Here is a 60,948-nt window from a genome sequence, read left to right on the forward strand (position 1 = left end):
TCTGGAGTTTAGTCAGGAGCCCAAACTCCAGAAGAAGGCACTGTCAAATACAATGCGGACAATAAAAGTGTGCATGCTGGGCTAACCAGCCAGGAGAATCTTGGTCCTTCTGTTTACTAGCTGTTAATCATTTTTTTTTGTGTGTCACTGATGGGGTTTGAATTCAGGGCCTGGACACTGTCCTTTAGCTTTTTGGCTCAAGGCTGGTGCTTTACCAGTTGAGCCACAGCTTCACTTCTGGCTTTTTGGTGATTAATTGGAGAGAAGAGTCTCTTGAATTTTTCTCCTGGGCTAGCTTCAAACCATCATTCTCAAGTCTCCATCTCCTGAGTAGCTAGGATGACAGGTACAAGCCATCCCTGCCCTCACCTCCCAGCTTCTTGGCTGTCAATCTTGATAACTGCCTTGCCTTCCTTTGTCTTGGTTTTCTCATCTACAGAGTGAGTTAATACAGGAAGGCATTTAGTACATACCTAGCATGGTGGGTCTCAGGGAAGCATAATTGGCTGGTATTTGTGATGGGGACAACATCAGAGTCCTAAGATGGTGACAAGTCTTTGGTGAGACTCTCAGCTGGGACTACTGGGTGCCAGGCAGCAACACCTTAAACAAGCAGATTCTAAAGCCCTGTGTGGATGGTTGTCATCGGCCAGGTCACTCTTGGTTCAAACTAGTATCCTTTCAACAAGCTGCTTTTCTGCTTTGATTCATTAAATCTGTTTATGTTGCCTTTTTCCAAGGAGCCTGACACCTACAAGCTGCAATTAATCCATAGAATAGCTTTAGAGGAAGCTTCAAATCAATCTGTGTGGTCAAGGCTGCCAGGGATTAAGAGTACAATATCCGTTATTTGTCTGATCCTCAACTCTCACTTGGGAAGACACAGCACACCCTTTGTCTCCATCTTGCTCAAGCAGTATTTGTAGATTCACAAATTATATATTTGGTAAGCTATGAAAAATTTCCCCACCAGTGGTCACTATAGCTTTACAAAATTCTTAGGGAACCTGGGTTCATATCTCTCTCACTTTCTTTGGACAAATTATCTCTTATGCACCATCTTTGGTTTTCTGATCAGTAGAGTTGGAAGAATAATACCCAGAGACTTCCTTAAGAAATATTGTAAGCTAGTCACTGGTGGCTCATGTGTGTAATCCTAGCTACTCAGGAGTCTGAGATCTGAGAATCATGGTTCAGAGTCAGCCCAGGCAGGGAAGTCCATGAGACCCTTATCTCCAATAAACTACCAGAAAACCAGAAGTGTCTCTATAGCTCAAGTGGTAGAGCACTAGTCTTGAGCTGAAGAGCTCAGGGCCAGTGCCCAGGCCCAGAGTTCAAGCTCCATGACCAACCAAAGAAAGAAAAAGAAAGAAAGAAAGAAGGAAGGAAGGAAGGAAAGAAGGAAAGAAAGAAAGAAAGAAAAAGAAAGAAAGAAAGAAAGAAAGAAAGAAAGAAAGAAAGAAAGAAAGAAAGAAAGAAAGAAAGAAAGAAAGAAAGAAAGAAAAAGAGAAAGAAGGAAAGAGAGAAAGGAAAGAAGGAAGGAAGGAAGGAAGGAAGGAAGGAAGGAAGGAAGGAAGGAAGGAAGGAAGGAAGGAAGGAAGGAAGAAAGAAAGATTGTAATGCACGACACCGCTACTGTTGGTTGGCGGGATAACTGACCTCACCAAACAATTTCTGTTCTTTGAGAGGTCAGAACAGAAAAAGGACGCTGGGACTAGGGGGCTGGGTATAAGATGTGAGATCAGAAGACACCTGTAAGCAACAGACAGCCCACCTAACTCCCTCCAGAATGGAAGTATGGCCTCTATGTGGCTCTTGACGTTCTGTATGCCAGACCGTCCAGTGGTCAGTTCTAGGACTGAAATTTCCATGGGTGTTGGCACCTCTCAGGCTGTCCTGACCATCTGGCTCCCTGGGCTTCTTGTGCAAGGAGGGTTGATGCGTTCCTATCAGCTAAACAAATTGTAGAAGACACAGCTTTGGAGAGTCAGACTGTCCCTGTTAGAATGCCAACATCACTAACTGTGTGAACTGAGCAAGTAAATTCAATTCCCCGAGCCATAATTTCCCATCCTGTGCCTCAAAGGGTTTTGTGAATATTACACATTTAACACCAAGCTTTAATAAATGGGAGTAATTAGTGTTATGTTGTCACTTAGTTTATCTTATGAAGCCCCTGATTACGTGTTCCCTTTATCTCCTCCTCACACCCACTGAGACCATGGGGAAGGACTTCAGCTAACAACAGGCCTTGGCCTGCTCTGGCTCAGTGCAGAGGCTTCGAATTACCAGTGCAGAGGAAAACCCAGCCTGGCTCTGGGGCCCAAGATGGCACCAGTGAGGGCTCCCAAGTGGGAGCCACAGTTATTATTTTGGGCTCAGAGCTTCATTCAGACAGTAGATGAGTTTAATTACAGGAAAATTGTGAATAACGTGGGCCTTTTATTCCTGTAGCTGTGACTTCCAGACACCTGCTCCATTCACAAAAAAAATAAATAAATAAAAATGCTTCTTCTGCAGTCCGTAATCACTACCTCATTGAAGTTTAGGGCACAGAATGTTCCTGTAAGGAAGTGCCTCAGAATGCTAGGCACAGGCTGGGGGAAGGGCTTCTTTTAGTTTGCTGGCCTGGGGATCATCCAGACTGAGGGGCAAGTCAATGAAACTTGTCCATAGCCTCCACAGTGGCCATGTTCTTCAAAGTGATATCTATGGAAAGTTACAAGCCACATGAAAAAGTTTATGTTAAAATGTTGGGTGAGAAAAACAGGATATAAAATTATATGACCAAATGATTCTAATTACCTCGAAAGGGAAAAAAAAATTCCTCAGAAAGAAAAAAAACAAATTAGAACTATACTTCCATCCAAGATAGAATAGGAAGAGATCAAACCTCCTACCCCAAATAAGTAGAACATCATACAAAATATGCAAAGCAATGCACTTAAGGCATTAAACATCAGGCAGCTCAGGACAGTGATGACCACAGGCGATGGGAATGAGTCTGTGATTGCCTGAGGCCAGCTGAGGAGAACATCCAGGCTCCCGTTGGCTAGGGAAGCCAAAGGGGGAGCCTGGTCTTCCTGAGGACAAGGTGCAAGTCCAGGGAGCTAAAGCACTGAAATTCAGAGGGCAGAGTATCTAAGGAGAGGGAGTTGCTCAGCCAGAGTGCTCGTGATCTGCCGGGGACTACCTTTGAGCCTTTAGCTGAGAACTGAGGAGGCCTGAGGCTGAAGGGCCATCCAAAACGATAAGGTGGAGTAATAGCTGGAGTTGGTGTAAATGGGAACTGATAGCATTCTCACTGGTTCTACCTGTGAAATTCCTATCCAGTGGATTGTAACAACATTTATAAATGATAATACGTCCTTTTGAACATGAATGCTGGCAAAATTCCAGGAATATAAGGATGATTCAACATTTAAAAGACAATCAACAGAATTCACCTTTTTAAAAAGTTAAAAAATAAAAATATTTCTAATAAGAGCTAGTCTCCATTCATGTTTAAATTGTTCCCAGCAGACTAAATGTAGAAAAGAGTTTTCTCCATCTGATAAAAGACATCTACAAAAATCCTTTAGCAGATATAACATTTAATAGTGAAAGACTGAAAAATTGTCTTCTAAGATCAGAAACAAGACAAGAAGTTATCTTTATCACTTTAATTCAAAGGCTTTGGCCGATGCTATAAGAAAAAGAAATTAAGTGACAATAAATTGGAAAAGAAGAAAAAATTTCTTTATCCCCTGATGATATGATTATCTGTGTAGAAATATCTTACAGATCCCTGGGTACTTGTGGTTCATGTCTGCAATCCTAGCTACTCAGGAGGCAGAGATTAAGAGAATCAAGGTTTGAGGATAACTCAGGCAAAAAGTTCACAAGACTTCATCTCAAGCAATAACTATGAATAGTGATGTGCACCTATCATCTACATAATGTGAGAGGCTGTGATTGAGAGATTAGGGTTCTAGGCTATCCTAGGCAAAAATTTCACAAGATTCCCATCTAAATAGAAAAGGCTAGGCATGGTGGTGCTTGCCTGTCATTCCATCTATGGGAGGAAGCGTAAATAGAAGGATTCCTGGCCCAGGAATAAAACAAGACCTTGTGTCAAAAGTAAATGGAGCAAAAAGGTCTGGAAGTATGGCCTACGTGACAGAATGCTTGCCTAGCAAGCATGAGACACTGAGTTCAAAACCTATTACCACAAAAAGAAACACCCCAAACAAAATATGATATCACCAGGGAAAAAGAGAAATATCTTACAAGTCTTACAAAAATAACTATTAATACTAAGGGAATTTGAACAAGGAACTGAGGTCAACATTCAAGTAACAATTGTATGTCTGCATACTAGAAATATAGAAATTATATGCCAACATACTAGAAACATTCATATTTTAAAAGCAACAGTATATGATAGTATCACAGACAGGATAAATTTGTCAAAAAATATTCAAGACTCAAGCATTTAAAATTACACAATAATGTGAAGAGAAATTAAGACCTTAAAGTGGAGAGATAGACCATGCTCATGGAACAGAAGATTCTATATTGTGTCAATTATCCTCGAAAACTGAACTATAGATTCAATATAATCCTAATCGAACTCACTAGGTTTTTTTCAATATGTGTGGAAGTTGACAATTCAATTCTAAAACTTCTATGTAAATGTGTAAGAATATAAAATATCCAAAACAGCTTTGAAAAAAGAACAAACTTGGAAGACATATCTACCTGTTTTTTTAAGACATTGTAAAGCTGTGCACAAGACAATATAGTATGGATATAAAAAATAGACAAAGAAATGAAGCAGAATAGAATACAGTAAAAAAAAAAAAAACAACACATATATCACAGCAATTGGTTGATAGATGCTAGAACAACCAAAAAAAATGAACCTCAATATTACTCCATAAACAAAAATTAACTTGAATCTCTAAATATGCGTTTGAACTCTCTGGGTGAGAGTGGCTCATGCCTATAATCCTAGCTATTCAGAAGGCTGAAATCTGAGGATCACAGTTCAAAGCCAGCCCCAGCAGGAAAGTCCATGAGACTCTTATCTCCAATAAACTACTCAGAAAAAGCTGGAAGCAGCAATGTGGTAGGCCCTGAGTTCAAGCCCCAGGACCAGCAAACCACTAGAAAACCAGGAGTGGCGCCGTGGCTCAAGTGGTAGAGCACTTGCCTTGAGCTGAAGAGCTTAGGGACAACGCCCAGGCCCAGAGTTCAAGCCCCATGACTGACAAAACAACAACAACGAAAGAGCTTAAACTAAAACTTTAGAAAAAAATCAAAATGATCATGGGCTTGGAAAAGATTTAAGTAAAACTCTAAATGTACAAATTACAAAAGATTAATACATTTAACTTTATCAAAATTATGAATGTTCTTCAAAAGAATCTGTTAAGGCAATGGAAAAGCAAGCCACAGACTGGGAGACAATATTTGCAAAACATGGTGATGATGATGACGACTCTGTAAATTTCTAAAAGCCACTGAATTATACATCTAAACTAGGAGAAATTTAAGGAATGTGAATTCTATCTCTCAGTAAAGCTTTAAAACACCAAATATCTCACAAAGGAATGACATCTAGATTAAAAGAAAAAAAAACACCTCTTGAAGCTCCATAATTCATTGTTTAAATTGAGCAAAAGATTCAAACCAATCCTGTACCAAAATAGATCCATGAATGGCAAATGAGCACCTGGGAAGATGGTCAAGGCCACTCCTCATTAGGGACATGCGAATTAAAACCAGAGGAGACACCATCACACCCACTGAGATGGCTCCAGTTTGTGTTCCATTATGCCTGCCCCCAGGCAGTGCAGCAAGGGTGGTTCACCCACTCCCAGCATTTGAAGGAGGCCATCTGCCTCTCTTCACCTACAGCTTCCATCCTGGCACCCCAGACACCCACCTGCCGTGCTCAGGAGTTCATTTAGCCCCATCCATTGTGCAGAGCAGTGTCTGCAGTCCAGGCAGGGCTGGAGGAGGAGCAGGAAGAACAAAGGCCATGTTGGCCAATGGCGGCAGCAGCAGGGCCTGTGGTGGTAGTTGGTGGGGAGGGTTCACACTTGCCTTTGTGGTGTCCCTGGGAGCTTGCTGGACTGTCAGAGACTGCTTAGGCTGCTATAAAAAGCAGACGGGAGACAGAGTAGTTTATAAATGACACAAAGTTATTGCTCATAGCTCTGGGGGCTGGGAAGTCCAAGATCAAGGTACTGGCAGCTTTGGTGTCTGCTGAGGGCCTGTTTTCATGGAGTCCTGTCATTGCTTCTCCAAGCCTATCCCTCCCTTCTGTCCTTTCTTCCCTCCCTCCCTACCTCCCCCCTTTCCTTCCCTCCTTCTTTCCTTCCTTTTCTTTCTACGAGATCTTGATATGTAGCCCATGCTGGTCTTGGGCCAGCTTTAGGCCTTCTTTTGTTTTGTTTTTTGGTCAGTCATGGGGCTGAACTCTGAGCCTGGGTGCTGTCCCTGAACTCTCAGCTCAAGGCTAGAGCTCTACCACTTAAGCTACAATGCCACTTCTAGTTTTCTGGTAGTTTATTGGAGATAAGAATCTCATGGACTTTCCTGCCCAGGCTGGCTTTTCTATCCTCAGATCTCAGCCTCCTGGGTAGCTAGGATTACAGGCGTGAGCCACTGGTGCCCGGCTTCCAGCAAGGCCTCTCTTTGTGAGAGTACTAACCCCATTCATGGAGTACTTATGATCTTATTATTTTCCAAAGGCCACAGCTCTTAATATTATTTTCCTGGGAATTCAGTTCCAACATAGGAATTCAAGGGAGACACTGGCGTTCAGACCACCCCAGGGAGCAAAGAAGGATGGTGAGGAAAGAGCAGGAGACAGTTAACACAAGGGCCTGGACTCAGGCAGGAACTGGGGGAGGATATGTGTGAAGCAGGTAGATGGTAAGGACTCAGCAGGCAGCACTGAAGGAATGATTAGATTTGAGAGAATGGAGGGGGGGGGACCATCTGGAGTCAGGATAACAGTCTTCACCCAAGTACCAGGGGCCAAATGCCTGCAGAACCTCCCTTGTACTTTGTAAATTATGGTTGGTTGGTGGTCGGGCTATGCTAGCCTTTGTCCAGGGCAGGCCACACATCAGGGTTAGAGAACCTCAGGCCGGTGCACACAGCACAGGGGTTAGAGAAGGGGAGAGTGTGGCAGCCCTGGGAGTTGGTGACGCTGCCTGGGATAGGGAGAGAGGACAGAGGGGCCGGGGCCGGGCGCTGAGGGGCACCTCCACTAAGGGAGGACTGAGCTCTTGAAAGGAAAATGAAATCGAGCGACCTGTTTCCCTGCCAGCTCCTTCCTGGCTGTGACTTGAGACGGCATAAGGAAGGGAAAGTGGGGGTGTGGGGGAGGACTCTGGCCCTGAAAGCTGAGGAGACAGGCCTCACAGAGGTGCCAGACAAAGGGGCTCCCTCTGAGCAACCCACCAACCTGGGCTCCTAATGCCTTACTCTGATGGATTGTTTTTTTTAAAGACCTTGGACCAAATTCCTATTAGAGTCAGCCTGAGGCATCAAAGACCCTAAGTAAAGAGTCCCTACTTTGAAAGGGAAACGTCACAAACCTTCACCTGTATCCGGTGACAAGTTCACTCACCCTTCTGTGTTCTCCTTTCTCATTCACTGAGCATCCAGCTCCCCTGCCCAGGTATCAGCTGGTACTGGGACACACTGAGGAGTGAGTCAGAGGCTGTCCCCACCCCCAGAATTGCCAGCCTGCTGGCAGCAGGGTTAAGAGTAGGAATTGTCCTGATTCTTTTCTTCTGTTTGCAGGGTTTTTTCTTCCTTTAACATAGATGGGTTCAGAAACCACACACAGTTGCAAAGTAGAAGCTGCTGTTTCTCTCTCTCTCTCTCTCTCTCTCTCTCTCTCTCTCTCTCTCACACACACACACACACACACACACACACACACATATTCCTACCTCCTCACAACCACTGCCCCTGTGAATGACCCTTCTGGTCCATCCTTACTCCTCTTTCTCCTTCTCCCAACCAATCCAGACACTTAGTAAGGGCCACTGATGATACCTGTTAAATTCTTTTCAGATCTGTCCACCACCTCCCCCCTGTAATACCTATTCAAGTCCAGGCTCTCCTATCTGATAGGCAGGATCCCCACCAATACCTCATCTCTCTTTGGCTTTATACTTCCCTAATGTACAGCAGGCAGGAGATTTTTAATTGCAAGCAACACAGACCGAACTCATGTAGGCTTAAGAAAAGACTGAATTTATTGATTCACATAATCAAAGGCTCCCAAGGACCACATCAATCCTGGATCCAGGAGAGCAAGCAATGGTCAAGATGACCTGATCTTTCTGCTTTGTTGTTTCCTTCCTGTCAGGGTAACATAGACACACTGCCTCCAGGGGCCAGCCTCAGTTTCCCCACACTGAGGCCAGCAGGAAGAGAGCTGTCTCTCTCCTACAGATCTATCCAGAATCCAGGAGTTGCGCTTCCTAGACTGGCATTGGCTTGCATGGCTAGTCACTGCGTAAGCATGTGTGTGCAGTGTTCCCATGGGGCTTGTAAAGGTCACATGCTCACCTCGAGCTTGGACTCCAGCTAAAGCACACACACACAGGAGATCCATGCTTCTGCTCTAATGGATAGGCTGACCACTAACCCAGGATCAGAAGAAAGAGCCCCCATGAATGTCTGTGATAGGAAAGCACTAGCAGAGCACAAGAAGCTGTTTAAAGGTTTGCCAAGCAAAAGTGGTATTAATTACAGTGATTATTCAATGTGAGTTCTACTTCTCCCCAATTATCACCATCACAAATATCACAATCACCATTGCATGTCTTTAAGTTGCTGTGGGATTAACTTTGTTGTGTGTGCTAATTACAGCACTGAATTCTGCTCCTATGACATGTACCGCACAGTGGGCCCTCATGAGCAGGGCTTCCTAAAATAACTATGGCCGACCTCCCTCTAGGCCCTCAGCATACACTCTCTACCCCAGGACAGTTCCAGGCAATCTTGGAACTGACGAGCCTGATCTGTACCCTTGACTTTGGATCAGAGCCAAATATCCCCTGACTTTGGGAGGGAGGGAGGAGGCCTTCAGTAAGGGTATCCCAATAATAGGGGTTTCCTGGAGCTCTGATACCTTTTCTGCTATGCAGATCTCCTGAGAGTGAGTGACCTAATAGGTTGAGTAGAGACCACCTTGTGAATGCTCACAAGGGATCCTGGGAAAGCCTTTGAAACATCATCTCTCCAGCCCTCACTCCAAGGTTTACTGAAACCTTCCTTGATAAATGGACTGGCCAATTATCCTGAATACAGTTTCTCCTACTGAGGGCTTTTCCAGAACCTCTCTCTCCAAAGCACAGGGATTGGTCAAGGATATCAGATGTAGAGTTGTTTGTACAAACACAATCTATAAAAGACATCTGACTGTCTGGGCTTTGAAAAGAGGAGGAAAAGCAGGGCCAATTAACTGAATGTAAGGACACAATTCCTGGGTGATGATTGTGGTTGAATCCAAGGATGTTGACTGTCCTGGCGCTCCCCCTGGTGGCCATATCTACAAATGGCAGCCTCAGAGTTCAGCTTCCCCTGTGTGAGAAGAGAGATTTAGGGGGCTGTGGGCCAGCTCTGCTCTGAAGGCCTAAGGACTTCATTCACCGAAATGTGAGTAGGTCCGTAAAGGATCCTTCATGTGACTATCAAGGCAGAGGTAGAAAGGACTATTGAAGTTATCCAAAAGTTGTGGAGAAACTGGCACCTTAGAGACCAGGCTCTGCACTGCATAGTGTGTGGTCACTCATGTATTCTGTGGGTAGAAAAACTAGACCCACTCCATACTTTGTGTTTGGCCAAGTCCTGAGCCAAAACTGCCCCTTCTTTCTTTTTTTTTGAACATCATTAAAATGGCCACACATGTGGGAGTATCCCTAGGCCTGCATCCTTCTAGAATACTCTTACTGAAAACTTGAATGAATACTCTGAATAAAAGAGTCTTGTTTTTTAAGTGTCAGTACAAGGGTTTGAACTTAGAGCCTTTCACTCTTGCTTGGCTTTTTCCACTCAAGGCTAATGGTCTACAAGTTGAGCCACAACTCCACTAAGTTCCTTCTATTGATTCTTCATACCTTTATCTCTGCTCTCTCCCCCCCCCCACCCCCCCCCCCACCCCCCCGGCCCACAGTCCTATATGTGTGAGTCTGAGCTCCCCAAGCCTCAGTTTCTCATCTGTAAAAGAAGACACTAACAGCAGTGGCCCAAGTGTGCTTGAGGATTGGATGAGATACGTGTGAAACTTCTCAGGTTTTCAAGCAGTGCCTAGAGAGGATGGATGCTCGCCAGAAGCTTCTTTCCATGATGCTGGTGATGGTGACAATGATGATGAAGGGTTTGTCCTTCTGTGATCTCAGCAGATGCAGACAGAACCTGCCTTATCACGCAACTACCTATATTTGGGCTATTCATGAGATGCAGCCCTCCCACCACCAATCATGCAATCAAAGCTGCAATGGAACCCATGCCAAGAGCCCCAGCCTGGCAGCCTAACACAGCCTTGAGGCCCCTCTTTATTCCTCAGTCTGTGCCCACCTCCTGGCAGGTCTCTGTGATGGAACCAGCCCTCTAGATCAAAGAAACTCTATAGTTTGTTCTAAAAGGTTCAAAACAAGTCACACACACACACACACACACACACACACACACACACACACACCCTGAATGTTTAGTTCCCACATAGGCAGGTTCCCCTTTGTCCTGGGTCAGCACTGTGACTTCCTTTGATCTCAAATGCAGATCTGAATTTTCCTTTCAAGTGTATTATTTTATGCTGTGTTTATTGTTACTTCCAGCTTTTGAAGCACAGATTCAAGGTGCCTTTCAAATGGTTAAAATGTGTTTGTTTTTGAGTAAAGACCTTCCTCCCCCAGGGAACACAAAGCAATTGTCTGGAAAGCCAGTGAGTAGGGGCTCCTCAATAGAAGAGCCCTGTTAAGTGTTGAGGGTTGGGGTGGCTTTCCTGATCCTTCTTTCTTCTCACCATCTCAGTGTCAGGACAACGAGGCCGGCTGGGCACTCCCTGGCAAGCGGGCCTAGTGAGTGTTCCTTCATCCTTGCTCCATTGCAGTGAGCACCTACTGGATACTTTGTTTTCCTCTCACCTTCCAAACACCCTGCACCTAGGGAGGGAGAGGGGCGGTTACATCCTCACCTCCCAAAAGCCAGGTGCAAAGCTGGAGCACCAGCGGCCTTGCTCATGGGCTCCAGAATTCTCAGTCACTGGGCGAACCTGTGCGGAAGGTTACTGTAGACCACCATCACCAGATGACTTTCCATTGTATGCCTTCCACCAAGCCTTAGACCCCTAGTACCAACATACTCTTAATGTGGAACCTTCTCCGATCTGTTTTATGTGCAGTTTGCTGTGTTGACCAGACCCACTGTCACCAGCAAGAGAGTGAGTTTATCTGTCATCCTTCAAAGCCTTTTCTGTGCTTGTGCAGCACCCACAGCCCCTCTGGCAGTCCTCAGTGCAGGCAGCCACAGCTCTGTCACTCCCAATCAGCAGCACACAGCCCTGACTGTGTCATTGTCCTGCCGGCTATTTTTGCTGCGGTGATCAGTGGTCCATTTCTCACCATCTTCCTTGAGTCCCATGCTAAGTCCACTTGGTCATGGCCTATTACTCCTTTAATAAACTGCCAGATTTGATTAGCTAATTATTTAGACTTATGAATCTATATTCTTTTTGCTTTTGCTGTTGTTGTCGTTGTCGTCGGTTGTGGGGCTTGAACTCAGGTCTTGGCACTATCCCTGAGCTTTTTTGCTTAAGACTAGAACTCTACCACTTCCAAGCCACAGCGCCACTTCGGCTTTCTGATGGTTACTTAGAGATAAGAGTTTTATGGACTTTCCTGTCCAGGCTGACTTTGAACCTAAATCCTCAGATCTCAGCCTGCTGGGTAGCTAGGATTACAGGTGTGAGCCACCAGTGTCCGGCTTGAATCTATATTCTTATTTAAAATTTAATTTATTTATTTTTTTGTTTTTGTGATACCAAGGAATTGAATCCAGAGCCTCATGCATGCTAGGCAAGTATTCTACCACAAAGCCACATTCCTGGCCTGAATCTATGTTCTTTAATGAAGGTGATTCACCGAAAATAAGGCCCAGAAGAGAGAAATCAGGATGGAAAGCAGCTGGTGGGGGAGGGGCTCCTGTTAGCAGAAGGACAGTATCCATGCCCTCACTTGGTTTGGAGAGGATGGACTCAGGCTGACTTAATCTGCCTGTGTCAATTTGCACTTTCCAGGGAAGATGGAAACATCCATAGTTCTTTAATTAACTCCCAAGAGTCAGATTCACAAGAACAAAAAGCCAAATGTCATTATGAAGTGTTTGAAGATGGGGATGTTAGCACACACCTGTAATCCTAGCACTTGGGAAGCTGAGACAGAAAGACTGTAAGTTTGAGGCCATCCTGGGCTACATAATGAGACTAACGTAGATTATGCTCTGGACCGGACCTAGCAAGGAAGGGTCAGGGGCCAATGAGGAGAATGGGAAAGTGGTGTAGGGAGGGAAGACAGGCAGAGAGACACAGACTGAGGAAGGCAGAGAGGAGGAAGGTAGGGGGAAAGGGAAGAGCAAGGAGAAGGAGAGGGGACAACGAGCAAGTACCAAGCAGATGAAGCAGTTAATGTGCTCTCTGGGTAGTATAGTGATACTTGAGCAGCTCTGCAGGGCATGAGGTAGGAGGGGCTGAATTGTGTCACCCTAAAATGTTATGTTGAGGTCCTAACCTCCAGTTCCTATGCAGGCAAAGTTATTTGGAAATAGGCCCTTCATATATGTATTCAAGTTAAATATAGTGGCATTAGTGAGGGGCAGACCTTAAAAGAGAGAAAGTACACTCACACACACACACACACACACACACACACACACACACACACACAAGCCCAGGAATGCCATTGGACAACAGGAGCCAGAGAAGTGAGGAGAGATCCTTAACGTGAGGCAGGTTGGTCAAATGGGGATAGGAGGTGTCCATAGTGGCCAGGCCACCTGTAAGACCAACCCACAGATCCACCCTTGCCTAAGAAATGTCCCAAGATCCCCCCAGAGGATTACCCCAGTTCTGATAAAAATTGTATCTGCCCCATCCTAAAATAGCCTAATGGGACAGGTGCAACTATGGCCTGATAGCTAGGAGGTCTGTCCAACGAAGCTGAGCACCTCACAGCGGCGCATGCACCAGAAGCGGGGGCCACATCCTTTCAGGAACACGTCCTTATTAAGCATTCATGTTTAGATGCCGCCTGGCATTAATGTCCTGTGCAGTTGAAAAACTCCTGTAGGACTACCACATGCCACTCAGAACTGTCCGTCATGAAGGGCTCTTCCTGGGGAGACCTCCAACCCTTCCCTCAACTCTATCAGCCTTGAACTGTCCTGTACCCCATTCCTCTGGCCTTGGAGCTCAAGCTCAGGCACACTCCCCACTTTGCTCTTTCACCCTTGTAGACGCTGCTTTTCTTACTACTCATGTGCTTTCCCCTCAATTCTTTGTTTGAGCTCCCAGGTACTCAGCCCAACCCTGAACAGAGACCCCTGACACTTGACAAAGGGCCTGCCACATCTGTTTCCAGCCTCCCAGACTGTGAGGAACCCACTTCTGCCCTTTTGAGCCCCCAGCTTGGGGTCACTTGTTAGGACAGAACTAGGAACTGAACACGGGATCTATGTCACGATGATACCCCTATTGCGAGCTGGGCTGAGTCTTTCAAGATTCAAATGTTGGGTTTAACCAGAAAGCCACTGCATGTGAAAATAGGGCCTTTAAGAAGGTAATTGGATCAGAATGAGGACCAGGGGTGGGCCTGGAATTTTGTAAGCAGAGACTTGGGGCATGGCGGGAAGAGCATGAGGGAGACGGTGGCCAGCTATAAGCCCAGGAGAGAGGCCTAAAGAAACAATGCCTAACCATACCTTGATCCTGGCTGACCAACCTCTGCTGTGAGGAAGTCAGCCAGCCTGCAGCACTTTGTTATAGCACTCACAAACCAATATATTCTCAACTCTCAGTGTGCCCCAGGGCCTGTGGAGTGAGCGCCCTTCCTGGGCCACCAGAGTCCTCATCTGGTGTCCCAGTGATGCCAGGGTGGGCTGCTTTCCCTGGCATGCCTGTGCCAGGCTGTCTTATGAGCGCCTTGGCTGGTCCTCCCGCAGCCTGCAGGTCCTGTGCATGGCTTTGGAGATGCTGCTGCCAGCATGGTGTGAGGGCGGAAGCTGGTGCTTTCGGAAGGGTCCTGATGGTGGTGACTCGGGCCTTCTACAGCCACATCACTGGCCTTTAGATATCAATTCTGTCTGGAACCCGTCTCAGGTTGCCAGGTCTGGGAGTTCATCTGTCTGAGCAGCTTGCTGTTGAGTAGAGCTGCATTCCTGACAGCATGTTCAAACAGACATTCAGGTTTTCTTTACGTTTTCTGCTTTTGTCTTGCTTTATTTAGAATGGGTGGAAAAACTAAAGCCCAGAGAAGGCAGGGAACCTTCCCCAATTAACTATCAAAAAGCTGGAAATGGAGTTATGGCTCAAGTGGTAGAATTCTGTCCTTGAGGGAGAAAAAGTGCTTCAGTATTATTACAGCAAAATCTAGTTCACATCATTGTTAATAAAACTGTGATTTGACAAAGAGCTTTTATTACAAAAATAAATTTCACTAATAACTGCTCAACCAGACACTGTGCAATTAAAAATAACACTGTTCAGTGAAGAAAATGCAATTCACAATCAACTAAGTTGCTCTTTCTCTCTCTGCCCTTCACCTGCCTGCTTTCTATATTATTGCTACTGGATTTCAATTTCCCTGGCATTCAATTTTCACTGCTTAGCACAATTGGACAACTTTTTATATTTTTAGCTCAGGACTGATTCTCCAACAGAGAGTCACATGTTCTTTCGGTCCTTAACAATCAACTCTACCAAGACTCAGTCACTCGAATGTGTGTCTCTGCTTAATGTAACCCCAGCTTTGATCTTGTCAGTATCAAAGCTGGAAGAAGCTCATGGGGGAAGAACCCATTGTGTCAGGCAGGCCAGCTGTCATAACAAAATGCCAGAGACCAAGTGATTTGACCAACAGATATCTATTTTCTTACATGACTGAAGTTCAAGGTCACGGTGCCAGCAAGATCTGGTGATGGAGAGGGCTCTCTTTCAGATCACAGACAAATGCCTTGTCCAGTGTCCTCACTGGCAGGTGGGGGGAGGAAGGGACAGAGTAGGGGGGGGAAGACTGGTTTTTGGTGCTGTTATCGTTCAGCTGGCTTTTGAGACAGGGTCTTGCAGTGTGGCTCAGGCTGGCCTCAAAGTTTTGATCCTCCTGCCTCCACCTTCCAAATGCTTGAATTATAGATGTGTACTACAACATCTGATTAAGGTAATCTCTTCTAAGGGCACTAATCCCAGCAGGAGAACCCTATCCCCATCACCTCCTCTTAATCTTAATTACCTCCCAAAGGTCCCATTTCCAAATACTTTCAGACAAGGACTTAGGACTCCAAAGTAGGAACTGGAGGCACAAATCAGTCCCCAGAACCCCCCTGCCTGAAATGCCTGATTGCCTATTTGCAGTTCTCAAGTACAAACTAGCACTTGGGATAGTCTTTTATATCTACCCTGAAATATCTTTTTTCTCTCCCACCAAGCAAGGGAAAAAAGGAATGAACTGTGATCCCATTATGAACAATAAATAAGAAGGGCTTGTTGCTTTCCCAGCTCTGAGCCTGCTCCTATCAGTGGCAGGGGATCTGAACAACTAGGAGACCCCTGGGACCTCTGATGCTTTCCTCCTCCCTCCCCCCCCCCCCCCCGATTACTGCTGTATTAGTTCCTTACTCCTGTGGCCTTTCTGAGTAAAAGAGCTCTGAAAGAAGCAAAGAAATTAGGGAAGTGCCCTGCTGCTGAGTGTGGATAATACACATCCCACATACTCTTTTTATTGTGGGCTTTTTCTATACATATTGACACAGCTAATCTTTGCTGCTGGAGCATGCACATAAATATTATCCAAGATGACTGGCATATGGCACAGTTATGTGTCTTTTAAGAAAAATCTCCAGCTGAATCCATTATTTCCCACGTGGCACCTGAAACACTGTGGGTGTGGGCTATTTATAGAGCAGTAATAATATTTGAAAACTCTGTAAATGTCTAAAGGTTCCATTTTCCTGCACATTTTATCAGACAGGCTGCATTGTGCAGACATAAGCTCTTACCAGCCACAAGGAGGTTGCTGGGATGTTGAGCCCTGCTGGGCTTCTGAAAATGGCTGTGCTGGGTAAGCACTGCTTGCTGCCTCTGAGCCCCTTGGGTTGGGGGTGGGGAGTCAGCTTTTCATGTCAATGGGCATCTTGGCAGGCATAGGTTTATACCTAAGTTGGCCTTTTATAATCCTTCGTAAATTCTGGAAATCAGAACACACAATTGTTTAACCCTGGATCTGTGTTGTACTCAGGGAACCCAGAACCTCAGAGGACGCTTATAAGTTCCATCCACAGGGCCACAGGGGTTTAAATGAATTTGTCAGGTATGTGATCCAGCCCTGCTACCCAAGGGCTAGGTGCTCTGGGCACCAGGAATCTAGCTACTCCTGAAGAATTTACAATGTGAGAAGCAACATTGAGGGGGGGGTGGTCGTCAGAGAGATGTTGGGAGGGGATGGAGACCCTTAGGAGGGGTGAGCTCCCCTAAACAAGTAGCCTACAGCTTGCCCTTCAGCTGCTGATCAAAGAAAATGCCCCTCCTATGTAGAAATACACCAAAGAAAATTCCTGGTGTCCTGGCAGCATCTCTGCTGCCTGACCAGGGCACATCTGCCACTGCTCTGCTCCTGATAGCAGGAAAGACAGACCCATGCTGGTGGGAGTGGCCTGTGGCAGGGTCTAGGAGGACAGGGGGTCTGCACAGTTGGACAGCCACCTCTCCTCCCTCCCACCTGCCAGGCACTGTCATCTGTGTGGGTACCACCTCTTTCTAACATAGCTTGGCAGTTGCTTTTGCTGAGGGCACTATGAGGGTCTAAACAAAATGCCATTCATCTTTGTGGCAGGAGACGGATGAGATGTTTTTAGAGTGACTGGATGTATCCCGCTGGTTGCCTTTAGGAGAGGGCAGAGGTGGTAGAAACCAGTTCAGTCACTCCTATTTAGGAAAAGGTGACTTGAGACCTTTCTGTTCCTTTTTGCATCCAATTCCAAAGACATGTACTTTCAAAAAGTCGTCCCATCTGTATTGTGAAATTTCACTCAGAGTTGAGTTTGGGGAATTTGTCAAGTACCTCTAGCCACAGTAGATGTGCAAAGGGAACTGCTGTTTTATGTTTAGAAGGATGGGTTTAATGTTCAGACTATATCGTCAGCCATGCCCACTGCAATTATGGCTAATTATCCTTTCTTGCTGAGAAATCTCAGTGGGGTTCTTCAGGCTATGCAGAAGAAGACACCCACAATTCCTGCCTGGTAGATTCAGAATCTGAAGAGTCATACACAGATCTCAGTGGTGGATGGGATCTGAAGAATTCTCTCACTGTGTGTATATGCATATGTGTGTATGTGTGTGTGTGTTCACTAAAATAAATTCTAAACATAAAAGTCTGTTCCCAATAGTATAAGTGGAGGTAATCAGTAGTGTGAAAAGAGATAAGAAAAGAAGTAAATAATGGAAAGACTAGAAAAAAAAATCCTGAAATTGAGGCTATGTTTATAAGGGGTTCATGAGAAGAATGTGGATCTTCAATAAAGCCTTTATTGGCCAGGCCTCTTTTCTTCTTTAATGCTATAAATATCGATCAGATGCACACCATGTTAGATTCTGAGCATGCCTATCTCTTAAATAATAAAACCTCCTTAAGGCCAAATCCTCTAGCTGCACAGGTTACAATCGCTCGTTGGTAAGACATTTTTTTATTAGGAGCATTCAATTGTAAAGGCCAGTGTGCCTTTTCACTTATTGATTTGGACTCTGACAAGGATGGTGTTTAGCATGCAGCGGAAGAATGTATGCATACATTGGCAGCGAGTGCATTTCCACGTGAACTCTTGAGAGTTGCAGGTAAGAGGACCGAGCAGAGATGTAAGCAGATAAGAGCCCAGATGGGCTCAGTGAGCAAGAGAATCAGTATCCTGAAAATCAAACTGAAATAGATGTGTAAGAAGGGCCAGACATCAGAGGTGAGAGCATGGAGGAGCTAGTTAGAAATAAGAGAGTTTGGAAGATTTAAGGTTTACATGTTCTGCCCAGAGTGGCCTCTTCTAATCCCCAGGGTGAAGGACTCACACCTAACTGTGTGACCCTGGGAGTGCTAGTTTCTCTGTCTCAGTTTCTAATGTGCAGGCTTATTGTGGGGACTCGAGGAATGATTCACTGCATGCTAAGCACTGCATTCCATGTTATCATGGGAAGTATGGTGGGCGTGTCCATCTCCTCCTTACCCAATCCACTGGTCCTGGAGGCTTAGCCAGTACAAGGGCAGCAGAGGGCTGGCGTGGGCTGGCCCAGGATCAAAGGGCTTTGCTTAATCCTAGAGATGACCACAAGCTTGGATGCTGCTGTTCCTTCTCAGCTGCATTCAGAGGCTGCCTGTGGGATGTGACCATCAGCTCCACACAGAGACAGGTTTGAAGTTCTTGTCCAACTCTACACATCAAGAGACCAGCTGGCACTGGGTGCCAGTGGCTCACGCCTGTAATCCTAGCTACTCAGGAGGCTGAGATCTGAGGATCATGGTTCAAAGCCAGCCCAGGTAGGAAAGCCCATGAGACTCTTATCTCCAATAAACCACTAGAAAACTGGAAGTGGCACTGTGGCTCAAGTGGTAGAGTGCTTGCCTTGAGATGAAGAGCTGAGGGATGGTGTCCAGGCCCACAGTTCAAGCCCTCGACCGACAAAAAAAAAAAAAAAGAGCCCAGCATGAGAGGATGCTGCCCTCTGCTACCCCCCTCACACTAGCGGGGAGGGAAGCTGGAGAGATGTCCAAAATCCACCAAAGAATTGAGAATGATTTCAGAGCCACTTAGTAAGACCCCAAGTCAGAGACCCCACAGGGGGAGATCTCAGCAGACAGGCCCTCCAGAGAGGGAGACCCCAAGAAAAACCACACACTGTGCTTCAGAACGTGGAGATGGCAGGACCCAGGAAGCCAGGGCTGGGGAGATGAGCAAATATTTACCCAGGAATCTAAACCACAGTCTTTTCTGGGCTTAATCCTCTCACACTGTTTTCTGCCAACCGCTTTCCTGGTGGGAGCAGATTTTTTTTCCCCCTCAAGTGGGGTGAGGGTGTGTTTATCCGCTTGTTGTAAATTACATGGTAAATGCAGGTCCCCCTGGTTGAGGCTGTTACTGAGTCTCTTTGTTAGATTAATAAGATTACAGCAGTCTGGGCAGACTTTCAAGTGTTTATTTGCAAAACTTAACTTCAGAGGATGGAATTAACACTACCAGGCCTCACTAGATTCCTAGATTTGGGATACAGCTCAGTTGTCTTCCAAGATTGCATTAAAGAAATATATACATATATGTATATATATATAAAATCTTTAAGTAGTTGTGCAAAGGAGTTGCTATTCAACAAAGCAGTTTATGAATACAATCTTGATTGTATTGTATCTGGATCAAGTCACCCCTTTCATCACAAGACTGCATTTCTTCACATGCACAATAAAAAGGGGTCATTAATCCTCAACATTGGACCTTTTATTTATCTATTGAGTTATTTATTTATTTGTATGGGGATTGAAGTCAAAGCCTCACACGTGTGAGGCAAACATTCTACTGCTTGCAATGCTCCCAATTCATCTCTGAACCTTTGTGGTTTTCTAATCAACAAATCACAGTTTATTTTCCACTCACACCCTTGTCAGACTCGCCTCCTCTACGAATGGCTGTGAAAGGGTTATCTGGGCAGTGAATCATTTTCTGCATGCTTTGGCCAGACAGAATGTCCATGGGCTGGCAGCTAGATGCCTTTTGGCAAGGTTTATTGAGTGAAATTTTGAAACACAAACGCACTTTTCTCCTTGATTTATATTATTACATTATGAATGGAGCAACTCCCTGGCACAAACAAGGCCCCACCATGGGGAGGGGGTGAGAAGGAGGGGCTATGAGAAATAGTGAGGTACAGCCTGGGACACCACTGGGGGAAGCTGCTTGAAAATCTTAGGGATGTTCCATCCTGTCTCTGCCTCTGGGTTTTTTTTTCTGGGTTGCTCTGTGGTGTGAGTGCTGTGGGAAGTTTGAGAGAATAAAAAGATGACCAACACATCTCCCAGGGATTGCAGCCTAGCCGGGACCATGTGCTCAGAGTTGCACAGAACCTTTACAGCATGACAAGTCTGCCTTTCTGACCTCTTTGCCTGCCTCAGTCACCCCAGGTGCACCCCACCATACCCACTCTCCTCTGTAGGCCCAGCCCAGGCTCCCTGGCCTGACATTGCAGCTGCTCATACCCCAAGTAGCCTCATGCGTCCTGGCCCTCACTGACTAACCCAGTTTCCTCTGCCTGCCATGCCCTTCTGTGTCATATCATCCCATTCCAGGTGCAAGAACAGGGCTGTATTTCTCCAACTTACCCTTGTGTCGCTCATACTCCCACACTGAAGAGCATGATGGAAGCATTCCATGACTGGCGTTGACCTAGTTGTCTTCCTGTTCGCTCTTCCCATGAGCCTATGAGCTCTTAAGAGGCCTTTCAAGTTCATGTTTTCAAGTTCATCTTTTTGTGGGTGTGTCAGGACTGGAATTTGAACTCAAGGTCTTACGCTCTCACTTGGCTTTTTTTGCACAGGGCTGGTGCTCAACCACTTGAGCCTTACCTATGCTTTCAGCTTTTTTTCCTGGTTAATTGAAGATAAAAGTCTAATGGATGTTTCTGCCCAGGCTGGCTTCAATCTGTGATACTCAGGTCTCAGCCTCCTCTGTAGCACAGGAGCCACCAACTTCTGGCCTTTTTTTTGTTTGTTTGTTTTCTTTTTTAAAATGTGGTACCAGGGCTTGAACTCAGGGATTCCCAGCTCCCACTAAGCTTTTTTTCCTCTGTCTGATGGTCTATACTGGAACCACTCAAATTCATCTAAACATTTTCTGTCCTGAGCTTAGATTGAGCCAATATTGAGAGACTATAGTAAATCTTAAATGTGTAAATGGATGATTAAACAAACAAGAATGGGTCAGTTAACAGAAATACAAATAATAATTCTCTTTCACTAAAGGCCTTTTCATTGTCTCAGAGTTAATTTTATACCCATTGACTGAAATAATTGCTTGAATTTCACAGAGGTTAAATACTCGGAGCACCAGTGTCTGAGGACTGAGTGTCAGGCACATAAAAGTATTTTTTTAATCCAAGAAAGGTTGTGCAAGATAGGCAGATAGGGAAACTGAGCCTTGGAAACTTTTCCAATGATCCAAGTTTGGAACACACATCTTGAGATTCCAAATCGTTTAGTCCTTGCTGCCAGGTTGGTAGACAGAAGAAGAAGCCTATCCAGTCTGAGTCATGAAGAAATAGGCAGCATAACCACAGGGCTGGCATGGGCACAGGAGGGGGAGTAAGCAGGCCAGGCTGAAGCCTGTGGCCCAAGGGATACTAAGGTGTGGGCAGTGATCACAGCCAGTGGTTAGAAGGGCTATGTCACAGCAGGCCCCACCCTCTGGGAAGAAGGAGCTTTATTTTGTCTATAGTGGCTCTGATGTGGGTGGGGATGAAAGCTGCAGGGGACTTTGAGGCATAGTCCATGTCAGTGGAGAGAGAAGCTGGAAGCAAGATGACCAGTTACAGGCTGTGACACTAATGACAAGCCATAAGGTGACCTAACATGGGCAGTGGAATAGAAATACAAAGGGGAAAGCTGGGTTCCATTGACTCATGTCTTCAATCCTAGCTACTTAGGAGACTGAGATCTGCAGGCTCAAGGTTGAAGGCCAGATAGGGAAGGAAAGTCTGTGAAAATCCATCTCTACAATAACCAACAGAAAACCAGGCGGGAGGTGTGGCTCAAGTGGTAGAACGCTAGCTGAGCAAGTGTAAGGCCCTAAGTTCAAACCTAGGTACTGTCAAAAGAGCACCATAAAAGGGGAAACATACTTGAAATGTGGAGAATATTTTCCATCACCCTCCCCTCCACATTTAGGTTGAAGAAATTCCCCAGCTGAAAGAATTCCCCATCCGTGGCAGGCTCTGGCCACTGTGCCCTTGAATGACCTGTTCACTGTGCCTCCAGTACTCTATTCTCCACCTACCCCACCCATCTGGTAAACATCTGCCAGCCTTCAAAAGCTTGCCTGTCTGTAACTGCTCTGAAGTGCATCTCTGTCTACGCTGAGACGGAGCTCATGACTCCACCTGTGCACACGTGCGCACTGGCACGTAGTTCTGCTGAGGCTGCAATGCCCCATGTAGTTTGTGCATCTGCTGCTTCTGGCAGACACTGAGCTCCTCAATGGTTGGGACTATTTTCATCTTTGTGTTCCTGGGCCCGGGGCAATGCCTGACACATAGTGAGCAGGAAGTCAAGTAAATGGAGACCCAAATAAAAAAAAATGAATAAGTAAATGTATGCATGAACAGATGAGTGAGTACATCAATAGAGGAATGCCTGCATGAATGAGTAAATGAATAAATAATAAGCAAAGACATTTGGCTCCTCCCTCTTCTAGCCATTGGGAAGTCTTATGGAGTAAGCTACTGTCGTTATTCTTTCTCTCAGATCAGGTCTTTTGTCTTGAAAGAAATGCTTTTGATGAAGCTTTGCTTTTGTAACATTAATGAGTGACTCATCTGGCAAGTTTGAAACACATAAAGCAAGCAGAAAATGCTTGACTGGAAGGGAAAAGAAAGAAAGAAGAGGGGAGAGGAAATGTCGGCCAAGTATACCAGCCTACTCTGGCTGCTTTTGTGAGTGTGATTGAGAACAGAAGCTTAGTCCTAGGACTTGTGGTCCCTGTCATAAGTTACTGAAGATCAACTTTCACTCCTTCTTCTCCCAATATCTCAGAAGAGCAGTCAATGTGAAAAGGCTTTGAAATCAGTAAGAAATATCATGAAGTTGGGAGCTGGTGGTTCACACCTGTAATCCTAGCTACTCAGGGGCCTGAGATGTAAGGATTTGGGTCTGAAGCCAGCCTGAGAAGGAAAGTTCACTTAACCAGCAAATAGTCAAGGGTAGAGCTGTGGTTCAAGTGGTAAAGTACCAGTCTTGAGCAAAAAAGCCCATCAGGAGTTTGAAGTGCTGAGTTCATACTCCAGTACTGGGACATGCACACACATACACATATACATGTAACATCACAAGATGTATGATGATTGTTATGCCTGAAAGATAAAATACTGCCTTGAGAAAAGAGTAGGTTCACTTGCTCAGCTAAAAAAAGAGATGATTTTAATATCAAGCAAATTCCTTTTCCTCTTTTAATTAGAGAGAAAACATTTGCCAAAATGTAAAATTAAAGCACTGAATAAGCACAATTCTTTATAGACAAGCAGGAAGCACAAGGGGACAAGCCGCCCAACCTTAGATGTGGAGCATCTGTGCCTTCACAACAAGCACTTTTGCTAGCTGGAGGTGGCACACTGTTGGGAAATAAGAAATTAAATACCACTACAACCACTACACATTATTATGGCTTCAAAAAGTAGATCCGGGCCTCAAGAAGCACACTTTTATCACAAGAACACACAACCTAAAGCCAAAATAGTTCAGTTTAGTATGCCAAAAATCTGTTCTCCCCATACATTGTTAGAAAGAGCAGTAGGGAAAGAAATCTGAAATTCGCTGCAGTTTCCTTTGACTATAGCCAACATTGCCTCTCTTCCCTGGAAAGGAGGCCATTTTTTTAATGCTGTGTTTTGCACACAGAAATTGTACATACAGTGATTTGCATACCAAAAACATATTTGTAAAAGAAACTGTTTGCTAGCAAGAGACCTGGTTGCCACTAGCGGCTTCTATACACACAGCAACCCTAGGTTACTTGCTTTTCATTTTCCTCCATGCTGAATTCCCCACAAAGGGTTATGTACCTCATGATGTATTAAAAATTAATGCAACTATATTCTGTATCTTTTGAAGAACAGCCGCCACCACAATAATAGCGCAGGCTCAATCCTTCCTGCTAAGAGCCAGTCCATTGTTTACTAAGAGGCTGGTAAACATAAGTGCTACACTAGATGGAACTTTTATTTTCATACCCTGTGTTTTACATAAATGGTTACTTATTTTCACAGTCTGTCTTGGGGGCAGGTGCTATGGTTCTCATTTTTACAGATGAGGAAACTGAGGCATGGAGAGGTCAAATAACTTGTCAGATCTGTGTAAGTTGGGAGTGGGAAAGTCAGGTCAGGTAGCCTGGTTTGAGTGCTCAGTCCTTTTCTGCCACTCTTACCTCCCACTTCCTCTCGCCCCAGTTTTTTTGCTAACTATGATGCTATCGACCTCTCCTACAGATGCGACCAGTCTGAGTGGGCTATCATGCAAGGAGAGGTATATAATTGTAGATGCATGACATTTGTTTTTTTTCTGACCAGAACAGCCAGTCCCAATGCTCAGCAAAGGTGCCTAAGAATCCAGCCTGGGCAAATGGGCATTGTCCCATGACACAGTGGGAATCAGAGAGAGCAGGACTGGTTCCCCGCCCTCCCCTCCCCTCCCCCCAGCCACACACTGTGGTTGTGGAAGAGCCCCACTCAGTGCCTATGTGCTGTCATCGACTCAGTGCCAGCCCAGCTGTGTTCTTGGGAACACAGAATGGTCTGTGTGGGCTTAATTATAATGCTACTTACAGAGTCTTTATCAGTAGCAAATCAGACGCTCTGTGCTCTTCTTCAGAGAAAAAAAAAATGGTAGTGGTTCTTTGAAATTGGTTCATCTGATGAATCCTTTGGATTTTTCCATTCTACAGCACTGGAAAGAAATTAGCCACTTCTGGTAAATTAAGTGAAGGAAAAGTACAAGATTACAGGGCTGTGGATTCCTACCTAATCAGGATTATGAGCATTTGTTTTCTTTAAAGATGTTTGAGGGGTTTTTTTCCCCCCTTCACCTACTATCCCCTTTCAGGGCATGATAACAAAGCTTACATTTAATCATATCCTGTTATCCACGAATTACCATTGTCTACACACTCCTGGCTCTGAGACCTCATTATGCACTGGCCATTGTCACAGAGCTTTCTGACACTTTCAGCAATACATCCCTCTGATAGGATCTATGGCAGCTAGGCCTTTCAACAAGTTCTGGCCTGAGCAAGGAAGGCAGACTGATCTGTACTGAAGACTCCTTTGTCATTGGGGTCTGACGACTTGACTTCTTGAGCCTCAGTTTTCTCATCTGCAAAACAGGGCAAATAAGATGGGGGAGACCGCCTCCCTCTTCTGTTGTTAGCAGCAAGGACAGGAACAAAAAGAAACTCAATTTTGTTCAGGATGCAATGTACCTAGTCCCAGAAGATGGGTTTTGCTGTGATCCAGGGGCTTCATTCCTATAGGCTAGGGATGGAGCTACAGGATGCCTAATGAGGTTGAACAGGAAATGTGCTCAGGGCTTCTGCCAAGAAGGACACCTGTAGAGAGAGCCCAGGGGTGTTTGTTCCCTGGCTCCCCAACTGCACGCTGTTGTTGGGATGGGCTGGTGTTCACTGGTAGCTCCTGGATGTGCAAGGACACATCACTGACTCACTGAAGATGGCAGGGCAGAAGGACTCGGATGGGAGAGCCTGGTCCTGGAGAACTATGATCTCTGAAACCAACCTTGGTCTGTCTATCTCCAGATTTCTTAAAGATAAAGATCTTCATAGTTGTTACATATTAGGTGTTGTGTTGCTTGCATCAAAAAAATCTTAATTTAGACAAATACCAACCTCACAGGATGGTTGTAATACATTTATGAGGTAGGTAATGTTCTCAGCACAATACCTGGCACAGTGAATCGCTGCTATAAATATTAGTAACATTTATCATACACCAGCAATAATATAATAGGAAGTATGAAGCCAGGCGCTGGTGACTCACGCCTGTAATCCTAGCTACTCAGGAGGCTGAGATCACAATTGGAGGCCAGCCCAGGCAGGAAAGTCCATGAGACACCCTTTTTTTTTTCCTATTGGTCATGGAGCTTGAACTCAGGGCCAGGGCACTGTCCCTGAGCTTTTTTTTTTTTTTTTACTAGCGTTCTACCACTAGAACTAGCTAGAGTTCTAGCTAGAGTTCTACCACTTTGAGCCACAGCACCATTTCCCTATAAGACTCATCTCCAATAAACTACTCAGAAAAGGCTGGAAGTGGTGCTGTGGCTTAAGTGGTGGAGCCCTAGCGGTGAGCCAAACAAGCTCAGGGACATGGCCCAGACCCTGAGTTTATGCCCCAGGTCTGACACACACAAAAAAGGCTTGAAAATACAATACAGATATGCAAGGTAAGTGTTACCAATTTTTAGTATGATAAAGAGCTTTATATGCTTGAAGGAATAGTGGGGAGACACCAAGGCAAAGGCAATGGTTACAGCAACAAATTCCACAGCCAGAACAGGAGCTTCTGGAGAGGAAGAAAAGGACTGTGGTACCCTACCAGGTTCCCTTCCACCCTCTCTCCAACCAGCAAGCACCCTGTCTATGGGCAGACGCAAGATGAGGCCTAACAAGCTTACAGAAACTCTTTCCAGAATATCACATGTCACTAGTACTTTCCAAAAGTATTTAAAAATTTCTCTATGTTAGGAAGGATAAATACACTGACATATAAGGATAGAATTTAAGAATACAGGACTAAAAATATATCTCAGCATATTCATCTAGCATGGACAAGGTTCAATTCCTGGCACCACACACACACACACACACACACACACACACACACAGAGTTCCTTAGATACAGCCTACCAGTTTGGATCACTGTAGCAACTCACATGACTACATGCAGTTAACCCATGAAAGGACTGATGTTTTGAAATACCACCTACTAGAATAAGTAAAATAACACATATATTGGATGAGGCAATATGTATAGTAGAAATACATGCAGAATGGAGACAATGCCATATCATAGATACTCAATAAATAAGCTTACAGTAAATTATGAACTAGGTCTGGAGACTAAAGACATGTACACTCAACCTCTATATCCGCTTATGTCTAGGGGCAGTTGCATCCACCAAGAGCCTCATGTGGGTCTCTAAGGCCATAGTCTTATATGACAATCATTGATTTCTGTAACTGATATTTGTATGAATTTTTTTGCCAGTCCTGGGGCTTGAACTTAGGGCCTAGGTACTGTTCCTAAGCTTCTTTTGCTCAAGGCTAGCATTCTACCATTTGAGCCACAGCATCATTTCCGGCTTTTCTGTGTATGTGGTACTGAAGAATCGAACTCAGGGCTTCATGCATGCTAGGCAAGCACTCACTCTACCACTAACCCACATTCCCAGCTCGTAATACTTGTAAAGCTCTACAAATCCCTGAATTTTAAACCATATTCTCCACACCTGTTCTATTTTTTTAAAAAAGCAAGTAAGCTAAAAATTTCATCAAGAATGATAATAAGTGGGGTTGGAGGCATGGTTCATCGGTAGAGCGCCAGCCAGTAGGCAAAGCATCAGGTATCAAGTTCAAGTTCCAGTCTTGGAACAAAAAAAATTGTGATACACTGCAAAGAGAGTATTTCTCATTACCTTGCAATTAATGACATAAAATCACCAATCTAAACATTTTGATTAACTCAGGTATTATGATATGTGATCCACATACTTGTTTTTCTCAAAAACCCATCTGCTTCTCTTTCCTTCTTTGCGGTAAAGGGGAAATTAGTAGACATTCAATTATACACTGTGAAGTGATTCTCCAAAATTAATGATCTCTGCATCTCTGAATCATTTATCCTTACATGAAATTTCCACTTCTTCCAACATGGTGAGTTTTTTTTTGGTGGGGGGGGGTCCAGTCGTGGGGCCTGAACTCTGGGCCTGGGCGCTATCCCTCAGCTCTTCAGCACAAGGCTAGCGCTCTACCCCTTAAGCCACAGCGCCACTTCCGGCTTTTTTCTTTTTGCTTATGTGGTACAGAGGAATCAAACCCAGGGCCTCAGGCATGCAAGGCAAGTGCTCTACCACTGAGCCACCTTCCCAGCCCCAACATGGTGAGTTTTTTAAACATTCATTTGGATAGCATTTAATGTGACTCTCACAACCAGCAGTTTCTTTATGCAGCTAGCTATCAACTTGCTTGAGGAAGACAGAGATGGGGGTTTTAACCTTAAGGATGAAATAGGTATTTGAGGTGCATTGTACAGTCTCATGATACTTTATAGTAGTTTTATTAAGATGTAATTCACATACTATGAAAGTCAGTCTTAAACATGCAGCCTAGTAGTTTTTTAGTATATACACAATGTGGACCATTAATTCCTGAGTGCCTCTATTAACCCCAAAGAAACCTTGTACCCACTGCGGTCACTCTCCATTTCCCCCTCCCATTTATGCCCACCAATCCAGTCTCTGGCACCAATACACTTTCTGTCTCTATGGGTTTGCCCAATCAAGATATTTCATATAAATAGAATCATACAACATGTGGCTCTTTGACTCTGGCTTCTCCTACTCAGCATAATGATTTCAAGGTTTGCCTATGTTATAGCATGTATTTTTTTCTTTTTATGGAAAATAGTATTTCATTTATTTTTGTTAGAGGGGGAGTACAGGAGATTAAACTCAGGCCTCAAGCTTGTTAGGCAAGCACTCTCCCCTTTGAGCCATGCTCCCAGTCCAGTTTATATCTTCTCTTGGTGAAAAGTTTATTGTATGAATATACAATATTTTTACCCATTCATTAGGTCATGGACATTTAGGTTATTTCTACTTTGGGGCTATTCTCAATGGAGTTTGCCATGATTCTTTTAATTGAGGTAAAATTCATGTAACACCAACATTTTGATTACGTTATCCATAGTTTTATAAAAAATCAACCATTTTAAAGTGTACAGTTCAGTGGCATTTTGTGCACTTACAATGTTCTTTAATCCCTTTCTCTACTTTCAAAACTTTAGAAAAAAATTGCAGTAATATCTTATTTCCAGACAGAAAGTCATTGCTTTCTGTCTCCATGGATTCCTCTTTTGGAGGGGTTATGTAAAGAAAGCCATACCTTCGATGACCTTTTCTGTCTGGCTTCTTTCATTTAGCTCAATGTTTTTGAAGTTGATTGTCATAGTGTGTATCAGTATTTTGTTCCTCTTTATAATTCATCACTATCCCTCTGTGTGTAGGTGTCACAATTATCTGCCCATGGTCAGGTAGATTGTGTAGAGTCTTTGGCTTCATCACCATCCTGGTTGATATCACTGTCACCTAGATTTTTGCAATAACATTGTAACTGACCCATCTCTCCTCTCCTCTACTTTTCTAACAGCAGCTTGAAGGTGATTCAATGGCCCTAAGAATAGTCTAAGATGTTCAGGAAGTGCCATCCTTGAGTGAAAAAGCCAAGTCAGAGAGAGAAAGACCCTGAGCTCAAATCCCAGTTATTGACGCCCTCCCAAAATAAGTTCAGAATATTAATATGAAGCCTAAGTAGCTCCATTGGTGTTTACATTTCCCAACACCCTCTCTGCAGCTACATGACACCTGCCAGCGTGTACTACTCCTGGTTTTCAGAACCACCTGGCTTTCTTTCTCTTCAGGGCAGGTGTACAAGTTGTGCCTAGTGCCATGAGTCTTCTCTGTGAAATTCTAAGTGAAATTCCTGCTTATCCCCAAGGTTTTATTTATTATTTATTTATTTATTCTTTTATTTATTTTTGGGTCCAGTCATGGGGCCTGAACTCTGGGCCTGGGTGCTGTCCCTCAGCTCTTGAGCTCAAGGCTAGCGCTCTACCACTTGATCCACAGCGCCACTTCCGGCTTTTTTCTTTTTTCTTGTGTGGTGCTAAGGAATCGAACCCAGGGCCTCACGCATGTAAGGCAAGCGCTCTACCACTGAGCCACCTTCCCAGCCCCCAAGGTTTTATTTTAAACATCATATAAATCTTACTATTCTTTTAGACACTTTTACGTAATTGTAATTTATTTTCCTACTAGATTGTAATTCCACAGAGGCAAGGTCCAAGTATTATGCCCTTCAGCCTTATCAAAGCACGGCATATCGTACATGTCCATCAATAGTGTTGTAGACCTGGGGTATGGGCAGAATTACCAAAATGTCATTAAAATTTTTAAATCACATAAGTTGAAAATACACTAAAACTGACACACATATATAGTTATAGTCCCATTGTTAATACCCTCCTTCCCTAAAAGTAAAACTCAGGCCTTCTAAACAATATTGAAATTTAAACTTCTTTGAACATATTTCTTTGCTCATGATTTCAAAAACCAACTGAACAACCCTAGCCAGGTGCTAGTGCCTCATGCCTGTAATCCTAGCTACTCAAGAGGCTGAGATCTGAGGATGATGGTTCAAAGCCAGCCTGGGCAGGAAAGTTCATGAGACTCTTATCTCCAATAAACCACTCAGAAAAAAAAAAAAAACCAGAAGTGGCACTATGGCTCAAGTGGTAGAGTGCTAAGAGGCTCAGTAACAGTACCTAGGCCCTGAGTTCAAGCCTCAGGACCAGTGGGGGCGGGGGGGGGGGGGGGGGGGGGGAGAGAAACCTAAGCAGGGCTGGGAAGGTGGCTCAGTGGTAGAGTGCTTACCTCGCATGCGTGAGGCCCTGGGTTCAATTCCTCAGCACCACATAAACAGAAAAAGCTGGAAGTGGTGCTGTGGCTCAAGTAGTAGAGTGCTAGCCTTGAGCTGAAGAGCTGAGGGACAGCGCCCAGACCCAGAGTACAGGCCCCACCACCGGACCACCCCCTCCAAGCAAATCATAATAGAATTACAATGCAAAATATGATCTTTCTGATGCCAGTGATGATTCTCACCTTTGAGAAAAGCTCAGAAGAAACACTTTCTAAAGACATACTTGTACAAGAAAAAATACATCAATACTTTGATTCTTTCTAATCTTTTTCATGTGGAATTAAATGGCCTTTGTTTTTCAAGATTTTTACCTAATCCCTTTATTCACTTCTCAAAGGACAGATCCACAGATGAGATTACAGATCTCTGTCATGAAATTAGTTTCATATACTTGCCAAAGAGACTTTAATCACTACCTGGGGGAAGATGAATAACCTGAGCCAGCTTCCCTAGAGTAGGAACTGAAGATTAGAAGGGGAAAATAGAGTATGTGGTAGAATAAAGCCTCTTAATTTGCAGCATGTGCGAACTGTGTTTGTGATCAGTCCCTTCAAGTTAAGACTGAGACGTTGACCTGGTGTGTAGATGTTGAACTGGTGTGTATTATATCTTAAATGCTATATTATTACTTTGTAGGTTGGTTACTTCTAAAAAATTATGTTATACATTTTTCAGTTGGGACACATTACAAACCCCACTGGTATAAAGTTAGAAATAATTTTAAGGTATTTTAATTTATGAAAAGGATAGTCATTGGTTATATCCAAGTGTTGGGCTGGAGTAATGAAGACAAAATAGACTGATTCTGGCTGTATCACTTATTAGCTATGGCTTTGAACAAGTTATCTAGCATCAGAGTCTGTTTTTATACATAAAATGGACTGCTGCAAGAATTGTTGAGATTATATGTGGAGACAAATAAAATACCAAACAAAACTAGATGAATGTAATGGCTTTTGCAATTCTAGTAAGTCATGATTTCAGAATGTGCTAATTGCAGCTGCAGAGGAAAAATAACCCCATACATTCTTAGTTGAAATAGACTTATCATAAAAAAAAGATTGAGGAAAAACATCGTTTAACATGTATATTTCACATATACATGGGACAGAGGAATGGCTGAGAAGTGACTTTGAATGTCAGCTTACATCGATCTTCAACAAAGAGTAGCAAATTTTAGAGAAAATTCAAGAAAAGGACTCTAAGTCTTTGGAGGAGAAAGCCACTGGAGGGGGCAAGGGAGGTGAGGCAAACACATGGATAAAGGCTACTTAAGAAAACATATTAATAGATACCTCACATACCATCTCCAGACCAGTCCAGGCCTTAAGGTTTCTTTGCTCTTTGTTCTCTCCAGTAGAAGGGGAAGAACCATACCTCTTGTCTTTTCAAATTTATACTCTGCTGCTTGTTGGAAAATCCAGGGACAGCAAAAAGATCTCTTGAATTCTCTTGCTGCTGCTTGTCTTCAGTTCATAATCCTTCATATTTTGGGGTGGCACATTCTGGTCTTCACAAAGGCAAGGCAAAACACTGAAGTTTGTATTATTTTAAATAAATAGTAACTAGGAAAAAAGCCTTAAGAATCCAAATGGATGTTGTCTTTAGATTGCACTTTATTCTGGATTGTCAGCTATCCAAGACCTTATTTAAATGGACAAAAGTAAACCACCAATTAAAACACTGTGAATAGAAATACACATACTGAATAAGAAAATTGCTGACACAAACTAAGTAAACTATATTCTGTCCACATTAATGACAGTCAGAATTATGCTATTGAGTTCTCCTTAGATTATGTTTTTCTAAACACACACAATGTATACCACAAAAATTATCTGCTCTTACCAACAGAAAAACCATGAAATATTACAGACCAGAACAAGTGATCTTTTAGTTGTGAAATTCATGGATTTCAGAGCTGTTTCTTGAGTTATATTACTAGTATAATGTATTTTAAAAGGTGTTGACTCAAGAAACTTCCTACAAAATAAAAAGTAAATAATCACGGTTTGATAAAAGATGTATAAAATAACTATAAAAACTTCCTACATATATTTTACAAGCCAACACTAGACACAAACCTATATTTAAAATTTTTGCAAAACTGAGTCTGCACAATTAAGTTCATTAAACGTAGCATTGTCCTTCACTGAGAATTTTTCTTCTCAACAAATGTGCACACTAAATTCCTAAGGAAAGTTCAAGTGCCTTACTGACCAATAATAATTCTTCATACAAAAGGCTTGAGCATAAAGCTACCAGTACGACTATGTTTTTTGCAGCATTATTTACCATAGCTAAGATATGGAACCAACCCAGATGCCCCTCAGTAGATGAATGGATCAAGAAAATGTGGTATATACACACAATGGAATTCTATGCCTCCATCAGAAAGAATGACATTGCCCCATTTGTTAGGAAATGGAAAGACTTGGAAAAAACTATATTAAGTGAAGTAAGCCAGGCCCAAAGAAACATAAGTCCCATGGTTTCCCTTATTTGCAGTAACTAGTATATGTCTGAGTCAAGCAGAAAAGGTCAGATAAGTTGATGTTAGGGAAATGAGCCCTAAGATCTGTATTCAAATGTTTTTTTTCTTTCATGCGATTGTTTCTAACATATTTATAAGATTATTTCTTTGTTGCTTTGTATGTCCCTCCCCCATGGTATAACCCCTGCTTTCACTGTATTTGGTGTTGGTATAATTTGTGGAAGGGAAGGGAAAAAACAAATCGTTTAAATAGGGTTACAGGTTGACCCATTGCAACAATGAGATGTATAAGTCCTTATGTTGAAAAATGAACTTTACAACTTTGGTGGGGGGGGAGGAGAGAGGGAGGAGGATTCGGTGGGGGGGCGGAGAGAGGATGGGAAGGGATGGGAAGGGGAAACAAAGGCAGCTACAATGCTTGATAAGAAATGTACTCATTATCTTGCCCATGTAATTGTAACCCCTCTGTTCAGTATTTTCACAATTATAAAAAAAAAGGCTTGAGCAATACAGAAGCACTAAATATAAATAAGCTTCATTTTATCTTATTCACAAGGTCTGACATCTAAGTCCAGATTATCTAATACAGCTTACATATACTTAAATCATGACACTTAAAAATCCTTTAAGGAGTTGGGAAGGTGGCTCAGTGGTAGAGTGCTTGCCTTGTATGCATGAGGCCCTGGGTTCGATTCCTCAGCACTTCATAAGAAGAAAAAACCGGATGTGGTGCTGTGGCTTAAGTGATAGAGAGCTAGCCTTGAGCTGAAGAGCTGAGGGACAGTGCCCAGACCCAGAGTTCAGGCCCCATGACTGGCAAAAAAAAAAAATCTTTTAACCATGGATCAATTTACTATTAAAGTTAAAATGGGAACACATTTGAAGTTTGTAGTCTAGTTTAATACAAGTTGTCAAGGCAACCACATAACAATTTGGTAAATAATGTTGAAATATATATTGCCCCCCCCCACCCAATCCCAACTATATCCCTCATTGAATCTCCAGGATGTCTGAGCTTTATTTCTTATTCACCTTTTCCAAACATCTCTAATTCATGGACTACCATTGATTTTTATAATTTCCCTAGGAATGTGAAGCTATAGAGAACTGCTTCAGAGCTTGAATAAATTTTATGAATCTCCACAAGTGTAAAGATCACTGAAACATTTACCAAATTAAGTGAATACTATTTATTACATTTCAAGTAAGAGTTTCCTTCCAAAGTCACCAAAACTATTCTTTAATATTCAACAAAAAAAATTGTAGGAATTTGTAGGGTCTTTTTCTTTAATGTCGGGGTGGTATTGTCTTCTTTGGATGTATGGCTGTTGAAAGCTGAGTTATACAAAAGAAATCTTTGGAGAACAGAGGCTTTTCTTTACATATTTATTCCCAGAGCCTGCCCTTCATCTCATTTTGGCTCTCCAGATTGATCCAATTTTAGCGCTTCCTGGAGAGAGCTAGGCCTAATCAGCAACATCAGGAAGAGATGGGACAAAGAAAAATGAGAAAATACAGACCTTCTCATGGCTCTCAAAGCAGTGAATGCATTCTAAGTTATCAGGCAACGTAAAACCCAATTTTACTTTTAATTTTTTTTTTTAACCTGGATGGACAGGAACAAGAGCCATTCAATGAGGCCTTCATCTATTCAATAGGGTACAGGCCCCTTTTGAGACCAACACCATGGGCCAGAACCTCGCTTTGTTCCCATCCTATAGAGTTGTAGGCAGGCAGCAGTTCCCCTGCACAAGGTCTGAGATACGGTGAGTCAAAGAGATATATCTAGGCATGCGAAATCACCTAACATTACTTCCTGTGAGGATTTTTTTCCTTTGACTTATGAAAAGCTATCCAGTTAAAGCAACCACTGCCAACTCCCCAGAGATAATGCTTCAACCTCCGCCCCCCCTCCACAACCCCCCAATGAAACGTGGGCAAGTCCCCCCGGACTGCCAAAACGAAGGAATCAGTCCTTGAAAAGAGCATTCCGACTGCATATGATGCCTCCTCCCTCGAAGGCCTTAACATTTTACACACCAGCTGCCTATCAGACCCCTACTTGGTGGAAATCTGGACGCCCGTGGGATCAGGAGTCCCCACATCCACGCCCTACTTCCTCTTCTTCTTCAGGGATGGGGGCTCCTGAACCACGGGAGGGCGGGGCAGCTTGAGATACACTTTGACCGAGTCGTAGATGAACCACTGCAGGGCAGTGAGGGTCCCGATCATGATGATGCGGGCGAACAGGCCCTTCCACACGCCCACCGGGCCAAGTCTCCGGAGCACGTCCAACGCCGTGCTGCCCTTCTCCTTGTTCAGCACCGACACCACCGAGTCGGCTGGGTGGGACACCACGGCGCAGAAGATGCCCGCGATGTAGCCGGCCACGAAGGTGATGCCCAGCTGCTCGGCCTTGGTGCACTGGCTCTGCGGCTTGGGTACCACGTACTTGTAGAGGGCCTCGATGGTGCGCTCGAAGCAGGCGAACTTCATCATGGTGTAGGGGATCTGCCGCATCCACAGCGGCGACACGCCCTTGTAGAAGGCCCACAGCCCCTCCTCGCCGTACATCTTGGGCGCCGCCTCCCGCAGGGTGCTGGCAAAGCCCGGCTGCGTCTGCACGCGCACCTTCACCGCCTCCATGGGCGCCAGGGCCACGTCGGCGAAGAACTCGGCGGTGGCGGAGGCGGCCAGGTACAAGCCGGTCCTCCACCTGTAGGCCCGCTCCTCGCCCAGGAGCTGCGCGTACTGTATCTTGAAGACCTCGTAGAAGCCGAACTTGAAGAAGCCCTGCATGGAGTACCCGAAGAGGGTGGGGGCCCAGCCGCGGGCCAGGCCCCGCAGCCCGTCCTCGCGCACCGCCACGTTGAAGCCGCTGATAATGCCCTTGTATTTGACGGGGTCCACCTGCATGCGGCACTTGACCAGGTCTAGGGGCACGATGGCCGTGTGCGTCAGCCCGCAGCTCAGCATCCCGCCCAGGCCGCACAGCAGCAGGTACTCGGGGGAGCCAAACTTGACGCTGTACTCTTCGGGGGACACGGCCGCCCACGGCTGGCCCCGGCTGCCCCGGCCCGCGCCTCCTGCCTGCGGGGCCCGGCCACCGCGGGCGTCACATGTGGCCACCCGATCCAGGCACATACTTTCTTCAGGAGGCCTCCTTCTCGTCCAGCCGAGAGAGGCGTCGTGAGCGGCCCCCACGAGCCCGCCGGCCCAACCGTCCTGGCGAAGGAACACCTGCGCCTGCGCACTTCGGCTATCTGGGACCGTGTAGCCAATCCCAGGAGGGACAGAGAGAGTCAACCCGCGGAAGGTTCCTCTAGGACCGCCTCTTCCTCTTCCTACCAGGACCGCCCCTACCCTCTAGGACCGCCCCTTCTGCTAGGGACGACCTTTCCTGCGCGCTAGGACAGCCAGACCCTATGGTCAGCCCTCCCAGTTCGCGCCTAGAGCAATGGGTAGAACTTTTTATACCCAAGTGGCTTTTGTCCAGCTTGGTTGCCTCAGACTCCAAAAGGATGCTATTAAGCCAACAAATATAAACAGGAGTAGACATGGGAATGTGAGTGAATAGGTGAGGTGGTCAGGGGGTGTAGGGGCGCATGCATCTTTATCTTCCTGCATAGGACTTTCTGGAGGCCTCAACTGTGCCTCCATGGCAACAGAAATCTGGCAGACCCACCCACTCTGTGCTTTCTGATAGAGATGACATCTACCCCAACACCTATACTCCTCTAAATTGGGGAGGATGTGAATGCTGATTATTTTTCACCTCTTAGCTTTCATTGAACTCTGAATCCTTGCCGTGATTTTTGAACACAAAGTGAATGTGAAACCTCTCTGTCTCTTGTGGAGCTTGCACTGTTGTGAGTATGGAAAACGAGAACTAAGTGCCTCCAGCTGTAAGTCAATAACATGAAATCATTCATCATTCACACTGTAGAATTCAGGGTCTAGCAAAAAACAAAACAAAACAAAAGACATATTCCTGCTTACTTCTAAACAAAGGGGTTTAAAAAAATCAGTATTGCAATTTGAGTAAAGTTCTAGATGGGTCCAAGTAATTCTGCCTGGTGAGGTTTGGTAGACTTCCCAGAGGAGATGACAGTGTAGATGAATTCTGTAGTATAGAAGAAGGATGGAAAGGTAATTCCATGTGAAAGGAAGGGAAACATAAATGAGTAACTTACTAAGGAGAGGTAAACAATTCAGCATGGTGGGAACCAGCAGTTCAATCTGGAAAAATGAAATTGGGTCACATTAGAGAAGGCCTTAATGTCTTGCTTAGGACTTTAACTTTTCTCTTTTAGAGCAGGCAGAACTGTAATTAACAGACCACCTGCCTCAGCATCACCTAGAGTGTTAAAAAATCTCAGCTCACACTCTAGACCTCTGACCAAGGCTCTCTGAGGGTAGGGGTCTGTGATTTTAACTAGATCCTAGGTGGATTTATCACTAAACATCACCAAAGCTTGAAAAACCCATGGTATATGGATGAATGGGAGGTCAAGGATATTTTTTAAAGGTTTTCTGGTCTAGAATTCAGAACCAATATCCTGATCTGAGTGTGTATACAACTGTGAAGATTTAGTAAACTGTGCACTTGAGATGATTAAAGCACATTGCACACTTTATGTGAACCATAATTTTAAAAAACCACCTTGGCTGGCATTAAATACTAACTGAATACTATGGGATTCTGGCTGGAGAGAGCACAGAGGAGTCAGATACACGAACTGGGTTTCTCAATGTCTCCTGATCTCCTCTCTCCTCTCCTTTCCCCTCCCATAAGAAAATAGCATATTAAAGGGGAAAAAAGCTTGCTGATTAAGACTTGGCAGTTTATGTTCCTGGGAATACTGGCGGACTTGGAAAAGTTCATGGTGTATGAATTTCAGACACCACGGGCTACTTCAGACACCAAGGGCTAGTGCAAGGCCTCCCATGCTTCTGACTTACTGGCTATAAATCAGGGGTTCCCACAGTTCTTTCTTCACTGGGGACTAAGGCCAAATACTATTATAGAAGATGTTCCTGTCATATCACTGAGAAAATCACAAAGTTCTTAGGGACCATGCTAGGACCTAGAATAAAGGCCAAATATACACATCTTACTATACCACCACATCACAGCCACACACTGATAAAATGGAAGACATAAGTTCTGAGTTCTACTTGTTTTCCTAGCTGTGTGGCCTTAGATATTTTAGCCTTTTTCTGAGCTTTTTCTCCCTTCACCAAACCTGAAACTTGAGTTGATAGTAGCAATCTTTTAAGGCTGTTATAAAGTGCACAGAAGTGTGAGACAATATGCCTAAAGCACTGGGTTCAAGGTCCTGCATGCTAACTCACACTTCAAGCAGCCCTCCCATCACTCTCCTGGCACTTTCTAGTCCCTCTCCAACTTCACAACCTTGCTCCTTCCCCTCCACTAGAGTGGATAATTCAGTTAGGTACATTCCTACTGACTGATGATTCAGTTATGAAGAAATCATAACTGGCATAGATGTGAACTTCTTTGATCATGCCCCAGGATATGTCAAAGCATTAAAGAAGCAAGGCAGTGATTGCTGTCCTGTAGCTCAGCAGCCTGTGCACTGGGAGGGACAGGACAGCAGAGCAGCTTGCCTCCTCTGCCACGAGGACTTCTTCCACCTGATGCTTGTTCAGGTGCCTTCTGGCTAGTGACCCACTCTTCCTGGTTTCCTCTGAACATTCCCCGTTTTAGTGTCCCTGAAACCTCTTAGTCCTAGCAAATTAGGGTAGTTATTATCATTGTTCTATAAGTCTGAGCTATGCTCAGGGCCTCTAGCCTCCGGCAATGTGCTTCAGTATAAGGAGCACTTTATAATGGCTTGGAAGCCATCCATCCCCCAAGTCCAAATCCTGGACTAATTGCTATGTGTGGCAATGAAATTTGTAAAGACATATCTAACACTCTTGAACCTCAGTTTATTATCTACAAAAATATATCCCATTTTCCCTGAATTTGTAATGAACTTCATATCATTCAATTAAACAATGTCATAATGCTTGCAATACATATTACTTCTTTTCTTCCTGATCTCTGAGTCATTATCCATTGAAGAACCATACCTCTAAAATTTCTAGAGCCTGGAGTGGCAGGGAAGGGAGGCAGCCATTGGGCAGCAGGGGGCACTCCTGCCACTCCTCTACTTTTCCAGAACATACAGTTCCTCTCCCCCCATCCTCACACCAAAGTCATAAAGCTTCAGTAGTCAACTGATGAAAAATGGCCATACTTTAAACCCACACTTGATTTTTACTTATCTAAATGTCTCCCACATGCTTGCAATAATGTTAAGTGTGTATCTGGACCATTTTCCATCTTGAACATTTAATTTATAATCCTTCTCACTCTAAGGGGGTTATGAGGTGGGGAGGGGGTGTCAAGTGTTTATTCTTAGAATTATTCAACTCCAATCAACTAATTATTCTAATGAATTGTACACTTTTTTTTTTTGCTTTTTTTTCTTGACCAGATTGGAAACAATGATAGGCATTCAACTGAGATTTATTTGTAAAACTCTGACAGATTGTGAATTTTGGAGTTCCTTAAACTGTCTCCTAAAATAAATATTTCTGACTTATCTGGGGAGTTAAAGAGGAAAAAGCAACAATTCTTGAACTGATTAAGTTAAGCCATGTTTAAGGAAAATATTGTGGGAGGGCTGGGAAGGTGGCTCAGTGGTAGAGTGCTTGCCTTGCATGCATGAGGCCCTGGGTTCAATTCCTCAGCACCACATAAGCAGAAAAAGCCAGAAATGGTGCTATGACTCGAGTGCTAGAGCACTAGCCTTGAGCTAAAGAGCTGAGGGACAGCACCCAGGCCCAGAGGTCAGGCCCCATGACCGGCCAAAACAAATAAGAAAAGAAAAAAAAAAAAAAAAGAAAATATTGTGGGAGGTAATAACCTCTACATGTTCAGAAGAAAACTGTACATAACACATCTTTGTACTCTTTTCATTTAAGGAATTATTTGTACAAACTAGCATTCCTAGTGATAGTACTTATTTACCTGGGGTGGGTTCTAGGAAGAAAAAGGTTACTAATCAAATACTTTTAAAAGTTAACTTTCCAGCCAGAGCACAGTGGCTCATGACTGTAATTCTAGCTACTCAGGAGGCTCAGATCTGAAAATTGTGGTTCAAAGCCAGCCTGAGCAGGAAAGACCATGATACTTGTCTCACCAATTAAACACCAAAAATCTGGTAGTAGAGCTATGGCTCATGTGGTAAAGTTTAGCCTTGAGCAAAAAAGCACAGGAACAGGGCCCTAGTTCAAGCCCCAAGAACAGTGTACATGTGAGTGGGCACGTGCATATGAGCGCGCGTGCACACACACACACACAGACTTTTCAGAGTTGTAAACAATAGTATGTGTCCCAAGGGCTCCATTTCTCAAGTAATAGAAACACAACCAACCTGCACCCACTGTCTGGGCATTTATTTAGAAACCTGCTGGATCGCAGGCAAATTGGGCCACCCTGTGTCACGCTGTGATACTTCTTTTTTTTGTTGCAAGTTTGCATATTATTTTACTGGTAATTTGTACTCCACAAGATAAATATAAAAATATTATTATAGGGCTGGGAATGTGGCTTAGTAGTAGAGTGTTTGGCTCACATGCATGAAGCCCTGGGTCTGATTCCTCAGTACCACATAAACAGAAAAAGCCAGAAGTGGTGCTGTGGCTCGTGGTAGAGAACTAGCCTTGAGCACAAGAAGCTCAGGGACAGTGTTCAGGCCCAGAGTTCAAGGCCCAATTTTATATTATTATAAAAAATAACATCAGTATATTAGAGGTTTCAAATGCAAGCTAGAGATTCATTAGATTCTTCTAGTTGGCATATTCTAAATAGGTAAACACTTTCAGTTCTAAGACATGAGGCCATATTTTCCATTAGGAAGGCCCTATATGGCAAAGAGCAGAGCTTCACACTAGAGAAAGTGCTCCAATCTGACGATGGATGGCTGAGACAGTGGTGCCATCCTCAGGAAGATGCAGCATCCTGACTCTGAGCTATTGTTTAGAACCTGGTCTTTGCACGTGAGAGGAGGACCAAGCAGACAAATCTATGCAGGGTTGCCCAGTAGAAAGAAAATGCAAGTTTTAGATATAATTTCAAATTTTCTGGAGGCCACATTAAGACAGTTTTAAAAAGGCACATAATAATGTTACATAACTCAATATTTTTAAACATTATTTCACCATGAAATCTATGCAAAATTTTTAAGATATTTTGCTTTTTTTTTTTTTTTCATCTTGTAGCTTTGGAATCTGGTATGTTTTTATCCTGTCAGCACATCTGAATTTGCACTGGCCACACAGTGTTCACAAGCTACAAAGGGTGATAGCTACAGCATTCTACAGTTTGGGTTTAATCTGTGCTAGGAGAGCCCTAAAGCCACATAAAAGCTTGTGCAGATGAATGCATGCTGTGTGATGGGAGGGGACCTTGGGTGAGTAAGAGGTACTACTTCCTCCTCATTCCCTCCTCTGGTCCCTCCCTTCTGTGATTTCATGTAATACATGTTAACTAGCTGCCCAGGTACCTGCGCTGTAGTGGGCACTCAGATGCATCATCTCAGCTCTGCAAGAATTAGAGATCTAGCTTCAGATTTCAAGTGAGTGAAAGAGCTACACGAAGGCACTATAGAGGAGGGTGAGGAGGAGGACACTGGGAGGGGACTCAAACGTGCTTCTGTACTTCCCGGGTAGCTTGGGTAGGACTTTTCTTAATGCTAAGCTGCAGTGTTATTCCTTGTCTAATAGATACAACGGAAGTGCTTTTCTTCTAGATGATGGTGGGTCGTTTGAATGAGACCAGGCCTGCAAAGCTGTTATCATTTGTTAAATATTATCATTGCCAAATGAGAGAAACAAGGGATACTTCAGTATTTGCACACATCATTGTAAGGTATTACTACTGTGACTTAGGCTCATAGAAGTTAAGCAACAACGTATGTAACAGCTAACAACTAATGATTGGGTTTTTACCCAGTATGCTTGTCATTAGAGTAGTATTTCTTGCCATTTGTTTTCTATTCAATGTGGACTGAATTTGCCCTCTGAAACATAAAATAGAAAGGACTCTTGAGAGATAAATTCCTGGTGTATGCTTGTCATTCTCCTCGCCCCACCCTACCCCATTACCCCCTCCCTGCCCCTTTTGCAAGTACTCTACCACCTGGCCATACTTTGTAACCTTCTTTTTTTTCCCCCAAATAGGATCTCCTGTTTTTGCCCAATACTGGACTCAGATCCCAATCCTCCTAGCTAAATTCTTCTACATAGTTGAGTTACATTTATGGATTGAAATGAGGCTTTCCTTCCTTTTAGGTCTGCTGACTCAAATTGCAATCTTCCCTATCTCCTCCCTAGTAGCTAGAATTACAGATGTGAACCACTGTGCTGTAGCTTTACTTGTTCCCACAGGAGCAGAATTTAGGGGAAAATCTCTTTTTATTTTTTTGGGTATAGCTCAGTAGAGGTAAGGCTTTTCCTTTGAGGGAAGAGAAATGCTAAGGCAGGCTTTAAGCATCCTCCCCTCCACCTTATGAAATCTTCAGTAGTTTTCATTGTTCACAGGAGAGAAGCTGAAAAGGAAGATATTGGGGTATAGCTGCTGGAGAAAGATGTTATAGGCAAATAATCCTTTCCCTACTAGTGTGCTAGTAGTAAGGAAACGTTCTATTGAGTGCAGTACTTTACCCATACACTTCATAATGCAAGGCTCTGTTCAATGAAGGTGGATTAAACTGTACCAGTGGCAGTTTAAGAAGAGGTGTTAGCTCGGTGCTGGTGGCTTTCACCTGTAATCCTAGCTACTCAGGAGGCTGAGATCTGAGGATCATGGTTCAAAGCCAGCTTGGGCAGGAAAGTCTGTGAGACTCTTATCTCCAATTAACCACCAGAGAACTGGAAGTGGTGCTCTGGCTCAAATGGTAGAGCGCTAGCCTTGGGCTGAAAAGCTCAGGGACAGCACCCAGGCACAGCGTTCAAGGCCCATGACTGACAGAAAAAAAAAAAAGGCATTAGGAAACCTAGGACTCTGACAGAAAGGGGGCACTATCTAAACAGGTGTGACTCCCACCTGTTTACCAAGTTACTGCCACCTTTGTCCTCAGTCACAGCAGAGATTCCTCAGCAGCCATTGGAGGTTCCATCCAGCAGATACTGTGATGGCAAAAAGAATGATTCTGGACTCACAAGAATGGTCATAAGCCGGGTGCCGGTGGCTCATGCCTGTAATCCTAGCTACTCAGGAGGCTGAGATGTGAGGACCATGGTTCAAAGCCAGCTGAGGCAGCAAAGTCTGTGAGACTCTTATCTCCAATGAACCACTAGAAAACTGGAAGTGGTGCTGTAGCTCAAGTGATAGAGTGCTCGCCTTGAGCTGAAGAGCTGAGGGACAGCACTCAGGCCCAGAGTTCAAGCCTCATGACCGACCAAAAAAACAAAACAACAAAAAAAGAATGGTCATGAGAGGCAAGAGGGACCTCACAGGAAAGACCCCAGTGAATTCCTGAGCTTCTTCAATCCTCTGCTTCCTTCCTTCCTTTTTCTTTTTTCTTTCTTTCTTTCCTTCTTTTTCTCTCTTCTCTTTCCATTCCTCCCTCTTCCTCTCCCTCCCTTCTCTTTCTCTCTCCCTCCCTTGCTCTCTCTTTTCTTTTCTTCCTCCCTCCCTCCCTCCCTTCCTTCCTTCCCTTCCTTCCTTCCTTTCTCTTTCTTTCTTCCTTCCTTTTCTTTCTTTCTTTCTCTCTCTTTCATCTTTCTTTCTTTCTTTCTCTCTCTTTCATCTTTCTTTTTCCTGCCAGTTCTGGGGCTTGAATTTAGGGCCTGGGAGCTGCTCCTAACTTTTTTCCCTTTCAAGCTGGTGTTCTACCACTTGAGCCACAGCTCCACTTCTGGCTTTTTGCTGGTTAATATGAGATAAAATTTTCATGGACTTTCCTGCCAGGGCTGGCTTTGAACTTTGATCCTCAGATCTCAGCCTCCTGAGTAGTAGGATTATAGACATTGAGCTAGCTCCCAGCTAGTCTTATGCTTTTAATTGGTAAGAGAATACATGTTAGCTTGGCAGGTTATCAGGATGTAGCAAGGGTCAGGCACATAAGAACAGATACATACCCTGTCTTTGGACAGGATCAGCATGTAATGTCACAAGCTCAGAATCCTGTGTCTTTGCCACTTTCTGCTTAAACACTGGATAGCATACATAAGCTGCAAACATAAGCCAACAGTTTTTTACTGGCAACAGGCTTTCTCCATACATGCCATCCAATCATACTTTCTGCACCCAGTCATAGCCCCCCAGGGTCTAGGGTCCTCACAAGCTATTACTGAAAGAATCCATCCCAACCATCCCAGAAGACAGGCAGACACAGTCACATCGAGAGAAGGAGCTTTATAAGAATGTTTATTAGAGGGGTCATGTCCCTCACAGGACAAGGAGCAATATGGTGCCTGTCCCCATCCAGGTGGTTCCTTGTAACACTGGGGCTGGAGAGGGAAGTGCTCTGCATAGGCAGCTAGGTCTGGGAGGAGGGTGGAAATGCCGACCAATCCCAGAAGAGGTCTAGGACAGGGAGGAATTCAGGTTGGGTGGAGGGCATTCTGCTGTTGCAGCTGGGGATTACAAATTGCTGAGGGAAATGTAGTGGGAGGAGCTGAGGACCTGATATGGAGGGAATGCTAACAGTTACTAACTATTGCCTGGAGGGTGCAGAAACAGCTGTCCTAGGCTTCAAGTGTGGGGGAAAAGTATTCACTGAACACTTTGCTCCCCACTTTTTGCTTTCCAGTCTATGTTTATACTATGCCACTGTCTTTTTAAGTAATCGTTTAGAGAAATGTGTGCATATATTTCTTTTGAAAAGCAGCAACCTCTGAAATAATCAACCATCCACCTAAATAAAACTATCAATTTGCCTGCATTTCCAAGAGTAAAATAAATAACAAGCTGTTGAAATACAAATTGAGACTTTGGGGAGAAGAAAGAAATAAACTAGTCTTTTTTTCTTCTTCTCCTTAGATTTGTTAATATATAAACTCTGGAGTTTCTGCATTTTTATTTTTTTTTAATTTTTCTTAATTTTTATTTTTGTTGTCGGTCGTGGGGCTTGAACTCTGGGCCTGGGCGCTGTCCCTCAGCTCTTCAGCTCAAGGTGAGCGCTCTACCACTTGAGCTACAGCGCCACTTCCGGTTTTCTGATGGGTTTATTGGAGATAGGAGTCTCACGGTCTTTCCTGCCCAGGCTGGCTTTGAACCGCGATCCTCAGATCTCAGCCTCCTGAGTAGCTAGGATTACAGGCGTGAGCCACCAGCACCCAGCGAGTTTCTGCATTTTTATGACGTGACTACTGATTAAAAAGATAAATGTTTGTGTATTAATGTCTTTAAAGCACTACACAAATTCTTAACACCTTGGGATATTTTCCCTCTAATGCTATTAAGGGAATATGGTACCATTTTGTATTTAAACAAGGTTAAAACATATTCACTCAAATGGTTTGCTTTATATGGAATTTTTCTTAAGTCACTGATGAGAAAATGAAGACATTTGGGTGGTCAAGCATGAAATGTAAATGACTATTTTTATTTTTAAGGCATTATTATCCAATATTACTGTTCAAATTTAAATCTGATAATGCTAAATGATCATATTTTGCAATACGGTGGAACAATGTAGCTATGATCCCAGTCTTCTGACTGCAGATAAGAAAATGAGCTTGCCTGTCCTTAACCTAAAGGACTGTTTTTTTTAAATTCCAAGTATAAAATTAATATAGAAGGAGAAAAGCAAAGACAAACCTAGACTTGCTTAAATGGATGTAAAGCTACCAGTGAAATTCCTTAAGGGCCAAATAATATAAGGAACATATTTCTGACCTTCTGTTAAGATCAGGGGATGACAAATAGTACAGTACTTGCCTAGCAAGAATGACTCCCTGAGTTCAAATACCAGTACCATAAAAAAAATACTGATTATCGAGGTGTGGTGGCTCATACCTGTAATCCTAACTACTTGAGAGGCTGAGAATGGGAGAAATGAAGTTCTGGTCAGCACATGATAAAAAGAAGAGAAAACCATTTAGCAAGAACCCATCTCACCCAATAAGCCAAGCATGTTGGTGTATAGAGGAGGCCTTAGATAGGATTGTGCTTAGAGACATGTCCCAAACAAAAACTCAAGAACCCATCTGAAATACAACTAAAATAAAAAAGAGGAGGGGCATGGCTCAAGTGGTAGAACATCTGCCTAGGATATTCAAACCCCAGCCACTTTTGCTTCAGATTATTTTTTAGATAGGGTCATCCATTATGGCTTGCATGTAACTGGGATGACAGATACCTACTACCAGCTGTACCCAGTTAATCGAGTATGAGTGTGAGGTTCATTAAGTTTCTTCCCAGGGCTGGCTTTAAGCCTTGGTCCCCCTCATCTCTGTCTCCAGAGCAACTGGGATACAGGAATAAGTTATTGCTCCTGGCCAGGAATATAAATTTCTTAAAAGGGGATCTATAAACCTCTTTTCAGCCCTCTAGGGTTTAGTAAGCCTGAGAGTGGCAACCTTTTCCTTTTTCTAGGGAGCTGGTGGGAAACATAAAGTAGACTTCACTCAGAGACTCAGGAAAATCAAGGAGGATTTTCCCAGTCTGTGGCTACTACCATCTTATCACCAGAGATTTCAAAGAAAGGCAGTGAAAAATACACATTTAGCCAAGCATGAACCATAAATACCTCCTTAAATATAACTGATCTACAATATACTTTCAGCTTAATACTAATACTTAAGGGTACTAGTACCCTCTTTGTGACACTTCAGAGTGTCACAAATTCCTGCCAAAAAAGAATATGAATAATTTTATGTCCTTAGGTACAATATGAAGTCTGTGCTAACTTTTCCCAGGATTTAAGTTGCTTTATAGCAAGGGTAGAGAATATCCAGACAACAAATGCAAAATCATCTGGTCTAGGTCTGTCAGGGCAACTGTAGGCAGAATTTGAAATTCAATAAATAAGGTGTCTGGGTGCCAGTGGCTCAGGCCTGTAATCCTAGCTACTCATAAGGCTGAAATCAGAGCATTGAGGTTCAAAGCCAGCCCAGGCAGGAAAGTCTGAGAGACTCTTATCTCCAATAAACTAATCTGAAAAAGTCAGAAGTGGCACTGTGGCTCAAGTGGTACAGCATTAGCTTTGAGCACAAAGATTCAGGGACAGCACCCAGGCCCAGAGTCCAAGGCTTAGGATTAAAAAAAAAACTTACAGTGAGGAAATTATAATAATAACATCAATTTTGAGAGACAAGTAAGGAATATCCACTATGGTATACATAGAACACATACATGACAGAATAGACACATATGCTTAATGAGCTGCCAAGCCCTCTGCCTGTATTGCAACAACTTGGAGATCAGTGCCAAGCAGTCTGGGAGTGTGCATGTTATGAAGGTATCAAAACTCTGTGGTGAAACTGCAACTATCTGGTGTTGAAGAGAGGATATTCAGAGGTTACTCCTTGTGACATTGATGAGCTTGCCTCCAACAGGTGTCGAGAGCCCTGCAGGGAGTCTCTCTGCATGATAAGCTTGACTATCTCGCTGGAACATCTCTCAAGGCTATTTACAGAATCTGGTCTTTGCATCCTGCCCCAAACAAAGACCACGTAGCTGCTATTGACCACCTTTTCACATTGCCCTAAGCAAGCATCCTGCAGCTGCTACGCCCAATGAAAAAGCTTCCTTATTCTAAGCATATAAATATCCCTGTGTGAAAAATAAAATTTGGCAGCTTGATCAGAATCCTTGTCTTGCTGTCCTTCTTCGTGTCTCTTGTCCCTTCATTCCTTCTCGCTTAGGTTCATTGCCCTGGTTGAAGTCCTGCGGGTCGGGACAAACAGGAATGATTCATCAATGTCTTTGCCAACACAGAAGATAACTAATCTAACCTTTATACATGGCCATGGTCACTAATCTTCACATAAACTGTATCTCAAATGAAGATTTGAAAACATTACTCAGAAAAGACCTCTAGAGTTGACAATGCAAACGTTGATATGTTCCAAATCTAAGAGTTAGGATTAGTACAGAGATCAAAGCAAAATAATTGCATTGTTGGTAACAGACACACACTGGAAAGTTATTAAAACCTAAGTAGTATGACATCTTACAAATGGAGATTACAGGAAAATTAAAACTATATAGAGTGATCTTTCCAGGAGAAATAGACAAGTGATGTTTTTGTTTTTGTTTTTGAAGTCAAAAGCAAACCTATGTGCCTAGTTTGTGTCAATGAATTAGTAGTAATGACAAAAAAGCCTATCTGGAGCACCATTATAGCTCAGAATATGCTAAACTCAATAGATTTGGAGGTCAAATGCATCTAGATAAAAATCAATGCTCCTTAGTGTAGTCTGAAATCACAATTAGCTTTCACTAGGCCTCACTGTGACAGAGACAACATTAATCAGATGAGTTATGTAGTGAGAAAGCTAATTGCAAAAAGTTGAGGCCCAGGTAGAGGTGAGTTTGTGAAGAGTATATGGGGCTGCTGCAGAGTTATTAGCATCAAAGTAAAATTTTTCAGTGTTTATTTTGTCTTGGAGTACTGTCTCAGGTGGAATTCCTGACAGGACAAGATATTGAAAAACACTGAAGGATTCTGCAGATTTCTACTTTTTTCTCTAGCTTGTGATAAGACAATGGACATTACAACTGCCCAACTGCCCATTTTTGTTGGATGGATAATTGCAGAGTTGGACACATGAGAGGAACTGCTGTCATTGGAAGCCATACATAGCCCTAGAAGATGTGGGGACTGAGCTGGGTGCTGGCATCTCATGGATGTAAGCTGAACTTCTCAGTAGGCTAAGAACCTGAGGATTGAGGTTGGAAGCCAGTCCAGGCAGGGAAGCTCTTCTTACCTCCAATTAACCAGAAAAAAGCCAGAAGTGGAACTGTGACTCAAGTGGTAAGAATGCTAGCCTTGAGTGAAATAGCTCAGGGACCACACATCTAGGCCACCAGTTCAAGCCCTAAAATAGGCATGCCCACAAAAAAGCTGGAAGTAGAGCTGTGGATCAAGTGATAGAGTGCGAGCTTTGAGAAAAGAAAAAAAAAGCTAAGGGACAGCATCCAGGCCTTGGCACAGACACAAAACAAAGCCCCAGCACTGGCAACCCCCACCCCCTCAAAGATGTGAGGATGCAAAAGAGTTTTGTTTTTAGGGTTGAGGACACTGCTCAGAGAGACTTGTTTTATTAATGAAAAAGTGTGAATATTTAAAAGTTAAATGGCTAGGCTGGGAAGGTGGCTCAGTGGTAGAGCGTTTGTCTTGCATGCCTGAGGCCCTGAGTTCGATTCCTCAGCACCACATAAGAAAAAAGAAAAAAGCCAGAAGTGGCGCTGTGGCTCAAGTGGTAGAGCGCTAGCCTTGAGCTGAAGAGCTAGGGACAGTGCCCAGGCCCAGAGTTCAGGCTCCACGACTGGACCCAAAATAAAATAAAAGTTAAATGGCTTTACCACAAATAGATATAGCTATGATTGGCTCAAAAAACAGTTAATTGCATTTGTCAAGGAAGAAATGAATCATCTAGGTCTTGATCCAAGCTATTTAATTGTATGTTACTGCATCACACCCCGAAGAAGTCTCTGTGCAGTCAGTGCAGCTCAACCATGTGATATCAACAAGGAATGTATATAAATTTTGTCAAAAGCAGAGGGTTGAACAACCACCATGAGTCACTGAATGATCTTAACTTGGGAGTATGGTGATCTTGTTTAGTACTGTCAAGGTGGTGGATAAGTCGGGGAAGATGCCAACTCATGAGGTTTTATCAACTGCAGGATGGAATCAATAAGTTCCTAGAGATAAAGGGAAGGCTTGCCAGGAAACTCAAAGACAGCAAAAGACTATGATTTTTTTCATTCACAATGGTCATTACCTAGTACCTTTCAGAGCTGAATGTCAAGCTATAGGGGCCTAATCAGCTGCTCATCTCCTTGATTTAGTCATTTTATTTATTTACTTATTGAATATGGAACACTTCACTAATTTTTGTGACATTCTTGAGCAATGGCTGTGCTAATATTCTCTGTATAGTTCCATTTTTAGTATATGTGCTGCTGAAGCTAGCACAGCTCCTTGCTTTTAAATGTGAAATAAGGGGCTGGGAAGATGGCTCAGTGGTAGAGCACTTGCCTTGCATGCTCGAGGCCCTGGGTTCAATTCCTCAGCACCACATAAGCAGAAAGAAAAAAGCCGGAAGTGGCACTGTGGCTCAAGTGGTAGAGTGCTAACCTTGAGCTGAAGAACTGAGGGTCAGTGCCCAGGCCCAGAGTTCAGGCCCCATGACCGGACCAAAAACAAAAAAAGACTTAAATGTGAAATCATTTGAAGCTAAATGGAGGCTGTGGAAAAGACAACTTGAAAAGAATAAAATGATGTATTTCCTTACTCTTAAATATACTGGTGAATGTAAGAAGCTACTTTGAGAAGCTAATTAATGAACTTTTCAAAGATGTTAAAGGTAAACAAATGGAACTGAACATATGTGCTATACTTATACTTCAGGGAGGAACTAGCTGGTATGCCTGATAACCTATGACATGAAATCATTCAACAACAAAGCAACCGATAAGCTGAAGCAACCTCACACTGTTTCAGTTCTGTGTTATATAAGGATGAATTTGCAACTTAGAGTAGCCATGCACTGAAATAAGCACCTGTCTTTGGAACAACTCACAGGTGTTTTTCAAAACTTACCAATGCAAACAGCCAACTGCACTCCAGCCTGACTAACCAAACCTAGAAAAATAACATCATCAATACGAGATAACAACATATTAGGGGTGAATTCATTACATTTTTGATCAAATGTAACAGGCCAATTTTTAAGTTGTTAATTTTGTATGCTCTAGTAATAATATTAAGTATTTCTGCCAAACACCCATTGGCAGAAAGAAGATTCCTTGTTGGAACCAGGTCAAAATTAAACAATAGGTTATTAATTAATTAGACCAAAGAAAGAGGAAATTTAACTGGGACAAACAAATACCAGGTACAGACCCTGGGACTGGAACAGGAACGTAGTCTGACATTTACTGAAACTTGAAAAAGTGAGCAAAAATAGGACCGACAGTCTCCAAGGCTAACTACCAATATCCTGTTTTTGTGTTATGACTGCTTGCTCAGCAAATATGCTAAAATATGAAACGACCATTTGTGAGTGGCTTTTAATTGATTATTAAGAATAGGGCCAAACATTAAAGGCAGGACCTCTTTGTAGAGAAAAACTCAAGGTTAGTCATTAAAAGGAAAATTCTAAAGATAGAGAATTCATTAAAATAGAGAGCTAAACACCAGGTTATTGAAATTCTGTAAGTAGAAGTAAAACCCTAAAAGAGCCTGGAATGGGTTCTGATCAATATCAGTTAAACCCAGAATTGGGAACAGAACAAAGGAAAAATCTGGGATGTGAACTTGCTTTGATGACTTATTGCCTTGGTTACTGGAATTGTAATCACCATTTATAATCACTAACTGCTAGCTCTGCTTTTGTACCTTGCTTGCTGATTGCAAAACTGCCACTGGCCACCTGTGAGTGGCCCCTTGTGGTTTTTTCCTTTATAAGCCTACCCCATTTTGAGCTCGAGCCATTTGTCCCTCTAGTGGAGAGCAGCAGCCATGCAGCTAATAAAAATTCCTAACCCAATTGACTGTGTTGGTGACTCTTTTGGTTGATCATGGGTTCTAGTCCCACTAGCCCCAAGAAGTTGGGATACTTCATTCTCTACCCTTGCTTTATAGGTAGAACTAAATTCGTAAGAATTGAATGTTGAGTCAAGCTACTCCAGAATATCATGTCTATTTTATTTTAAAGCCATCTTAAATCAAGCACTGGTGGCTCACACCTATAATCCTAACTACTCAGGAGGATGAGATCTGAAGCCAGCCCGAGCAGAAAAGTTCCTGTGAAACTCTTCCAACTACTCAAAAAACAGAAGTAGAACTTGGCTCAAAGTGGTAGAGTGCTCAAAGTGGTAGAGTGCTAGCCTTGAGCAAAAGAGACAGAGCCCAGGCTCTGAGTTCAAGCCCCACAATTGACAAAATATATTTTTTTAACTATGCTTAACTTTGGAAGGTATTAACAACTGGAATGCCCCATCTTCTAGAAATGCACTCAACATCAAGGAAACTCTTGAAGAAATGGGAATCTCTGTAAGGGTACATACACCACGCTGCACTAAGTTCCTGAAAACATTCTGGAAGCATCCCTGTGAACCGCTCCTCTGTAGGGGAGAAAAATGAAATAAAACAAGCAGCAGCTTTGGGGGGAGAGAATAATGACTTGCACTTTCCAATGCTTTTTCTACTGGAACGGGTTTACAGAGAGCTGGTTCCTCAGGAGTTTAAAACCTGTGGATCGTTGAACTTTTTTATATTTTATTTTAAATAAAACACCTTTTGTGGATTGGCAGGAATAGGTAGTTTGGAAAATTAAGCGCCCAAGGCGTCAGATAATTCAGACGACGGCTCAAGCACAAGCATTCCACTTTAAAATGATTTATGCCGCCCAATCTCTTGCACCTAACTGCCCAGTGGACAGACCCTCTGCAAACTTTGCACCCCAAGGAGGGAGAGCGAGTGCAAGCGTCCTGCAGTCGCTCCTCGGACAGCCCGAGAGCAACTTTGTTACAAGTGTATCCAATGCCCCGGGCACCGGGGACTTGTGGGGCGCCTCTCACTCCTGCTCCACTCGCGCTGCAGATCCCAAAGGTGGCGGGCGTGTGAGGCGGACCTTGCCAAACTGGCGGACAACACGCTGCGTACCCCGAAATGCTCCAGATGCCGGAACCATGGCTTCTTGGTGCCGGTCAAGGGCCATTCGGGCAAGTGCAGCTGGAAGCACTGCACCTGCGAGAAGTGCTACTTAATTACCGAGCGCCAGAAGATCATGGCGGCGCAGAAGGTGCTCAAGAAGCAGGCGGCCGAGGAGGACCCCGAGGCGGCCCTGTGCGCGCCGGGGCCGCCAGTGGTTCCCAGGGCTGCGGTCGCGGCCACGGCCACTACCCCTGCGGCCATGGCCGCCACGGCTGCTGCGGCCACCATGCCCGGCCCGGGCCTCCACCTGCTGCCGCCTCCACTGGCGGCCGCCGGAGGCGTCGGCCTGGGCTTTGAGGGCTGCGGGGCCCCTCGATTTATGGAGAGGCCTCCGCGAGGCAGGAGCCCCGGGCCCAGCGCCTTCCAGCCAGTGCCGAGCAGTCGTGGCCAGAGCCGCGCGGGACCAAGCGATCGCACAGCTACAGCCTCATGGCTGCCCGGCTGCGTGGTGCCCCCGCTGCCGCCCCCGGTGCCGCCCGAGCCCGTGGCCCGGCCCTTCCCTTGCCGTCCAGAGCTGCGCAGGCCGCTGAGGCCTGTGCCCACCTCGCCGTTCGCCGACTTCCGTAAGTCCCAGACTGCCGTGCGTGTGCGCATGCGCGGCCTCACAGGCCACCCGGTTCCCCTGTGGCGGCCTGGACCAGCGTGGGGCCCGGACAGACCAGCGTGGGGCGGGCGTGCTTCTCAGGGGGAGCCAGGGGTTAGTGGGAGGGCCTTTACAGGAAGGAAAATGGAGGGGTGGAAAGGAGCGGCCGTCCCGAGGCCTTTTAGTAGTTTTTTGTCTGTTTTTTCGTTTCCATTTTGCAAGAAAAACCATGGTGCCGGTCCGGTTCAGCAGTGGGGTCTCTGTGGGCACAGTCTGGGGGGTAAAACAGCCCTAGAGCGCACGTAGGTCTCTCCTCCTCCCGGACCACCTCCCTTCCACGGGGCCTACACTTTCCCGCCCGCTCCCGCCATTTTGTCACTGCAGGCCCCCCCCCCCCCCCCCCCCCCCGCCATTTTGTCAGGTGGAGCCTCTGGCTGGGCTAGACTTGGACTGCGCCTGCGCATCCTCCCCTCCCTATGTGCTCGCGGAAAACGCTTCTGCTGCGGACTTCTCCAGTGCGCGTGCGTGCACCCCTTGTGTGTCTTCTTGCCCTGCCCAGGGTGTGCTTGGGCACCACACAGAAGCTCCTTGGCTGCTTTGCATACCATAGTAGCTGGCCTACAGAGATGTTCTTGCTACTTTTTCTTCTCCACTTTGTGCATGTTCCCTGTGTTGTTTTCAGTACTAAGCATAATTTCAAGTCACATGTAGATTTGAGGCATTTTATTTGTGTATGTGCTACTGAGGCTTGAACCCAGGGCATGGGACCTTGCTAGGTAGCTGCTTTACTATTTGAGCCACATCCTCAGGGTTTTTTATTTTTAAGTGTTTATGCTTGGTTCAGGTTAGACCCTAATCCTCCTTGTTATGCTTTTTTTGTAGCTGGGTTGACAGGAATGCACTATTCTACCCAACTTCTTATTGGTTGAGATGGAATTTTTAAAAAGTTTTTATTTATTGTTATTATAAAGGTGATGGAGATGGAACTTTTTGAACTCATGGTGTTTTTGCCCAGGGTTCACCTCAAGCCCCATCCTCCCAATCTCTGCCACCAGAGTAGCTAGAACTACAGGCAGATTTGAGATTTAAAAATAAAAATAGCTCCTAATGGGTATGTATTTTCTTGGTATTTTGTTCCATGGTAGTATAGAAAGGACATAGGTCAGAGTCAGGGAGCTGCTCATCCTTTAGCATTGGACAAACAATCTCTTCCTTCTGTATTCTGGAGAACTGGTTTTTGTAGAGCTGTGAAGGTCATTTCTGCCTTTTGGAACTTTCTGGGAAACCTAGGTATCCAAGAAAGTGGCTGTATAATGGGAAGACCCATCCTAAACAGCAATTCTAAGATAAATCCATCTTTCTAATTTAAGGATTTGGCAGGAGTAGTGGGGGCTCCATTTCTTTTATTCATCACTCAACAGAAACAGTGTTTGCAATGTGGCAGACACTTTCTTTCCTTCCTTCCCTCCCCGTCTTTCTTTCTTTTTTCTTCCCCTTTCTTTTGTTCATTAGTTCTTTCTATGCCAGTGTCTGGGGATTGAACTTTAGACATCATGTATTCACTCTGCTTTTTTTGCTCAGGGCAGGCACTCTTCCATTTGAGCCACACCCCAACTTTCATTCTATATTAATCTTGATTGTTAACTTGACAAAATTGAAAAGCCCCTAGGAGGCTAGTGAAGCATACCTCTAGGTGTGTCTTAGGGTATTTCCAGAGAGGAATTAACTAAGGGAGGAAGATGACTTCCCCATATACAGAACTGGAATGGGTGGTAGTGTAGTTCTGTGTGGCACATAAGGTGAAAACGAGAGAGCCCACTAGCAGACATTCTCTCTGTGCTTCCTGGCTGCCATGAGGTGATGAGCTTGCTTTTCCATGTTCTCTCCATCATATTCTGCCTCACCACAGTGAGCATGGACTGAAACTGAGCTAAATTAAATCCTTCTTCCTTCAGATTGTATCTTGGGTATTTGTCATAGGACTGATTAACATACCTTCCTTGTCCTCTGGGATCTAGTTTGTGTGTGATGTGTATGCAACAGTGATCAAAGAATCACACAGATTAATGTACAGAAATCTAAAGTTGATGGCTTAGTTGTCCCAAGGAAGAGTTGAGGATACAGATGACCTTCAACCTATGATGGGCTTTTGTCCTGATAAACCTATCATAAGCTGAAAGCAACTTAAGTCAAAAATCTGCTTATTGCATGTAATATGCTAGTTTTTATAACAGTTAACATAAAGCAGTTTAACATAAAGGCTATTTCTCCTGGTGACCACCTGGCTGGCTCAGAGAAAATTGTACCTTTCTGCAGATGACTGGTATCTTGAGAGAATATTTTACTGCATATTGCCAGTGCAGGAAAAGATCAAAATACCATCTGGTTTCTCTAGAATGTATACCACTTTTGCACTATGGACAAATAAAATATCACTAAATTGAACCATGGTAAGTCAGGCACTACCTGTGCTGAGGACTTTAGAGGCAGAGTGAAGTAGGTAGAAAAAGCCTTCCAAGTCAAGGGAGTAGCATCTGCAAAGGCCTCAAAATGAAGCAGGAGTAGAGGGGTAGGATTGAAGGACTAAAGGGCAGTGAGGTTGAAAGAATGGAATGTGAGAATTCTGTGCTTGCGCATGTGTGCTTGACTTGGCCTTGTGCTCTCGCTTGGCTTTTTCACTCAGGGCTTACATCTACTTGAGCGATATATAGCTTTACTTCCAGCTTTTTACTGGTTAATTGGAGATAAAACTCTCACAGACTTTTCTATCTGGGCTGGCTTTGAACCCTAATCCTCAGATCTTAGCCTTCTGAGTAGCTAGGGTTATAGTTATGAGCCACCACTGCTCATCTCAGAATGTGAGAGTTCTTTAGTTGGGTATGAGTGTTTGTTATGTTGTTACCTTGGAACAGTAATGTGAAGCCTTTCCTTTCCAGTCCTATTTTTAATATTTCTCTCATTGCCTTTCTTCTTCAGGCCATCCTCTGAGCATGAACTCCAGCTGTGTGGTGGGTACTGAGTACATGGAGAGAGAGTCTTCCAAGCTGTACCCCAGCTGCTCCACCATGCATTCCTACTGCACCTTCTCTCTGGGCTACCAGGATACATCCCCAGGCTTGGGGCTGTCCCCACAGAGGAGCTTCCGGCATGTCTCTTGCAGCCACTACCATGGAGGAGGCTTGGTGAGTCCCAACCCCAACTCTTTCCAGCTTCCTCCTCCTTATCCTGGCTTCCCTTGCTGACTTTTATTGGCTTGTAGTCCCTGGAAGCCAGTGGTCATAAATGGTACACCTCTAGGAGGGCCCTTTGTAGAGGGGGCTGTACCTCTGGGCCTGTGACATTTTCAAAGCTAGAAGGCTCCAGAGCACAGGGTGATCACTAGCTTTGACTCAAGGGATGCTGCTGCTAGAAGGGCCTCCATGCTTCCTGCATGAATGAGGGACTGAGATTCAGATCATGCAGCTGGCTGGTAGGTAGCTAGAATGTGTACCAACATCATTGACTCTAGCACTTGGAAGTTTTCTCCTGCCCTAAGTGTGTGTCTCACATAGAGGCAGAGCAGACCTGGCTCTTGGCCCATCTCATTGCTGCCAGCACCTGTGGGGTTGCCTTTGGCTAACCCATTGCAGCCAGGAAAGCAGGGCGTCACCGGTCTCCATACAGAGAGAGGGGCTGTGGCCAAAGAGAGCCAACAATGCACCTTCTACTCAACAGAAGCCTGAACCTGGCATCCAGGGCAGGGCTCTGACTGATGGGTGTGTGAGACATCTTTATGTTAAGACTGTGATCTCAGTCAGTTATCTGGGCCTGAGCTCCCACCACAGACTCCTGACAGGAGCTGAACATCTTGGGATTAAAGCACTAATAATCCCCTTTCCACCCCAGTCACATCTGAGGGGGATCAGATATATGAGAGAAGCTGTTTCAAACCTAAAAGCTGGTGAGTCATTTTACTTGTGTTCTGCTGCCCCTGCACAGGCTGGAGACACTCCCTAGGGACATCTCCCCTTTCCTTGTCCTATCCCTGTGCACCTGCTGCTTCATCTGGAGTTGAACAGGCTCAGGGTGTACTTTCACCTCTGCCCCCAAGACAAGTGTCCTGACTGACCAGGAGCTCACTCAGGGTGAGGTCCTAGTGTGACAGAGTTATAGGAGCACCTGTTCATGAACAGGTTCAATAAGGTGTGCCTAGCTCGGGGTCTGGAACATAGTAGCTGATTAAGAATGAAGTTCTTCCCTTTCCTGCGGTCAAATCAAGTCAGGAAATACTGCTTTCATGTAAGGAAACTATCTAGAGCCTTAAGTATATCATATCTGACCCTCCAATGTAGGGAACTGGATGTGAGGATTCTCAAACTCACTTGACAAAGAACACTTTGAGGAGCACTTACCAGTACTTCAGAGGCCTAGTGGTGCCTGAGTCAAATGCATGACAGTTTCCTATATTTCCTACTGCCTCCCCCCCTTCTAGATCCTCCCAGTGGGCAGGGCCTAGCGTCCACCACCTGAAGGAGCCCAAACATGGTAGTCTGGCCTCTGGAGCCACATACCTGAGTCACCTAGCCTCCCTTGCCTCGTGAGCAGCCAGGTTACACCTAGCTTGTTGATATCTTGCCCTAAAGGTCTCCTGACACTTGGGTTAAAGTCATCTCCTATACCAGAAAGGGAGTCTCTTGGATCAAGTTGCATTTGACTCTACAGCAGCACTGTGACCAGCTCAGTGGGCTCACACAGATTTGCCTCTGACCAGCTTGGTAGCTCCTAGCATTCTTTCACTGAATCTGCTTTTTGTCTTTTTTTTTTTTCTTTTTTGGTACTGGGGATCGAACCCAGGACGTTGATCTTGCTAGGCAAGTGTTTTGCCGCTGAGCTACATCCCAGCCCTGAATCTGCTTTTTATCAGTACTGCCAAGGTAGCAATAGAACTCACCTCCTAGTCCTTAAGGATATGGACACCATCTCCCAGCACATGCAGAAGAGAAGATGCCCTCAGTGTCATGATCCGTTGGTCTCAGGCTTAGCCTAAGAGATCTGCAATCCTTCTAGCCTTCAGTCATTTTAGCTGGTGTTAATGAACACCTGCTCCAAGTGTCCTGTGACAGGTGTCTTGTGATTACACTAAAGGGAGCCACCCATTCTGGGGAATGAGAAGTGTGTTTGGCCAGCTTACCTAGCTGTCTCTCAGCTTTCTGCTGTGTGTCACACAGGTGTCGGAACCAGTGAGAGACTTCCAACCAACCTACTACCCGCCTCCGCCTCCGCCGCCACCCCCCCCCACCCCCACCCCCCCAAGTGCCACAGCCCCAGTTCCTGCCACCAGGCTTTCTCTCTGCACTCCACTTCCTCCCACCACCTCCACCACCACCATCACCACCGCCTTTTTCTCTGGCCATCCTGTCTGATACAGACAGGGAGAACATTGGTAAGTCTTCCCATATCCAGAAGAGCCAGGAAGACTTTCTGAAGGAGGAGAGCCATGTGGCATGGGGGTGGAGAGAAGCGGTATAGGACACAGAATCTGAACCACCGGTCCCCACACCCTCATGCCATTTCCACAAGTGTGCATCTGTGGGAGGGGCATAGGATTCGCAGGCCCCAAATGCTTCTAGGATCGTGGATTGGATTTGAACAAGGTGTCTTCAATGTGACCGGCAGAACCAACTCATGAGCTGGGGGAGTCTGATGCTCCCAACCCCAAGGCCTGCTGCACACTTGATATGTATATAATATCCATATGAGCTGGCCTAGGTGGCTGGAAGCTCGCTGGCCCAGTGGTGGTGGCCTGGACATGAGTCCTGGCTCCTGAATTCCAGCTGCGTGACTTGAGGAGCACCTTCTCTCCTCCAGGCTTTATTCAGCATCTGCAAAAGTGGATCCATAGTGATGCTGTCCTCACAAGGCAATTCTGAGAGTGAGGAACAGAGGTGGAGGTGGAGCTGGCATCTGTAGTGTGTGTCCCGGGCTAGAATGCCAGTCTTCCACCTGACATAGTTCAGGCAGATTCACTGACCACAGGGCTGGGAATGGTAGGGAAACCTTGGAGAAAAAATTCTGCGTGTGAGAACAGATGACTCGCATTTTCTAAATCAGCTGTCTTCCGTGTCTTTCACAGGCGACCAGGGTGCAGTGGCTCCTCAAGAACCCAGTCAGCCATCATCTCAGGAGAAGTCTAACTAAGCCCCAGGCCACCCTCGGCCGGCAGGGGAGTCAGGGGTATTAGAGCAATGATTTTCTTGTTTATGTTCATCATTGGAAAGAAGGATATTGATAGGTTTAAGTGGGCAGCTAATTTCCATTCAAGGTGGAAGATGAGTGATTTTGAAGGTTGGTGTTGAAGAGAGGCATGGGGGAAGATATAACTTGAGAGGGAGGGCCAGGACTCTGAGGAGTGGGGGTTGGTAAAGCTCACGGGAATGAATTTAACCATCCTGGGGGACACCCTTTATGGGACTCCCCCAAAGGCGGCCTTTGATTTCCTCAGGCTCCACTCAGGACAGAAGGCACCATTTATTTCAGTCTTCTGCCACCTTTGCCTGGTCCCCAGGGCTGGGACACTACACACATCAGGCTCCCAACCCATCCAGATGGCTAGTGCGAGCAGCCAGGGCACTGACAGCTGGTCTGCAGTGTCCCATAGTGTCCCACTTTACTTGGTCACTGGCCCTCACCCTTCTCCAGTTGTTTGGCTAGTGAGCACCCTGACCACCATGGATGCTTCACTTCCCCTCCATGAAGCTTAAGCTGTCATAGGTATCATTTCTGGTTTGAAAAATCTGTTCAAGTTTTACTATTGGATGTTTTTTAATAGGCCACTTACAAGCACGGAAGCAGTTCTCAGAGAATAGAATCGCCTGTCACATCAGTAGTTTCCTTTCTGGGGACAATTAGCTGTTGAAATAAAACGAGCAGTGGAAATCCTTGTGGAAAGTTTGTTCTCTCACAGTTCTGGTAGAGGGCTGAATTAGGCAGGAGCCTGGGTAGGTTTAGGTGATTTGGGTTCAGGGCCTGTCATTTGCTTAGGCAAGGGCTTCCATGGTCTCCACCACAGCCTTGGTGGGCTGGGAAGGTGGCTCAGTGGTAGAGTGTTTGCCTTGCATGCCTGAGGCCCTGGGTTTGATTCCTCAGCACCACATAGGCAAAAAGAAAAAAGCCGGAAGTGGCACTGTGAC

The 60,948-nt window shown here is 44.6% G+C and overlaps 2 protein-coding genes and 1 non-coding gene across 3 annotated transcripts; 1 reads left to right on the plus strand and 2 right to left on the minus strand.

Moving 5' to 3' along the window:
• Nucleotides 1-35,395: 35,395 nt before the first annotated feature.
• LOC122103952 (phosphate carrier protein, mitochondrial-like) lies at nucleotides 35,396-36,427 on the minus strand. The gene has a single exon (XM_042674639.1). It carries the CDS (start codon nucleotides 36,425-36,427, stop codon nucleotides 35,396-35,398), a length of 1,032 nt encoding a protein of 343 aa, XP_042530573.1.
• Nucleotides 36,428-36,840: 413 nt separating this feature from the next.
• On the plus strand, nucleotides 36,841-60,056 carry Dmrtb1 (DMRT like family B with proline rich C-terminal 1). Its single transcript, XM_042674649.1, is given in 6 exon segments — nucleotides 36,841-36,848; nucleotides 53,083-53,759; nucleotides 56,756-56,961; nucleotides 58,987-59,040; nucleotides 59,042-59,201; nucleotides 59,892-60,056. Coding segments are annotated over 6 exon segments (1,170 nt in total). The 3' UTR covers nucleotides 59,957-60,056.
• LOC122113166 lies at nucleotides 50,345-50,451 on the minus strand. Its single transcript, XR_006148395.1, has one exon. It is a non-coding gene; the product is annotated as a U6 spliceosomal RNA (small nuclear RNA).
• Nucleotides 60,057-60,948: the final 892 nt, after the last annotated feature.

This window comes from Dipodomys spectabilis, unplaced genomic scaffold (genome assembly GCF_019054845.1).
Source record: "Dipodomys spectabilis isolate Male_0828 unplaced genomic scaffold, ASM1905484v1 ptg000002l, whole genome shotgun sequence".
In the NCBI taxonomy this organism is placed as follows: domain Eukaryota; kingdom Metazoa; phylum Chordata; class Mammalia; order Rodentia; family Heteromyidae; genus Dipodomys; species Dipodomys spectabilis.

What these genes read in the sequence shown, in the direction of transcription:
- LOC122103952 (XM_042674639.1), bottom strand. Translation starts at nt 36,427, where the DNA reads ATGTGCCTGGATCGGGTGGCCACATGTGACGCCCGCGGTGGCCGGGCC.